Source organism: Chrysemys picta, chromosome 2 (assembly GCF_011386835.1).
Source record: "Chrysemys picta bellii isolate R12L10 chromosome 2, ASM1138683v2, whole genome shotgun sequence".
NCBI lineage: Eukaryota > Metazoa > Chordata > Testudines > Emydidae > Chrysemys > Chrysemys picta.
This window is the reverse complement of record NC_088792.1, coordinates 259,196,460-259,257,407: the sequence shown is the minus strand read 5'-3', so window position 1 is coordinate 259,257,407 and position 60,948 is coordinate 259,196,460. Positions and strand designations below refer to the sequence as shown.

General features: G+C 39.8%; 1 protein-coding gene across 2 annotated transcripts; it reads right to left on the bottom strand.

Annotated features, from left to right (window-relative positions):
• Positions 1-19,219: 19,219 nt before the first annotated feature.
• TRHR (thyrotropin releasing hormone receptor) lies at positions 19,220-41,630 on the bottom strand. 2 transcript variants are annotated; one of them, XM_008168294.4, is made up of 4 exons: positions 41,268-41,630; positions 39,787-40,641; positions 29,857-30,243; positions 19,220-27,863 (listed from the first exon to the last, which is right to left on the bottom strand). In XM_008168294.4, the coding sequence occupies exons 2-4, from the start codon at positions 40,576-40,578 to the stop codon at positions 27,855-27,857; spliced, it is 1,188 nt and encodes a 395-aa protein (XP_008166516.1). In that variant the 5' UTR covers positions 40,579-40,641; positions 41,268-41,630; the 3' UTR covers positions 19,220-27,854. The 2 variants fall into 2 exon arrangements, with proteins under 2 accessions (XP_008166516.1, XP_005287333.1); XM_005287276.2 differs by lacking the exon at positions 19,220-27,863 and having other exon boundaries at positions 28,368-30,243.
• Positions 41,631-60,948: the final 19,318 nt, after the last annotated feature.

Genomic DNA, 60,948 nt, shown 5'->3' with positions numbered 1-60,948 from the left:
TGGGCTGTCTTGACATTTTCAAAGTATTTTTTTAAATAAAATGTTGTTGAAATTGATACGATTTTGTGAACAATATCAATTTTACTTAAACTTCATTTCCAAACCAAAAACTGTTTTGATGGAAAATTTCTGACCAGCTCTATGTATTATCTCATGGTGCACATGGTGAACTTAGAACTTAGACATGGAGATCTCAAGTAAGTGAGTCAAGGTCACATAGTACGTCTGTGGTAAACCTGGAAATTCAACCCAGTTGTTCTGAGTTCCTATTCAAATCTTAACCATAAGACCACTATTCCTCTGCTGTACATTGGGTAGTTCCTCAGATCCTGTGACTCCTTGCCTGGGCCTCAGACAGGTGTAATATTGAGAGAGAAATTCCGCATTTGGGGAAAGAAGAAGTAAACTCTGGCAGGTTGATTTTTTTTTAAATGGTGGTTGTTTGAATCTGCTTAAGGGCTAGAATGTTAGAAGAAATGGTGTAGAGGTAAATTAGTGGGCAGAAAGAAATGATGTGGTCAAAATGCTCAAAAAATTCACTTATCACATAGTTCTGAGTTTATCATATGGATATTACTACTACAAATATACACAGAATATGCCAATATAAAATGAATTTTTCATCAGAGGGATTCAAAAACAAGAAAGCAAATCATTATATGCATGACAAAGTTAACCAATTTTGCAGTTTCCTGCAGTGTTAATTTTCTTTGCAACATTCTCCAATCACCTTATTCAACAACTATGAATTATTTCCCTGCAGCTTTTTCTCTGTCTTTAAAGTGGATTCCTTGTAAGAGAACAAGATTATGTTCATTATGAGAGCTGTAGCAAGCTGTTTGCAAGAGATTCAAACTCTGGCAAGCAAGCCCCTCCAAGCTCACTCCTGTTTGCCTTTGAAAACATAAGAGAAACATAGGAGGAGACACAAATGACAACAATAACAACTCTTTCCTCTCAGTTCCTCAGTAAATTGAGGACCCCATTTGGTAGAGATGGAGTCTGTTATGTAGGCGCTCAGAAGTTCTGAAGATCAGTCACTTTTATTTAGGAATTTAAGACTGGGTGATTCAAAGTAGAGCTGGTGAGAAAACAATTTAGCTTCATGAAAAATTTGAGATTTTGAAATTTGGTTCCAATGCAGAACAAAACTGAGATCTTTCAAAAAAAATGTTGTGATACCAGAAGACCTGGATTTGAGCCCCTTCTCTGCCTGATTGGGAATGGGGACTTAAACCTGGGCTTTCTGTGTCCCAAGCCAGTGTCTTAACCATCAGGCTATATAATCAATCTCATGCTTCCTGGCCCAATGAATATTTAATGAGTTAATCAAAGTGGAACAGCTAAAACAGGAGATAAAGTAAGCACGAGACTGACTCTTTGCTTGGTGGTTAAGCCGTCTAGAAGAACAAGGTTCAAGTCCCTAATCATGAATCTCTCATGTCCCAAACCAATGTCCTAGCCTTGTGGGGTGGTTGTGGGTGGGGCTCTCCCAAATTTCATGCTGGAGCTGAGAAGCCTTCCCAATGGATTTTTTGTCAAAACCTATGTTTCCATGTTACATTTATGTTTCAACAAAATGGCATTTTCCAGGAGAAAAATGTTTCCTCTCAATTGTTTTAACCAGCTGTAGTTCAAGAGAACCTAAGAATATAATAAATGACTATTCAGCATGAGTATGGGTGGCAGAATCTGGTCCAGTGCTAGCAATAGTGATTGTCTTCGTTTATGCTTCTTGTGGTTTGCAATTGCTGTTCCACTATAATCAAACTTCAGACAGAGTCAAAGATAATCCCTTTAGGAAACCAGGGATTTAGTGAATATTTCTTGTTCCATATCTAACCATCAGATTAAAAGAACCTTCATATTCTTCAAGAAGAAAATTCTTCTATTTGACATATACAAGCCTGGGAACCCCAAGAGGCCTTTGAACTTAATACCAGAGGGACATGATTTGACAGCACCTTATCTTCTTAACTGTGCCTGCATCTAAACTTCAACAATGATGATTCACAGCTTTGATCTCAGCTATATAAATTGTACAGTTTATTTCTGTGTAAGAGCTAGCTCTAAATGTGCTTGGAGTTCTGTTTCTCTGTCTTGTGACTCATTTTAAAAGATCATAATAAGCTATTTGTATTTGAAAAGAGTGAATAATGAAACATATCCAAAATTAAAATACTTCACCCATGAAAGGGAAGGTGCAAAGAAAACAGCCAGTTCTATTATGATAATAAGTTAGCATTTAATGTTTCACATTTTCAAAGTACTGCCCATATATTAACCTATAGAATTAATCTGCAGCTTTTGATGGATTCTTTCTTTTGGGTGGCAATGGATTCTGCAAGTGTGAGTAAAACAAACTACTGCTGACATTCTTAGCCTGTTTTCATTTTGTCTGTGTATTATCACAGATGTACCTAAAGGATTTTTCGAATCCAGTTCTAGCAGTGCACTACAAACAAACAAATAAAAGAAAACAAAAAACCCCTTCATATTTCCTCCTCTGAAAAGCCCAGTATACAAAGAGGATGACATCCTTCAATAAAAAGTTGAAAACCTATAGACTCAATGTCTGACATACTGAATGTTATGTTATGTACTTTTAAAACTGTACCACTAGCACTGCAAGGTGAATATGTATTTAACCCCCCTTTAAACCTGGGGAATCTGAGGCAGACAGTTTAAGGGTTTTGACTAAGGCAACAGAATGAATCGGTGTCAAAACTGGAGTTAGAGATTGGAAAAGCCAGGTTCCAGTCTTGTGATCATACCATTAGACATTTCCTTTGCAGCATGAGTACTCTGCTTCTTGCAACATACTCAGTTAGTGATCCCATAATCAGGGCCGGCTCCAGGCACCAGCTTAACAAGCAGATGATTGGGGCGGCCAAGGGAGAGGGGCGGCAGGTCCCTCACTTCCTCTAGGAGTGAAGGACCTGCCGCCGAACTGCCGCCGCTGATCACGGATTTTTTTTTTTTTTTTTTTTGCTTGGGGCGGCAGAGATGCTGGAGCCGGCCCTGCCCATAATCCATTACATGTGACATAAAACTCCTATGCTAATGAATTCACTACTTCTTCTATTCCCAAGGGAAATCTGGAACATACCGGAGCTGAATGAGTAGTCAGTAAGGCAGAGGGAAACCCACCTATTTCCGCTTCAAATTTTGCTTTCATGGTAGTAAATGAGATTGTCTTCAAAGCGGTGGGGGGAAAACCCAGAGCCTTTTATAAGCAATGGTGGAGGAGTGCCATTATTGATAGCAGTAAAAGAGAAGCTCAACCTTGTGAGGTTATATTTGGAGCAGTAAGGAGGTGCTCTGTGAAATGCAAATAACAATTTAATCTTAGTTAAAAATAAATGATTTAGTATGACATACTCTGTTTTTTTTTTTTTGTTTTTTTTTTTTTTTTTTAAAAAGCCCCCACAGCAGCTTATGCTGTGATGGAAAAGGGGGCATTTTTGTTGAATTATCTGGGGTTTATTAGTATGAATGACTTTCTCTGTTGGGTTTAATGAGCCCAGCATGGAGAAACCCAAAGCGCTCACATCTTGAGCAGAACCAAGGCAATGCTCAGATATTTCTCCGATCCTTGTGGTTGTGCTCAGCTCCACAGCTGGACCATAGAGCTACATTAAGTCAATGGAACATTAACACAAACCCTAGCTAAAATGAAATGCTGGAGCTTTAACAAAATAAAGCTGCGCAGTGGGCAAATGTACAGACTTTTTGTCCTTTAAGGATCACCATTAAAATCTAGACAGGTTGCAAATTTGGTGCTCTCCATTTGAGTCCAGTTTGGGACAATCACAGCACAGGAGAGAGGCCTAGTATAGAACAGCAGAAGGAAAAGAAATGGAAGCACCTGCGTGAGTTCTGAATTGTTTCAGGGCTTTTGAAAAAATAGATCTGTATATTACATAAAATACTACAGGAATTTCAGGCCTTTTATAAAATGTTTATAAGGCTAGTTACACAGTAAGAAAAATAAAATCCTTTAAGAGGGGGAAATAAGCTTTCTTTATAAATATTTTAATTCATAAAGTTATTAGGTGTGCATAGTAGTGTACCAATATTCAGAAGTAACATGAGACCACAATCTGACTCCATAGTTCCTAATTTTCACATAGATATAACTGGAAGTGAAAATATACCCACCTAGCTTGTGGATCTGCCACAGAGCAGACTTGATAAACTTCCAGTAAAGACTTTTTAATTTATCTTTCTGAGTGTATCTGACCTGGACTTAACAGTCCCCAAGGCAACCGGGAAGACAAGAAGGCAAGAATAATTTTACTTTTATCGAGAGGGAAAAATAACCAAGGTAATCAGCTAATCAGCTGGAGACAAATAGCAAAGGGGAAAAATACAAGGCAGACCTATACTCAGAATCCAAGGCCAATATGTGGGCTTCCCAAGAGGAGAATTCTCCACTGTGACCCTTAGAAAACCGGATGAATCAAAAGGATCCCCTCTCAGGTTTCCAGATTAGTCTAGTATCCTACACCACAGCATAATGTCAATCTCAAGTATTTAAAAAGCATAAAGAGCAGGAATTAAAGACAATATATTTCGAAGCCATGATCATAACCACAAATTGCCAGACTATCCTTTGTCCCATTTTCTGTTCCAGCAAACTGAACCAAATCAAAATTGGTGTTTAGGTACATACTAATACATCACTTATTAATCTAATACAGGAAACAGTAATTCAGACAGGGTTATGCATGCAGACAGCTTTTTAAACTTGTTATTCAAATCCTCCCCGTTGTAATATCATATTTCCTCGTTCTTTTTCTTAAATGGGAAGGTACACATTTCTGCTGTCCAACCCATTCATTACAACAGTGGGTGGGTGGACTTCCCAATGCCATTTTTAAAATGTGCTAGTAATGATAGTTGTTGTTTATTTTCTGTTGTTCTCTGACAGTGTGCTCAGAGCTTCACTAAGCACAACGCCCCTTTTCTTGGGAGCTCACAGTCTAAATAGATGGGTAAATAACTTAGAGACAAATACTTGGGATGATCCAGGACGGTTTATTTCGGTGCACTGCATTGAATAACAATGTTTTGTTCCACACTGTGTAAAGAGAGATGTGAATGAAGTAAATGGTTGCTTTGTGGAACGGATGAGAGAGGTGTTTGAAGTATAAAAGGCCACATGGAAAAAGCCGTGAGCAGCGGTGGATTAACGCACAAGCCCATGGGGCCCGTGCCCAGGGGCCCCGGCCAATTTGGGGGCCCCGCAGGAGTGCCAGAACCTGGGTAGAAGTAGGAGGGGGGAACCGGTGGCAGAACTGTGGCCCTGCCCTGCGCCTCCTCTTCCTCCTGGAGCCACACCCCCTGCCAGGCCAGAAGCTGGAGTCGGACCAGGGTAAGAGCTGCCCAGGGAGCTGTGGGGAGCCCTGGACCCTCCACCTGCTCTCAGAGGGCCTGAGAGCAGCCCCTGGCCCTTGTCCCTGCCCCCCCACCCCCCAGGGCAGGTGGAGGACCCAGGGCTCCCAACAGAGGCCCTGGCTGATGGCTGTTACCACAGCCTAGCTCCTGCTTCTTACGTGACCAGAGGGTGGAGCCTCGGAGGGGGAGGAGGGAGAGTAGCGGGAGGGGGGGAGCCCTGTGGCGAGGGAGTATGTGAGGAGCCCAAAAGTTCTTTGTGCCAAGTGCTCCAATAAATCTTAATCTGCCTCTGCGTCAGGACGAGAGTGTGAGAAAGATGCAAATGGAGCAGTGAGGTTATAGGGTTGGGTGGACTGAATGGGTGGTAGAGGGGGAGCAGGAAGAAATGAGAGCAGAGATGCAGAGAGGAACTGGCTTGAGCGGATCTTTTCTTGAAGATCAAGGGAGCAACTGAAACTTGACATGGTGACCAACTAAAGTTTTATCTCTAGTGCTAAATCCATCCAACAGGAAACCCAAAGCACAGACTTCTGGGGTCAGCTGAGACAGAGACAGCATTGTTTTGCAGTCTTTTTAGACTCCAGTGTGTCAGAGTCAGAAAAGCTTATCACAGTTTGCCATTCTCAGTAAAATTATTGTGCCACATTTACCCTCATTTGCACCTAATGCAACTCCACTGAAGTTGGTATAGAATCTGACGTGTTATTTATTTCTGGTTAATTTGTAATAGTGGTCTGTAAAATAGTAATCACCATCTCAAAATGATCCATCTATGGGAGGCATATTGCTAATGCTAGGGGAAGAGGGTACATACCTTACAATAAAAATAAGCATAAATATCTAGTGTCTTGATTGCTTTTGTGGGAGTGTGCTATTAATATTTTAACAACCGGAGCCAAACTGTGGCTAATTCACTAGGCTCAACTTTCTTGCCATCTGCAAGCATTCCCAAGGTGAGGGAACATTCAGATTTTAATTTCTTGAGAGCAGGGACTAGCTTCATTGTGAGTTGTTTATAGTGCTGAGCATGTTGTCGGTGCTTAACAAATAATAATTAATGAGAAATAATTGTCTAACCCAAACCCATCACAGCCACGCACTGTTTTTCTTTAAGACTTGCCTTTGTGTTTTCCCACTTATGGGGTAGGGAGCCATGGTGACACTGACTGAAGAACAGCTCCTCACTGGGACCAAATGAATGCCCTCTCGTGGCGTCAGAGTTTGGAGTTAAGGCTATAAATGGACAATGTGGTCCCAACTGGCCCAATTCCTGCTTCTCCATATAGTTGCGAGCATAGAGACGGTGGGTGACATTCTCGTCCCAGCTCCAGCCCCATCATACTTGGTAGCAGGGCAGGAATGGTGTAAAGGGGCTTTAATAGCTCTGGATCTGTCTGGTGGAGAATTCACCTGATGCAGGAAGTAAAGATGCTGATGCTGTCCTCTCAGGACCCCTTTGCAAGGTATGTTGAGGCAGGGCTGGGGGTGGGGGGGCTTAGGGGTGTGTCAGGTGCAGCAATGTAGTACATAGCCCCTTGGAGGCTGTGGGCTGTGCTGCCACCCATAGGCAGGCAGGGGACAGGCTGCTGTAACAGTCTTGAAAGGGGAGAAGAGGTTTGCACTCCCAATTTTGACTGGTCTGCATAGTTTCATGGCAGGGTTTTTTCCAAAGCCAATCCTTTTCAGCTTGGACATTTCATTTTTCAAAATGACAACTTTCAGACATGAAAACAAAAAGTTCCATAATCTTTCCACAGAAATGTTCAAACCCTAAATCCCAGATCTGTCTCTACATCGTAAAATAAACACATGGGGAATTTTTCCACCAGGCATTGGGCATTTGTGCATCCATGCATTGGGGCTTTCTTTTCTGGAGACATCAATTCCTGTCTCATACACCTTCAATCACAAAAGCCAAAAGAAGCAGACCATTGGCGGGAGGGGGCTCCTAGGCCTTGAACCTAAGCACTGCCTGATGGATCCGAGGAGTCATTTCCTACCATATCAGTTTCCAAAGTGCATTCAGCTGCTGTCTCTATTGGAACGGCTTTAAACTGACCCATGATATCATCAGGAATTATTCTTTGGAACAGCTCCAGGGTAAGTCTCACAGCTGAGGTAACAAATGTTCTATATAGGTTTCCTTGGGGGGACTCTGAGACATTCAAGAGTCTGGTTTGTTTATGAGGTTTCCTGTTGCTCACCAGGATAGATCTCTGCCTCAGGCTGTCTTGGCTTTGCAGACCAGCCTCTTCGTGCATCCCTTACCCCCGTACAAAGATTCAGATATAGAGAAACGGATAACAATTTACTCTGGTTTTTGGAGTTGGCTGTCAGGTGTGTGGGTTACACTGGCACCCTGCAGTCTTGGATGTGTCTTGTAGGTTTCTTTTATTTCAGATGCATCCAACTGGAGTCTGCATACGTCCAAACTGCCCCGTCTCTGTATCAAAGTCCTTTTTTCCAACACTTGAGCCCAGATTGCAGAAAGCTGCTTTCATATCCCTTCTAAAAAGCAGTGAACAGCTGCCTCTACCCTTCTGGGTGTTCTTATAATCTGTGATGCTGGTACAGGTGTATTATCACAGAAAGTGCAGGTGCCACATGGAAGGAGTGATGTACTGTCTGCAGTGACCTTGGATGGGAAGGTGGGCTTAAGAGACACAAGGCATTTTGAAATGGGGAGCTTGGCAGTGCCTGGAAACAACAGCTTACAATAGAAAGGAGTTTTTAATTGTATCAGACTTGGGGATATTTATCAAATAAACTATTTGATTATTATTCTTTTAACCCATCTTATTTTCAAACACTGTTATTATCTCTTAAAAACTCACGGTAATTGATCAGACTTTTCATAATGTAAGGAAGTAATATGTAAATATGTATAGATTTATTAATAGATTTTAAGGCTATGTGGACAATTAGTTTATCTAGTCTGACCTCAGTATATATTATATTAGATAGGTATTTTAATTAATCCTCTTTTATTATCTATTAAGAATTTGTGAAGTGCTTTGAAATCCTTCGTGAAGAAAGTAGCTCTCCCATGTAAATGTGTTTAGTATTTATCATATCAAATGTACATAGATAGTATAGATCAACAAAGGCACAGGCTATGATTAAATAGTCCATTAATAAAAGCCTGGATTCTTCATGCACTTATGCAAATACTTCTATTTCAGTTTAAATTTTAAGTACTTTAAATGCTAAATTTAAACAATCACTTAAATTGTTAGAGTAAAAATATTTTGTATCTTTCTCCTTTAGGTGTCAGCAGGTCAGAGGTAGTTCTGAGAATATAAGAAATAAAATTAACAAATTTTCTTTCCTTTCTTTTCCGTTTTACTCTTGACTTCTGTAACCCTTCTGCCAGCTGGAGCCAGCAGCAACCAGGGCCGGGTTCAATTTCTAGAGGTTCCTTTTCAACAATATAACACAGAACCAGCTTGAGTCCCCACTCAAGTGAGTTCAGCTCTCAGTGATTTTTAGCTCTTAGCAGGCAGGGCAGAAACACAATCCTACCACAACTGATTTCAGCTCTGATTGGACATTTAACATAACAAAGAGGCTCCTAATGAAGCCTATCTAGCTCTGTTCTTTGAACACTGGGGAGGAATAGATTAAACTAGTCTAGGAAGGACCCTTGAGGGTGTGTAGTCTTCTAGTTGCAAATACCTGTCCCCGCCCCTCTTACTTTCACAGGGCTCTGACAGTCGAGCCCCTGCTTAACAAGGTTCTTTCAACTGAGGATGGCCCTCCTCATTTGGGACAGGGTAAGCACAGTCCTGCTTTCCTGTATTCCTACAATAATTACAGCACTGGTAACCATATTTCACTACCCCTGCATTCAGTACTATGGTCATTTGTACCCAACACCAGCCAGAGTTGATCCTTTGACACAGCTGTAAATGATGAATATGTAAACAAAACAGGAGCAAGTTGTATTTACATAAACACACCCATAGTCTCTTCCCCTCCCAGCTAGCTGTCAGGGAAGCATTCATTCAGACCCTGCTTACACTTCTATTCTTATTTTCATTTGAAACATAGATGCTTGGTAGTTGCTATGGAAAGACATAGACTCTGATCTTGCAAACACTTATTCATATAACTATGCACAATGGGACTACTCCCATGAAGTTACTCACATGCATAAGTGTTTGCAGGATTGGGGCTGAAGTTATTTATTCAGAAATGAATCTAATTCTTCAAATTCTGTCTTCATGCCCATGGTCTGAGTAAACAGGTGGTGTGTGGTGGGAAATAACAGATTGGGAAGAATGGAAGCAGTTTCCTAGGCCACTGACTGAGGCATCGCCTTTCTGCGGTTGTTATTCTAGCCTACGGAATTGGCAGCCCTTCTGCCCTCTTTATATAAGCCTGTGGACCCTGAGCCATCCCCACCAATTTCCTCTGCGCTAGTCTGCTGGGTTCTGGCATGGTTCACACAGAGGTGCGCTCATCTGTGCATCCAGGAGCCCATTCCTTTCACAGCTGCACGGTGGGATATAAATAGCATGCAGAGCTGCCTTGTGTCATTGAATACATTTCTACCTCCATTCTGACTAAAATCTGTAATGACATCTTGGCACAATATTATGGTTCAGTGCTACTTTCCAATCACAGATTCATTAATAGATATGATCAGTCTGACTGATGAATGGAAACTATTTCTACCGTCAGTGGTAGGAGGAAAGTGATTAGCATTTTTCTTCCAGGATCGCTTGCAGTTTTTTCCATTACATGAAATAATACTTTGTCATTAAATAGTGGTATACATCTGAGGCTCTCAAAACACTTTTCATACATTAATTAAGCTCCACATCATCCCTAGGAGGTAATTAAAAATTATGCTCATTTTACAGATGATAAAATGAAGTACAGAGAAGTGAACTCACTTGTCCAAGGTCACACAATGAGTTAGTGACAAAGCCTGCAGTAAAACCTAGGACTACTAGTGTGAAGCCCCTTGTTCTCATCACTAGACAATATTTCCCATTAACGTGGGAACTTTCTTTACTTTAAACAGCAGCTTTAAAATCCAATGGAACCGTAAACCCTCAGAGTGATCTTTCCATTTGAAACAGATCTTTTTCAAAGATGCTGAGTAAATGAGTCAATTTCTTTCATATTATTTCATCTTGTTACTAAAAAGCTTGTCTTTTTAGTTGAGTAAAAAAAAAATCCAAGGTTTAACTTCAGGCCAACACAATAAATATTTGTTCCTTATTGGTTAGTGATCACTGGGGTCCTTGTAATAACACTCCGTAATGTCACCTAGTGAAATTTTTTCCCCAGACAGTATGGTTTTTTTTCTGTATGGTTCCCCAGTAATTTTGGACATAACAGCAGATGAAATACCATCAGCAACGTCCTACCTCTCTAACTTACATTTCTAGTTATTGTTCCCAAATAGGCAGCTTCAGGGCGTGGCTGTAGCTATTAGTCCTCTCTTGTGATTTTTCCAATGGATGATTTATGTTCCCAAATGGGCTGGTGTAGGCTTACCTGGGATTATTAATTCCCTTTTGTGATTTTTCCAGTTTCCATTATGATGTAATAGTTGAGAGGAGAGTCAACTATTGTAGCAGTGAGATGTATAGAAAGCACTTGCCTGAGAAACAGAATACAAAAAGCCGGAGTGAAAAATTTGATTAACTATGTTGTATTATTAGCTAGTGATATCGGTTCTCCATATGACCAGACATTATTGCTGCTTGTGTTTTGATAATGCTTGTATTTACTATATATTCTTGCAGAAGTATTTCTACAACAAATCTACACATTGCATAAGTTTTTCCAAGGCAATATGACATTTGTACATATCCATTGTTTCCATAAGTGAAATGTAACATAATTGTTTAACATACTACCTGTAATGATTAGTGAACATATATTTAGCTTGGTTAATTACAGTTCATTAGTTACTTTTAAAAGCTTTTTACAGATCCAGACTAACATGGCTACCCCTCTGATATTAGTTACTTTGTATTTGTAACATAATCTGTAATAAATCAAATGCACATTTCAAATAACACCAGGCAGATATTCTCCATCATTTTAAAATGCCTGCAACCCTACAATCTTGACCTGTGCTCTTTTCATAAATTCATTGATTTTAAGGCCAGAAGGGACCATTAGATCATCTAGACTGGGTCTGGTAAAGGAAATTACTCTAGCATATAACCAGGGTAATGGAGTGGTGAATCAAGTCCAGTCAAATCCGTTTTGGTGACTTTGTTTAGCTTCCTTAAATCCCCTTGGCAGTTTCAGTCAGATACAGCCTTTTTTGGACCCAGCTGTCAAGAAATCTGGGTATTAACCTGGTTCTGACAATGGCTTGCTGTGTGACCTGGAACCAACACATTAAGCTTATCAGAGTTTTGCTATTGACTTCAGAGAGAGAGAGAGAGAGCAGGGTGAGACCTTTAACCTCACTGAACCTTATTTTGCACAGCTGTGAAACAGGCAAATGACTGATATATTTCATACTGGGGGTCTGAGGTCTAATTAAATAATTGTTTGTAAAGTGCTAGATAAATGAAATATTAAGGCCAGTCAGTGGTAGGATGGGATTAGGATTATCTAGCTTCCTGGTTTCTGGCCCTATCTTTATAAGTCTGTAGGTTTTTTAGAGCTATGGGTTCTTGGGTACTTTATGTTTTTATACAGTGTTTGTGGTTGTATTATATGAGCACCTCCTACAGTTATAAAGTGTACAGATAAAGATACATTTCTCTGTTTTTTCTCTCCAGTCAGCAAAAACTGGACTTTGTCCACTATCCATTTAACTTCCTCCATCCTTAAATTTCAGCAATCTTACTTGAAAATTCCCCTTCCCCTTCCTGATTGAAATTTTGCACTGAAGATGCTTATTTGATTTTTGTACATGTTGCCCTGTGAAAAACGTCAATCTCCTTAACTGTCAAATGAAAAATCTGAATTTTGTGAGTGCTGCAAATATGCACGGTGAACAAGACAAAATATTGGCCTGGATGTATCAACATATTTTCACCAGTTTCACTTGGCCCCAGCAAGAATCCCTCATAAATCTGAAACAGGACTGAGAGTTCAAAGAGGAAACCCAATAGGACATTCCAGTTTGAAATTCCTCTCCTCCTCCAACAGTGGCATTGCTCTGTAACAGCTTGCTGCTGAGTTATCATGTCTCGACACAACATGTCTTGAAGCCCCCTGTGATCCCAAGGGGAGACATAAAAACACACAAGTGAGGGTGATAGCTTGTTAAATTACAGGCTGTCCCACTCAGTGTGAGAGGCTTGAAAGGAATATGAGAACAGAAATCTTTATCCTTTCCTCTCTACCACATATGGCCACTAATTTGTAATCGTGTGGTTGCTGCTGATATTTTTAAAAACAGTATTTGCATAAATAAATAAATAATATAGGATTTTAAAACGTAGTGCAGTCTTGTTGTCATAAGACCATAAGAACCTAAGAATGTTCATATTGGGTCAGACTAATGGTCCATCTAGCTCAGTATCCTGTCTTCCAACAGTGGCCAATGTCACATGCTTCAAAGGGAATGAACACAGCAGGGCAATCCTTCTTCTGTCATCCAGTCCCAGCAACTGTCAGGCAGATCTTTATCATAAGCCCCCTTAGTTGTCTCTTTTCTAGACTGAACAGTCCCAGTCTTTTTAATCTCTCCTCATATGGAAGCTGTTCCATACCCTTAGTCATTTTTGTTGCCCTTCTCTGTATATTTTCCATTTCTAATATAGCTTTTTTGAGATGGCGAGACCTGAACTGCCCACAGTATTCAATGTGTGAGCATGCCATGGCTTTATAAAGTGGAAATATGATATTTACTATCTTATTATCTATCCCTTTCCGAATGGTTCCTAACATTCTGTTCGCTTTTTTGACTGATGCTGCACATTGAGCAGACGTTTTCAGAGAACTATTCACAATGACTCAAGATCTCTTTCTTAAGTGGTAACACTAATTTAGATCCCCTTTTTCATATTTGTTTATGTGCATTACTTTGCATTTGTCAATATTGAATTTCACCTGCCAATACACTATATCCACTTGATTGCCCTTGTCTACCTGTTTGTTGACTTCCTCAAAGCATGCCTCACAAATCTAGTAGAATTATTTCGTTTTACAAAAGCCATTTTGACACTTCCCCAACAAATTGTGTTCATCTGTCTGATAATTCTGTTCTTTACTATAGTTTCAACCAATTTGGTACTGAAGTTAGCCTTACCGTCTTGTAACTGCCAGGATCACCTCTGGATCCTTTTTAAAAAAATTGCGTCACATTAGCTATCCTCTGATCATCTGGTACAGAGGCTGATTTAAGTGATAGGTTACATACCACAGTTAATAGTTCTGCAATTTCATATATGAGTTCTGTGAGAACTCTTGGGTGAATGCCATTTGGCCCTGGTGACTTATTACATATAACTAACCAAGTTGTTCTAAAACCTCCTCTATTGAGACCTAAATCTGGGACAGTTCCTCCGATTTGCCACCTAAAAAGAATGGCTCAGGTGTGTGAATCTCCTCACATCCTTTGCAGTGAAGACGGATGCAAAGAATTCATTTAGCTTTTCTGCAATGGCCTTGTCTTCCTTGAGTGCTCCTTTAGTGCCCTGATCATCCAGTGGCCCCACTGATAGTTTGGCAGGATTTTTATTTCTGATGTACTTAAAAAAAATTGCTGTTTGTTTTTGAGTCTTTTGCTAGCTGCTCTTCAAATTATTTTTGGCCTGCCTAATTATACTTTTATACTTAAGTTGCTAGAGTTCATGCTCCTTTCTGTTTTCCTTGGTAGGATTTGACTTCCCATTTTTAAAGGATGCCTTATTGCCTGTAATCACCTCTTTCACTCTGTTGCTTGGCCATGGTAGCCTTTTTTGGTCCTCTTACTATTTTTTTTTCTATTTGGGGGTATATGTTTAATTTGAGCCATGAGTATGATGTTTTAAAAAAGTTTCCATGCAGCTTGCAGACATTTCACTCTTGTGAATTTTTCCTTTTAATTTCCATATAACTAGCTTCCTTCATTTTATTTAGTTCCCCTTTCTGAAGTTAAATGCTACTGGGCTGGGCTTCTTTGGTATTTTTCCCCTCACAAGAATGTTAAATTTAATTACATTATGGTTGCTATTACTGAGTTGTTCAACTATATTCACTTCTTGGACCAGATCCTGTGCTTCACTTTGGACTAAATCAAGAATTGTCCCTCCCTTTGTGGGTTCCAGGCCAGCTGTTCCAAGAAGCAGTAGTTATAGGTGTCTAGAAACTTTATCTCTGAATCTCACCCTGAGTGACATGTGTCCAGTCAATATGGGGATAGTTGAAATCCCTATTATTGTTGAGTTTTCTATTTATATAGCCTCTCTAATCTCCCTGAGCATTTTACAGTCACCATCACCATTCTGGTCAGGTGGTCAATAGTATATTCCTATTGCTATATTCTCATTATTCATGAATGGAATTTTTATCCATAGAGATTCTATGATACAGTTTGATTCATTTAAGATTTTTTACTATACTTGACTCTGGGCTTTCTTTCACATATAGGTCCACTTGTAGGAGCTGGATTTTATAATGTACTATGAGAATTAATGTATGATTTGATTTCATCCTGTCAGCCCTGCTTTTTAAATAGCAGAATGCAATGACAGACCAGAACAATCCTTATGAGTGCATTGTGTCTATGTTAAGTAGATTAGAGGAACATTGAAGGCCTGGGTCTCAATGTAAATTGTCTTGGTTATTGATTGTAAAATTTAGCAAGGTTTAATTTGCAATGCCTTTTTGCTCAATATAAAATTCTACTGTTTGTATTCTCAATATGTTTGTGTGAATTAGGAATGTATGCATCAGGAAAAGATAAGGTGTGAAGGCCATTGTTATAGCCAGATGGTCAAGGAAGAAGGAGTGAAGAGACTTAAAGGACATCAAAGAATCATCACCGCGCATCCATAATGAAGGACAGATTGACAACCCTGAGGTGAAGGCTGGCACCCCTAGGGACAATTGATTAAATCGGAACAAAGGACAGGATGACCCTCTCAGAGGTGTATTGGAATGTTTCTTATAATTAAGAAATAACCGGTCACAAACTGACACAGCAAAATCCATAGACTTCAACAGAGAAAAAAACCTCTAAGAACAGGGTGCTTGGCCATGGGACTTTGGGTTCGTCTTGCCACACTCCAGGAGCATCGGATCGCGACTGACAAGAGCCCAGCTCCACACTCGTGCTCAATCTAACTGGCCATTAGATTGACTCAAGCTACAACAGACTGGTAACTATGAACATCACTGGCAGGACTATGTGTGTGTGTGTATGTGTGTGTGTGACTGAAAAGCATATGCTAACTGTTGTATTTCCAATAAGTGCTGCGTATTTACCTTCCTCTATAAAGATCCCGTGTGCTTTGTATAAGCATAACACACTCCTCCACCAGCACAACTTACTGTCATTCCTATATATGTTGTACCCTGGTATTACTATGTCCCATTGATTGTCATCATTCCACCAAGATTCAATGACGTGTGCTGTGATGCCTATTATATCAATATCCTCATTTAATACGAGGCACTCAGGTTCACTCATCTTAGTATTTAGACTTCTAACTTTTGTCTGACCAGAGAACTGCAATGTTGCCAACCCTGATGACTCTTATGATGTTTCATGTTTTTTCTTAAAGCCCCAGATCCTGGAGTCATGTGATAACATGAGATTCTAAGCTTTCCTGGGGTGGGGACAAGAGAATTTCTGCCTCTCATTGTTGTGGAGAAAAGAGTGAAATTGTGACCCACATGTGACCTAAAGGCTCAGAAACCCAAAAGCAAAGAAAGATACCCCAAAATGTATTATTACTATTTAAAATAACAGAATTGTTAAAACAATCTTATGATTTTTTGCAGGGGGCCTGAATCTTGATTCTTGCATGCTTGGGACTGTTGGTACTAGGACTGGGATCCAGGAATTTATGCATTCCTAACCTAGTTCTGACATTAACTCACTGTGTGACCTTGAGCTTCTGATTTAACCCCTCTGTATCAGTGTTGCACTATCAGTATTTTAACAAGAGACATGCATAGCAATACTCTGTGATCAATCTATCTCCAGGGTGGAAATGCTCACAGAGAGGTGAGGAAGAACTGGGGAAATGTACTCTTTTATTTTTCCATTGAACTTTCCTATAACCACAGCCAAGGCAGGAGGCACCACCATTTGGCAAACAGACTTCTCAATAGCTGCAATGTGTTCGAAATGTTGATACTTGGATCTCAAAAAACAACAACAACAACAAAAAAAACATAGTATATTGATGGCATGGTGTAGTGTTTGGCCAAGAAAGGGATAAGATGAAGACCTTGTAGAAGGAATGTCCTTTTATGGGACTTTTTTTTTGGTAAATATCTGTGATTAAAAGCAACCTGGCCCATTCCAAAAGTAGAATAAGCTGCACTTTAGATATATTTTGTTGAGCTCCTGGGATGCAGCATTTTGCCGAGGAAGGATAGTGGTAACCAGAATTGGGCTGAGATCCATGGGAGGTGGTGGAATCATTCCACTCATTCTTTTAGTTTAGTGACAGGATTTTCACAAGGCCTGCTGGGAGCCCTGGCTAGCTTCCCCCAACACATCAGTGCTCTGTTTCTCAGCTGCCACATTTGAAACGACATGACTAAGTCCTTCTGGACACCTCACAAGAGAGTTGAGAGGATTCATTTGATGGCATATGTAAAACACTGTATAAATGCTTAATACCATTCTATAATAGGAGGAAGAAAAAGTAATGACAAGGTAAATTCTGGGCCTCCAGCCTTGAAATCTCAATCTTATGAGGTGCTAAGTGACCTCAGTGCCCACTGAAGCCAATGGGCTTTCAGGGTGTTCAAAGCCTTGAAGGATTGGGTTCTGCCAGTATTTCTTTGAATTTCTGCCAATTCTATTTATCACTAGAAGGCTTTTAGGAAAGAAATACAATATATTTTTCTGCTAAACAAACTTGATGATATTGAGCATTGGGTGAATAGAATCAAATACTATTCCACTGTACTTTAGAGTTAAAACCCAGGGTATTTGTAGTATAAAAATAAATCTCTCAGCATAAAGGAATGGAGCTTATATATTTTATACTTATGGCATTGTAGGAGTTGTCTTTCCAAAGGCTCTCTAGCTAGTTAATTGATACTCTTTGGCAACTTTACAGGAAATAATCTTAGGGAGCAGAGGCAATCAAAAGGGAAATGTGCCCCGTGTCAGAATCTATTTTAACATAGTGACGTGTGCTGTGACAGATATATTCCAAACATGTTGAATGCTTCACTGTGTCAAAATATTTTTAAATGCTTCTTGCTCTTGCAATAAGGGGAAATGAGACATCAGATACTAGTCAGGAATGGAGTGGCGTATGAAAGAGGCCAAAATGACCCTTCACCAAAAACACAACGCACAACTGAATGGAAACACTTTGGCGGTTTCGAAGAGTTTAATTAATGGGATCTGGACCTGGTGTAGAAAACTCTAACCCATTTTCTCTCTAAATGTTCTTTTGCAAAGGCCACTCTAATGTAATTTGTGCAATAACAACAAAAGTTTTACCACCTTGCAACAGAAAGGTAAGTGCAGTGCCACTATGCATCTATCCAACAGGTTCACCTGGTGCTTTTTTCTGTTTGTGTAACCCACACACCTCCCGGGTGCAGTGTTCTGTTCCATCTAGTGGCACTGAGACCACTTAGAGAGAGAGAGATTAATGAGACTGCTCTACAGCCTTAGCTAACAGCCATATGGCTTTTAGCTCATGCAGTGGAGGCTCATGCATTTAGCTCCAGAGGACCCAGGTTTGATCCCGCCTGCTGCCAACTGGGGTCTGTTGGTGTTACAATTGTAAGCATCCTGAGGCAGAGACTGTGTCTTGCTTTATGTTCTGCTTAGCACAAGCCCAACCCCACCATCAGTACTCAACACACAAAGAATAATATTCTTTCTAATTTAGGGTCTGACCCAGAAAACACTCATGAACAAGAGTAACTTTACTCTAGTGAGTTTAGTGGGGCTACTCATATGAGTGTTTGTAACATTGGCACCAATAGGCCCCAGTCATGTGAAGATTTAGTGTGTGCTTAACTTTCTGTGCTGTTAATAGTCCTAACTTCTTTTGGCTTTTCTATTTTCTCTTAATTAATTGGCCTCTCAGAGGTGGTAAGACAACTCCCACCTGTTTATGCTCTCTGTATGTGTGTATATATATCTCCTCAATATATGTTCCATTCTATATGCATCCGAAGAAGTGGGCTGTAGTCCACGAAAGCTTATGCTCTAATAAATTTGTTAGTCTCTAAGGTGCCACAAGTCCTCCTGTTCTTCTTTATACATCTGTACAGTCCCATGCACCCCAGCTGTATTACATAACTCATAAAGCTGGTTGAAAGCTATTCATTGACCACATTACTGGACACATTTAGCATTTTATGGAATCGTATATTCAACTGATCCATTTTTCTGGTATTTGACAAGGTGTAATGAATGATCCTAAAAATACAAAATTTATATAAGCAACTCAACTTGTGGCTGGTTTTCTGCACCGAAGCACTGAACTTTTATAGGGTTTCCTGTCACAGATATCAGTGCTTCTAAGTCTTGCTTCTGTTTAAAATCATCTGGTATCCCTGTAGCAAGCTGGGAACCACCTTACTTTTCTTCACAATTCATACATGATGGGGGTAGGTGAACTACCTTTCCATACTATTAGGGAGTAAAGCAAGCAAAATATATTATTTAATTTATATTTTACAAATAAAGCTGCAGAATAATTAGTTAGTTTGACACTTTATTAGAGATGCGACAAAAAATCCCTGTCACAAAGAATCTTTACAATGGCACATATCGAAGCATAAAAGATGTTTTTTATTTTTTTTTTAACAAATTCATTAGAATATTACACAAATCAGAAGCACATTTTTCTACATCGGCACTGATGGATTTCTGGATTTTATTCATATGAGCCACATGCAATAACAGAATGAGATCAATACTAAGCTGGGTGGGAGACAAAATCGGAGTCTTTCAATAGCTTCAGTCTTTGAAACATCCAAATAAATACGTAGGTTTCCAAAAATCCACTCCCATACCAGGTGAATCTGGCATCCTGATGATTTGGACTGGTCCAATTCAGCTTAGTTTGATGCATTAGGATTACCCAGAGCTAGCTGAAGGCCCTTTAGAAAACAGTAAGTTATGAAAAAAGAGTGTAACACAACAATTTTGGTTTTTGAGGATGTGACAAAACAGTCAATGATCATTTTGCAATTTCACCACAATTTGTAACAAATAATACAAATACATAATAGAATTCATACACTATTCATAAAATAAAGAAGCACATGCAATATTGTTAAAATTCACAGCAACTTTTACTTCAAATATTTATGCACTGTTGAAATAATTAGTTTGTTCCATAGTGGTAAAGTTCAGGCCTGTTTTTTGTGTATGTGTTTTTAAAAAACAATCAGGACCTCTTTTATGCTTGTAAAGGCTAAAGGACTGATCCTAGTAGGTGCTGTGCAATAGGAGTTATTGGTGCTTAGTGCCCCTCAGAACCAGTTCTTCAGTCAGTTGTTGTATTAGGCTTTGAACCTGCATGGCTGAAGTCAATGGGAGTTATGCCATTGATTTTAATGGGAGCTTGATCAGACCCTTTTAGAATAAAACGGAACTGCTTTGCGCTAACCTTAACTCTGACCTGAAAGAGCTACACTAATTCTTTTTTTATTCTGAGAGTACTTGTGTGTAAAGAAAATTGTACTAAAGTGCAGGGTATTGTATTTGCTCTCCAGTAAAATCTGTATAAGAACTTCAATTTGCATACAGACTGTACTTCCAGAGAGTAGATGCTAGATCTGTATCTAACTAACCATCGTGTTTAAAATTATATGTCTAAATATCAATGCACTAATCCGTCTTCTTTTTATACGAATTTCATTCACTGAGAATTCACTGAGATAGATATTGCAACATTACTATCATTCAAGACATCACTTCCAAACTGAATGTCGTAAACATAAGCTAAGTAACTTTCTAAGCAATAATATTTGAACATAAATAGTTAACTACTCCATTTGGTTATGACATATAGTCTCTTTCAGTTCAAGCAGACAAGTTTTTCTGTAGTACTATTATTGAGATTACACTCAAACAACTGTATAAATGAAACATGGTATCGTATCTAATCTGTTCTGTGTAATCTGTACAAGGATGAAAAAAGCAGATCAGTGTTATAAACAAAACTGCAAAGAAAGAAATTGATAAGTCACAATATTTAGAATGAGATGGGCACAAATTCTAAATTATTAATTGTAATGCATATAAAATTAAAATACAGGTCATGAATAATGCGTACATATCTATATTTAATCACAACAAATATTTTCAAAAACAACATCTAAAGTGCACACATAATGTGTGCAAAATCACTTGTGCCCACAGTTTTACATGTGTAATCATTTCTGTCTGCAAAAGAGATTTTAGGCATGCAAATGATTTGTTGTTGTTGTTGTTTATTGCAGGCCCAAATGATTGTGCATGCAAAATTGTGGGTACAAATTTAGAGGCTTTGTTGATACACCATTAAGATGTGGGCCTAATTTGAACTCACAGAACATGGAAATATGTGCTAAAACCAATGCTATTCAGTTTTTGGCAAAAGTATAAATTAAGGGCCAAATTTGTGCTGGTGTAAATTCAGAGTAATTCCAGTGAAATCAAAGCCCTGAAAGCAGTAAAAATAAAAGCAGGTTTGGCTCAGAGTGACTCAAGAATGTTTAGCTCAGCTCTCAATACTCGTACTTTTCATACAATAACATAACTTTAATGTAGTTGTATGTGGTTTGTTTTTCTTCTGTTTGTTGACTTTTGTAACAGATTTTAAAATGTGGATATGTACCCAGTTCCAGCTCTCATTGCAACCTCTGGCAAGGAGAACTAAAGGAATGGGATATATTTCAGACCAACAACAATATTTTCAAGTATACATGTTGCAATACGGAGAAATAAAATATTCTGCTTCGGGAGAACATAAGCTTGTCATTGCATGGGTCACAAAGGAAGATTTCTCCCAACGGAAAGCACTGCACAAGTATCTGGCTGTACTGTGGGGTTTCCCACCCCCCAGCCTCCTCTAAAGTAAGGTAATGGTCAAGGCTAGTGGTGGGATATTGAAGTTGATGCACCAATTGCCTGATGCAGTATGGCAAATACTACCAGTCAAATTCATCCCAGGTGTAACATCGGTTTCACTGGTGTTATCCCAGGGATAGATCTGACTCATTGTTTCTATCTTTCCTATCTCCCCAAATGCTGCATGTTCTACAGTTAGCAGATTTCTAATATATTTACTTTGACCCTTCCCCTCTTAACACCATGCTGAAAAAATACACATCTTCCTCTCTGTTCCTTATCTGACTTATCCAGTCACTCAATTTATCTGTCTCTCTGACTCCTGCACCATAATTTTCCAGCATAATCATAGACCCATAGAAATGTAGAGCTGGAAGGACCGTGAGAGAGCTTCAAGTTCAGCCTCCTGCTCTGAGGGAGCTCATCCCTGACAGGAGTTTGTCTAACTTGTTCTTAAAATCCTCCAATGAGGAAGGATTCCACAACCTCCCTTGGAAGCCTGTTCCAGAGCTTAACTATTCTTAGTTAGAAAGTTTTTCCTAATATCTAACCTAAATCTCCCCTATTGCAGATTAAGCTCTATACTTCTTGTCTTATCTTTAGTGGACATGTACAACAATTGATCACAGTCCTCTTTATAATAGCCCTTAACATATTTGAAGACAATTAGCAGGTCCCTATTCAGGCTTCTTTTCCTAAGACTAAACATGCCTAGTTTTTTTTAACTTTTCCTCATAGGTCAGTTTTTCTAAACTTTTATCATTTTTGTTGCTCTCATCTGGACTCCTTCCAATTTATCCAGATCTTTCCTAAAGAATTGTGCCCAGAATTTAACACAATATTCCAGCTGAGGCCTCACCAGTGCTGAGTGGAGTAGGACAATTGCCACCCGAGTGTTGCATATGATAGTCCTGTTAATACACCCCAGAATAATATTAGCCTTTTTAGCAACTGCATCACATTGTTGGCTCATATTCAATTTGTGATCCACTATAACCCTCAGATCTAATCAGTTAGGTGATAGTTCTGGTGAAAAGGATCTGGAGGTTATATATATTTTTCAGCTGTGCCTTTGATTTAACTTCCTAATTCTTGTTGATTTCAGACCAGTTCTTTAATATGTCAAGGTCATTTTGAATTCTAATCCTGCTGTCTAAAGTGCTTGGAACCCCTCCTAGCTTGAGTCATCCACTACATTGATAAGCATTCTCTCACTCCATTATCCAAGATTGACTCCTGCAGGATTCCACTAGAAATGCCCACTCAGTTTGACAGCGAACTGTTGATAATTACTCTTTGAGTATGGTCTTTCAACCAGTTGTACATCTACCTTATAATAATTCCATCTAGACCACATTTCCGTAGTTTGCTTATGAGACTGTCTTGTGGGACTTTGTCAAAAGCCTTACTTAAATCAAGATATATAGTCAAAGAAAGAAATTAGGTTGGTTTGGCATGATTTGCACTTGACAAATCCATGCTAACTATTCCTTATAACCCTATTATCCTCTATGTCCTTACAGATTGATTGTTTAGTAATTTGTTTCAGTGTCTTTCCAGATATCGAAGTTAGGCTTACTGGTCTATAATTCCACTGATCTATAATGTCAATGCTTGTTTCACTATGCACTGTAGTATCATTTCTCATCTAACAGAGAAGGCATTGTATAAAAAAGTCTATTTAAGATCTTGTTTGAAGTACAATAAGACTAATAAGGCTTGAAGTCAACATGAATTGTTGGAGCTTTATATAACCACTTAAATGTACACTAACAGGTGGGAACGCATGTTTATTATTAAGTTAAAAATCATATAAAATTAATTTTATTTTTTAAATAGTTCAGTACATTAATATATGTTTCTAGCAAGCTTTTAGGGCTGATCCTGCACATATTTTCTACTATGCGGAGAGGCTACTATTGTGAGCATTCTTATTGACTTCAGGGATTTCCATAACCATTGGGGGATGAGGGGATAAGATCTGCCCCTAAATACTTATAATCACCATAAGCAATCTAAAATTGTACTTTTAGAAAGAGAGGATAACAATTGGAAGGCAAGATACTGGCCTAGATGGACTATTGATCTGAACCAATATGGGCATTCTTATGTTCTTATTTTCACACTTGCAGCCATGTGATACAGGGTTACGTGTTACAGACACACAGGATTGGCTTCATAGAAATCACATAAAGGTAGTTCAGCATATTCTCAGGAATCTGGAAAAATATTTAGGCTACAATTCCGCAAACATGTACATGCTTAACCTGATGCACTTAAACTCAATGGGGCACAGTGCATAGGGTTAAGCATCTGCATAATTATTTTGCAGATTAAGGGTCTTCAATTATTATTTGCTAGCTGATGGTAGCTAGGTTGTGGGGCACTTAGGGATAGCTGACTTTGTTTTCAAAAAACTTTCAGATGACAACTTGTGAGAATAGCTAGCGATGAACTTATTATTATGCTCATCCTCCCGCTAATCTTTGGTCCTACTGATTATCACACTCACTTATGGCCTCTTTGTTTCAAATTTTATCTTCCTGTGCATTTGTACAGTGCTTAGCACAATGGGCTTTCAGTCTAATATAGTAATAATAATCTGGACACTAGGCAGACTAGTTTCTGATTCAGCAGATTCATTGGTTCTATCATGTCCACTCAGTTTCTCTTTTATTTTATTTATTGGACCTGGATAGAGGGGTGTGTGAAAAAGATCCTGACATTACATATAACAAAAGGATGTTATCCACTACTTTTCCTTTTCCTATCCCCATACCTCCAACACACACATTCAGATTATTATGGTTCAGGAATAACCTATGAATCCAGTTTTGCAGTTTTGATTTGACCATACATTTGGTTTTGCTTACTTGGAATTTTTTTGATAGCATGGCACTATAAAATTGCTTTTATATTTTTTCATCTCTGCTGAATAAACATAAATGCCCATGTAAGATTGCCCAGAAAATCTTATTTTATTTATGTCACTTGTGAAACTTACTCAGGTGGCTGTTCCTTTTAATTTCTCTTGTGATCAGATACCCATAGTTTAAGGCCATCACTTACGTTGAAAAATGAAATAGTACAGAGCTGAAATTGTATTTTCAAACCTGGAGGGGAAAAAATTGTTAATATTGTACATCTTCACTATACCGTATTAAATCTTAAAAAGGCTTTTGTCATGAGATATAATCACCTAGTGCTCTGTACAGAGGAAATCTTGTTTTCTCCTGTTCTGACAGCTGAACTTCTGCTGAGTTTTCTTGTTTGATTGTTGTGTGGCCTATTTTGAATTTTTTCCCCATGTTATTTCCAAAGTACCCTAATGATGCTGAACACTCCCTTTCTCTTGATTCCCAAAGTGATGGGGGCATTTCAATAAAGAGAATGTTAAATATGCAGGGTGGCCTGTGTTGATTAGTAAGATGGGCAGAATTAAATTTTTATTTTTGTACAGTTTTGATGGACAATATCAATGTTTATTTTTAAGGATTTTTTTTATTTTTATCAATTTAAATTTTCACAGTTGTGCAAAATTATGGGGTTTGTGCATTTTTCCATTTTTATCCATTGAAATTTTTACACTGGTGGCAAATTGGAGTGTGTGGCACACAATGGTGGGGTCAGCCAATAATTATTTTGTGGCAGTAGATGCTGGGATTCAAAAACGTAAAGCTTTATCACACAAATTGTCAATATCACACATCATAATTTACAAAGTAAATATCCTGAAATCAAACTCTAATAAGTTCTCAAGCAGCATTTTTTGCATTTGCCTATCTGTACATTTTGATGATTAGTGATGGAAATACTTTTTCGTTGGTTTGTATGTGTGCGGTGAAATCGATGTTTACCAACTGTGACAGGGCACCTGCCCTGCACTGGCCGTGAGAGGGTTAAAACCAGCCTAGGGAGGCTGAGCGGCAGGCAGCCAAAGGAGAGGCTGCAGGGGAAACAGCCAAATTAGGGCCTCAGCTGCAGGCAATTAGGGCGGTGCCTGGACCAGCCAATCAGGGCTGCAGACCAGATTGAGGGAGTCTGCTGCAGGGAGCCCTAGGGAGAAGACTGGCTTCCTAGAGGGTTCCTGGCAGGCTGCCCTGGAAAGAGGGCAAAGGAGCTGGAGCCAGAGGCAGGAACAGAAGCAACTGAGGCTGTGGGGAAGTGGCCCAGGGAATAGAGACAGTGAGCTGGAAGGAAGAGGCAGCAGGAAGCTGCTGTTTGCAGGGTACCTGGGCTGGGGCCCGGAGTAGTGGGTGGGTCTGGGCCTGCCCCCCCACTAGCCGCTGAAGGAGTGGCCTGGCTGTGGACTGTGGCTGGACTCTTGTTCCAGGAGTCCCCTGGAAGGGGGAGAAACCGGATGGTGACACAGCCAGAGGGCTGTGCCATGAAGCAGATGCCGAGAGGAAGGAGTCGTAACGGGTCTGCCGGAGGAGGCAAGGATGGGAGAGCCACCACTGCCCAAGAGTGCACCTGCTGGGACTGAGCTAATTCCCGAAACACCCAGCAGGAGGCGCCAGTGTGGTGAGTGACGCCGTGACACCAACATTTACCCATTAAAAAATCTAATTCTTCCAAGCCCTCTGATAAGGTAAATCAGACTGAAAAGACTCATCATGCTCCATTTAAAAAAAAATGACTTCACATAAGGGAGAGTTTTAAGAAGAACAGGGCCGGATCCAAGCGGCAAAAAAAAAAAAAAAAAGCCGATCGGCGGCAGCTCAATCGCGCCGCTTCATTCTTCTGCAGCAGTTCGGCGACGGGTCCTTCACTCCATCTCTTCCTCTTCGGCGGCACTTTGGCGGCAGCTCAAAGAAGAAGAGAGGGACTGAGGGACCTGCCGCTGAATTCCCGCCGAAGACCCGGAGGTGCCGCCCCGATACCGGGCAGAGTGCCGCCTCTTTGTACTGGCCGTCCCAAGCACCTGCTTCCTTCGCTGGTGCCTGGAGCTGGCCCTGAAGAAGAACCTACAATATTGCAGATTTTTTTAAATTAAATTTTAGGAGAAATCTTGAAATATTTTGAAATTTCAAACTTTAAATGTTAAGAGCAAATAGGAAAAAGTTTGATTTTTTTTCACCAAATTTTTCTCCTTCTTTTTCCCATTATCAATACTGAAACTTCAATCCACTTGTAGCTGTCTGAGGGGGGCTAGCTGTTGAGCCAGGATAAAATTAACTAGCAGAACGTCTAAGTCTGCTCCAGTACTTTTCAGCACATAACAAGTATACACAGGATTGAGTATGAGTAGACACTTGCATGTCAAGTAGTGTGTCTGTATACCAACTAGTTAAAATGTAAGACTTTGAAAGGCTTTATACAGATTTTGTTTTCTTGTTTATTCCCAGCTGTGAATTTATTGAACGTTCTTCCTATTTCATGCTATGAAAAGTAAGAAAATGGATTTTATGCTCTTTACCATCAGAAATCTATTCATTAAAGTGTGTCATGATCTTACAATTAGATTCACTCTAGTCTGAAATTAGGGAGTCTATGCTAGATAATAACTGTAACCAGTAATGGTTTTGGCTGTTCTCTAACCTTTGACCCAAGATTGTTCCTTCAAAAAAATAGTTACATTTCTTTTCAATGTTAGTCAAATAGCCTGCGAGATTCTGACTGAGCACTCCAGGAAAAGTGATGAGTGCTCTCAGTTCAGCACCTTTCAGGAGGCATTCACTGCCTTGCAGGTTTGAGCATGGAGGCATTGTACTTTTAGAATTGTCACAGTCAGATCAGCCTACTTTTGTCAGATGGACTTTAGGTTTAGTTTGATTTCACTGGCAGAGAAAATACATTTGCAAACTTCTTGCTGTATTTGATAGATCAGCATAAACAGAGCCTGATCCTGAAGTCTCTGCTTAGGGAAAACCTCCACTGAACTCTGAATCGATGATTCATGATGTCAGATGGGAGTTTTGCCTGAGTAAAGACTGCAGGATCAGTGCTAAAGTGTGCCTGGACTTTTAAAAGAGAGCGTGAGAACATAGGCCACAATTCAACATACATGTAACACTAAGCAAATGTGTCATCCCACTGAAGTCAACTCTCATGGTAAAGTTACACACACACTTAGGTATTCTGATGAAGACAGGCATGTAGAGATGTACAGTAGCTCCTAGATTCTGTGAGCAGAAACAACTCTTGGTTTAACACAGGGTGTCGTAAATATTGCATCAAAATATTAATAAAGACCACAGTGATCCAGAATGGCATAAGCCTTAGGCCTGAAATTAAGAGAGATGAAGCAGCATGGAAAGAGAAACATCTTTCTTCATTCTCACATCACCTGTAAAAGGACATGGAAAAAATAGTTACTCTGTGAATCATCTGTTGTGAGATCAGAGGAATAAATGGGAACATGACACTATTTCAGTCATACTGCATGAAAAGCTATCACAAAGCCAGTAACATTATTCACCATTAGAGCCTGGTAAATGTTTTGGCCAAAACTTCTTGTTGGCAAACAATGTAGCTTAAGTGACACCAAAATGTTTCACCAATTCATGTTGGTTACCTCCAAATTGTTCATGTTGAAAAAAGTCAAACAAACAAAACAAAAATCCAAAGAAATCAAAATGTTTCATTTTTGACATTTTTGAAATGAAATGTTCTGAATTTTTTTATTCAGGGTTACTTTTAATTTAGAAATTCCCTTCCATTTTATTTTTTTAAAGTAAAAAGCAACTTGAGATCAAAATGAAATGTTTAATTTGGGTCAACATTTCATTTGACCAAAACAATTGTTCTTTAACTTTGATTCACTGAGAATTTTGAAAAATGTTGGTTTTGGGTTGTGCCAAAAGGAGTTGTCAGTGAACCGAATCAATTATTCACAGAGCTCTATTTTATGTGGCTGTTTGGGAAATTAGCACTTCTTGAGTTGTGTCAGTTATGTTGGTGTAGTAGATGAGGAAAGCATAGTTTACCGTACCTCTAAATTGTGGTATTTAGCCACGGGATGTGTGTCGGGGCGGTGTGTAAGTGGTTGCAAAGTGGGCACACAAGAAAATGCCACATCTCTTTCATGCAGAGGAGTTGGATCCATGCCAGCTGTGCATAAGTCTCCATGAATGGGACTTTTGAGGCAGGACAGAGGCAGAACCACTGGGGTCACAATAAAATGCTCATGATATCTCCAGTGTACTCATATGAAGTACATAAGGCTTGCAGCCCTATTCCAGTCTAACGGTCAGAATAACAGCCATGCATGGGCTGAACCATTGGCCCATTTTCTGACCACAGATGGAGTGAATTGCACAGCCTTCCACCAACACATGAAGCTGACTTATGGCTTGATCCTGCAAGATGGTGAGCATCTCTTGTGAGGTGTTGAGTGCCTTGAACTCCCATAGCTGCATTCCATCAATGAGAACTGAGGGAGCTCAGTACCTTGCATGACTGGGCTTTTTGGCCTAGTGTGGCGGGGAAGAATTTCACTCCAATTCATTTGGTAAGGAGAAGATGATTTGATTCCCACTCAACCAATGCAGTGTTGACTGTCATTCTGGTAAGTTTAGTGCTTTAAAAGCATAGCACCGTACACTTCTGGAAAAAAACGAATGCTTCTCTTTTTATTTTATTTGCACAAAAGTTTGATTGCCAATATTTTTTAAACACTTGACAGCTGCCAAAGGTATAAAGGCAGCATCTGTTCACTAGCAGATACTTTGTAGATAATTGGCAATTGCAGAACTGTCCAAAAGAATTTGCATATAAAATGTGTTGTGACAACTTTGATGTTTTTTGTTTTTGTGGAAAACAGCAACAAAAAAAATCCCAACTCTTAGCAAGAGCAATTTTTATCAAATTTTTTTTTGCTTAACAAAATTAGAAAGTTTCATGATATCTGAGAAGAAATTTGTGAAATGCATCAAACAACTGCAAAAATTCAGGAAAAATGCCTCAAAAAATGAGAAAGTAGTTGAGGAAGCCATCAAGGGTAAATTCACAAAATGGAACAATAGGTGAAATTTTGGACTGCAAAATATTTGCATATTTCATAACTTTTAATGTGAATTTTAGTTTTAAATCTGCAAAAAGAACATTCAGAATAGTTCTTAAAGGTAAAGAATACTTTCTGCTAATGGACTAGGGTAAAGTCAACTCTCCTTGTATACCTTCACAGAAATTTTTTGGGCCCAGATACTCAGCTGGTATAAATTAGTGTAGCTTCATTGAAGTAAATGGAGTTGTGCTGATTTACACCAGATGAGGGTTTTTGTGATCTGGTTCCTTATATACTAAATATCCACAATGTATTAATTTCTGCTAAATGTTACCTCAGAGGATAAACAGGTATCATCAAAGGACACTTTTGTAGAGGACAGATAGGTATTGGTGACAGTAATGTCTTCTAGTTCAGTGCTGAAGTGATCAGACTCCTTGATGACACTGTAGTTTAGGGCCACACTGTAACTGGCAGGTTTCTCTGACTTTTTCTGCTGGCAATTGCAGAGTTTCTTGAAGGATGCTCTGAATTTCTGGGACATGAGATTGTAAATCACGGGGTTGATGGCACTATTTAGATAAATGCAGATTCTACAAAATAATAGGAACCAATTTTCTTGGAAAGGGTTGGAGAGAAAGGAGTTTACAACAACCAGTGTCCTATAGGGCATCCATAAAAATGCAAACAGGATCACAACCACAGCCAGCATCTTGGTAACCTATGGAAAACACAAAGATATACAGTGAAAAAGTAGAAAATCAGTACTCAGTGCTTTGTAGGGATGTGCATGTAAAATCGGTATTATATGTTAGTGATGGGCCCAACCTAAAACTCTGTATGTGAAAAACCCTGAATTTGGTGATGTTCTGATCAATGTCTGGCTCTTGGTTAGAATTTTGCAACTTGTCCCTATCTCCTTACCACTATAATGGGTTGAGCCAAATTCATGGATCCAAACTCCCCTGAACTTTCATAAAATATGGATGATTCCTTATGGCTAACATCCATATTATTCAATTAATATTGAACTAATCCCCATTAAACATATTATTTCAGTTCTGAGTCTTTGCAACTACCATAGTTAGAAACAAGTGTCTATCCCTTGGAAAGAAAGGCACTCCCATCCTCCCCTCAATGCTATGGCACACCTATTTCTAGCACTGATCGTTTGTGACGTATTGTAACTGAAACCAACCTACCTACTTTAATGACTACTGTTGCATAATAGCAGACCACCAAATTTAATACAAAGAAGTCTGATTTAGATTTGTTTCTAATAAAAACAATTAATTCAGACATAAGTTCTGACCAAATGATTGATACATAATGTTCTGAAACTCTTAATGATTGCCTAAAAATTGCCAGGGAAATTGTGGGTTACCCTTAGAACCTAATAATCTTAGGGTAGGTCTACACTTACCTCCGGGTCCGGTGGTAAGCAATCGATCTTCTGGGATCGATTTATCGCGTCTTATCTAGACGCGATAAATCGATCCCAGATCGATCCCGGAAGTGCTCGCCGTCGACGCCGGTACTCCAGCTCAGTGAGAGGAGTACGCGGCATTGATGGGGGAGCCTGCCTGCCGCGTCTGGACCCGCGGTAAGTTCAAACTAAGGTACTTTGAATTCAGCTACGTTATTAACGTAGCTGAATTTGCGTACCTTAGTTCGAAGTGGGGGGTTAGTGTGGACCAGGCCTTAGAAAAACTCACTTATTTCACTTAAACAGACAAGGTGGGTGAGGTAATATCTTTTATAGGACCAACTTCTGTTGGCAAAAGAGAGAAGCTTCTGAGCTTACATAGAGCTCTTCCTCAGGTCTAGAAAATGTACTCAGAGGGTATGTCTACACTGCAATAAAACACCCATGCTTTGGGACCCTGGATGGCTCAGCATGAGCCCAAATGTCTACACGGCAATTTTATAGCTCCACAACCCAAGTCCGCTTGAAGTGCAGACATATCCAGGCTGTCACAGCTAAATACAAGGTGAAACAGATTGTAAGCAAAGGAGTTAACACATGTTGCAAAAGACCTTTTAAGGTGAAGTGGGCAGTTAACACCTCACAGTTGTAGGACAAAAAACGGTTAGTAGGTTACTGAGTGTAATGAGCCATAAATTCAGTGCCTTTATTGAATCCATGATTTGTCGTATCTAGCAAAGTTACAAATATAAATTCCCAGGCTCACCTTTTGAAGGTGTTGTGCAGATTTCCTTTGAGGATGAGGACTGAGAGGTCAGACGTGGAGTGATTGTTTTCTGAAAAGTGTTCACCCACAGATAATACAGTGTGTCTGTCATTTAAGATTTTATTACTTAAGTAAGTTTGCTTAAAAAGAAAGGCAATGAAAAACTCTCCCTTGAGGGATCCCCAAAAAATTGAAGTAAAATAAAAAATAAAAGTGAAAAATGAGGGCAGTAAAAACAAAACAATGAGTTCTTAATGAAATGAGTCCCACTATTCCGAATGTAGCTAATACACTAACACTGTTGTATATGTACAATATTTAGTGCAATCCACCCCATAATCTCCAAGTTATGCATTTAAAAAAGTCTGAGAAACTTATTAATAGTCAAGGTGAACCTTTTGGTGATGGTGAGTATACTGGAAACATAGAGACACTACCCCATTGATTTCAGTGGGGCATCAGAGTGTAAATCAGTATAGAATTATGGCCACTGTGTATGTGGGAAGTGGGTAGGGTGGGGACTCTTTTTGGTGAAGTAGGAATGTCTTCTTTTAAAGTGCTTCTTTGTATGTTGCCGTCTCTTGTTGAAATAATGCAGTTGCATCTTGCTGACAAATTAATTAATTTTCCCTTTCCCGGCTCATTGATGCTGTTATACTTTATACCCTTTCTCAAGGTAGTTGTGGAAATAAGACAATGGTTCTACAGCTCCTACGACTATACAAGATATTCACAGTATATAATTTCATTGCTCCTAGGGTGGAGATGTAGGCGTGTGGGATATGAATTTTTATTGACTCTGCAGGAGGACTGAAAGTTACTTCCATAACTCTCCTACTAACACTAATATTGTGTTTTTAGTTGTTTTGTTTTTGTGTCTTTGTTTAAAGCAATAGGATGTATACTTTTCTTGGCCCTTGTAAGCAGATTTTCGTTATGTAGAGAATATGCAGTCTCATTGCCTGAAGTATTGTTTTCTCCTATCTGGCTAGAAGCCCATATATTCCAGATGTAAATATTTATATATACTTATAAATGTTGTTTTTTTACTTATGGGTGTTGGTGATAAATTATAAGACTCTCAATTGGATACGTTAACTTTTATAGTTTAGGGCACTGCTTTATTTGCCCTTCTCTGGTCACAGGCTTACGGCAGTGTTGCAAAATAATCTTGGTCGGCTAAGACAGATTCTTGTTAGACAGAAGGAAAAAGAAGAGCGATAGGAAAGAGAAGAAATAAGGAAGGGAAGGAAACAGACACATCAGAGGGGAGGGAGGCAAAGTCTCCATTCCAGGTTGTGTTTGGGATTCAGACAGAGCTGGTAGAGGCAGTGATGTCATCTGGTTCCCTTTCTCTGGCCTGGTCTGGTCAGGACATCTCTCAGGATTAGGAAGAAGAAGATTCAAGGTCCCAGGAGATGTTGGGGGTGGAAGCCTTGATGGTGAAGCTTGCTCCAGTAGCCAATTTGTCTCTTTAAGGACCCCAAGAGTGAGTGATGGGCAGAATAGCCCATCCTCGTTATTTTGTCTACCATTCAGCCCTCATATCCAACATACCAATTTTGGTTCACTGATTTTCAGTCTCACACTGTTCTTGTTTACCAGGCATGAACTTAACGCAGTCCTTGAATTTTATCAGTTGGCCTTTTTGTTTAGACTATTCAGTCTGTCTCCCTTTTGTACATTTTTCTATCAATATTTATAAGTTCATAAGATGTCACAATACCTTATAATATCAATGTTTGTTGTTATGGGTTATTGTGACATCTTATGAACTTATACTCACTTTTTATAGTTGAACTCACAATTATGGTAAATTTATAGGCCTAATTATGACAGTTGGCCACAGAATTTCCCAAATTAATTCCAATTTCAGGTCCAATAGCTGTGGTTAAAATAGGGCATGTCTTTTAGAAAAAAAAGTCTAGTATTGATTTAAAAATATACAGTGATGGAGACTATACCACAGCCGTCGGTAAATTGTTCCAGTGGTTAATTACCCTGACTGTTAAAAATTTGTACCTTATTTCTAGTCTGAATATCTATTTGATTTTACCTTTGTTTGTTGGATTTAAAAGCCCTCTATTATCAAATTTCCATTCCCTGTACTTTTAGACTCTGATCAAGTGTCCCTTAATCATCTCTTTATTAAGCTAAATAGATTGAGCACCTTAACTCTACCTTTAATCATTATCATGGCTCTTCTCTGAAATCGCTCCAATTTATCAACATCCTACTTGAACTGTGGACACCAAACTGGACACACTATTCCAGCAGTGATTGTACCAGTGCCAAATACTGAGGTAATATAATCTCTCTTCTCTTACTCAATATTCCCTTCTTCATCTAGAAGATGCAGATGTCTTTCTTCTAATTTGTTGCTTTTTTTTTTCTTTTGGTGTTGTTTGTGAGACTGAAGCCTCATTCTCAGTTTGCGCCGGAAGCTCGAAAAGCTGCATATTTATCCACAATCTGTGACATCACATTGGATTGCATAGTACTTTGAAGAGTCACAGGGATGAAATCTTGGTCCCACTGAAGTTAGTAGCTAAATTCCCATTAACTTCAATGGCAAAAGGATTTCACTTTATATATCAAAATATCTTCAAAGACCCATCTTTGATCTTCTGGGCTATCACACATTTGTAGTCATTATATTCATCACAGGGGAACAATATAGTCCCTAAAATACTCCAGGAGGACTTTACATTTTTTTATATTTGCTATTAATGGTTCAGCCTCAAATTCGTGGTTACAATGCTGCATAGCAATAGAAAAAGAAATCAAAAGCTGATGTCCATTTCAGTTCCTTTTCTTGAACGCTTGTGTCCGGATGATCACACGATAATGAAATAAATCTCAACACTGAATTTGCACTATACTTCTCTCCTTTTATTCTCAGTAAAGCAAATGAGACTTTGAACTATCTGGCTTCAAAAGGCAGATTTGCCAAGACACTCACAGTCTTTTAATCTTCTTGATCTTACTCCATGTCAACTTTACAGTTTTAACTGGATCATCTGGAGTGATTTGGACACTTCTGTTTTCTGCCATTTAGTATGGTAATGAGAACTGATTGGTTTCCTGAAGCAGTAGTGTGCAACGGGATCATTCTGTTCCATTTTCTCCTGCTCAGATTGTGCTTGAGTGCACTTACAGTCTGCATGGCCATCTTACTTCCAAAGTGATAGGACTTGTTCAATTTCTCTGAAAAATTAGTCTATTTAACAGGAGAACTGCAGAACACTATATAAATAATTGTCATTAAAGTCACAGTTTCCATTATCACTGGAACCTTTTTCCAGGCACTAGCTGTGCCCAAATCTTCTCACACCTTATTGCTCACCTAAATGTGGAATACATTGATTCAGCTGATTAGCTACACTATTTTCTTTTGCCGAGTATTACTGAAACCCCATCTGATACCAACATCACCACCTTCATTAGATACCAGATGAATCTTATAAAATCTATAAAAATCATTGGCGCTAAACCTATGCTTAAAGTTGAGCACATGCTTAAATTCTTTGCTGGATCAGAGTTAGAGTGCTCAGAACCTTGCAGGATTGAGGCCAAACCGTGATTCCACTCCTAAAAGGGAAAATGTCAAATTTGCACCGTCTTCCACTGCAGATCTCCTCCCTGTATCGAGTGGCATTCCTACGTATGCCCCTTCATGCTTTGACCACCATTCCAGAGGACATGCTTCCATGCTGATGACAGGTGTGGACAGATGCACATTCATTTTCATCATCTGACACCAACAGAAAGTTGATTTTCCTTCTTGGTGGTTCAGGTTTTATAGTTTTTGCACTGGAGTGTTGCTCTTTTAAGGCTTCTGACAGCATCTTCCACACCTCGTCCCTCTCAGTTTTTGGAAGGGATTTCAGATTCTTAAACTTTGGGTTGAGAACTGTAGCTATCTTTAGAAATCTCACATTGGTACCTTCTTTGCGTTTTGTCAAATCTGCTGTGAAAGTGTTCTTAAAACAAATAACAGGTGCTGGGTCATCATCCGAGATTGCCATCACACAAAATATATGGCAGAATGCGGGTAAAACCACAAAGCAGGAGACATACAAATCTCCCCCAAGGAGTTCAGTCACAAATTTTATTAACACATTTTTTTAAACAAGAGTCATCACCATGGAATCACGTTCTCTCTCTCTTCAAAGCCTGAAAGGGCATACAAATGTTCAGCATATCTAACGCATAAATGCCTTGCAACACCAGCTACAACAGTGCCATACAAACACCTGTTCTCACTTTCAGGTGACATTGTAAATAAGAAGCGGGCAGGATTATCGCCCATAAATGTAAACAAACTTGTTTCTCTTAGCGATTGGCTGAACAAGAAGTAGGACTGAATGGACTTGTAGGCTCTGAAGCAGGAGTTCTCAAACTGGGGGTCGGGACCCCTCAGGGGGTCACAAGGTTATTACATGGGGGGGGTCATGAGCTCTCAGCCTCCACCCCAAACCCCACTTTGCATTCAGCATTTATAATGGTGTTTAAATATATAAAAAAGTGTTTTTAATTTATAAGGGGGGTCACACTCATAGGCTTGCTATTTGAAAGGGGTCACTAGTACAAAAGTTTGAGAACCACTGCTCTAAAGTTTTACATTGTTTTGTTTTTGAGTGCAGTTATGTAAAAAAAATAATTCTATGTTTGTAACTTGCACTTTAACGGTTAAGAGATTGCACTACAGTACTTGTATGAGATGAATTGAAAAAACTATTTCTTTTATTTATCCCTTTTATAGTACAAATCTTTGTAATCAAAAATAATAATATAAAGTGAGCCCTGTACACTTTATATTCTGTGTTGTAATTGAGATCAATATATTTGAAAATGTAGAAAACATCCAAAAATATTTAAATAAATGGTATCCTACTATTGTTTAACAGTGAAATTAAAACTGTGATTAATCACAATTTATTTTTTAAATCGAGATAATTTATTTTGAGTTAATTGCTTGAGTTAACTGCAATTAATTGACAGCCCTCCTGAAAATGTGAAATTAATGTGGATTAATTGAAATGTGTTAAATCCCCATATGAATGTTCTCATTCAGCAGTAAAGTGGCCTTATTTTGTGGTATCTTAATCCTCTTTGGATGTGTCCTAAGAGAAGAATTTGGCAAACCATATTAATATAGGAAGATATTTAATAGTTCTATTAAACTGTATTTATAATTGCACTGAAAATTTATCTTAAGCAACTATACAAGAGCAGCAAAAAATGAATGTCTATCAGAGATGGGCTTTACCTAATAGGCAAATGAAAGTGCTCTTCAAATGGAGATACTTTAAAGATGGCCCAAAGAGGAAAAAAACTGGTTTTGTGCCTTTCTCCCTCCTTTGGAATGTATAAAGAAGGCCTGAAAATTTTTCAAAAATTTACCTTAGAATTATCAGGAATATCAAATCTGGTCTTCTCTAGTTTTGCTGGAGAACTCCTTGGAGGATGCAGAGATGTGACTTGGAGGCTTTCTCCACACTTTTAATTATATGTATTGGAGTGTTAAATCTTTAACAAATATATTTTCTCCCTCCTGTCTGTGAGGCATTTTAGTTAAAAAGGTGTTAACTAAAATTAACACTATTCAATGAGTTTTAAGCCATCGGGGAGAAAAAACAATAGCTTTCCATCTCATATAATTCAGTTTTGCTTGCTTGATATATTTGGTTCTCCAGTCATTCATAGAGTGTTCCTGAAAAAAATGTTAGATTTTCTAATGTAAAAACATTTCAGGCCTTCTTTTTACATCATAAAAAGGGTAAAAAAAAAACCCATAACGACCCATGCCAAATAGTCTCCATTCCTGGTTTGTCCCCTCCATTAGTGTTGCATTTTACCGCTGGTTCCAGGCATGAAAGAGCATCCAGGATCATCTGGACCAGTATGCAAGCTAAGTGCAGGCTATCCAGGCTGCCTTGTAAATTGTTCCATTGCATTTTCTATCAGCCAGTTTCTATCTTGGGCGAACTCTCATACTCAGGGCCAAAGCAGAGAGCAGGCTGCCTAACTTCACATACTTGTAGTCATTTTTCCTGCTGCTTGCACCCCAAGGATCAATTTCTATTCTGTTGCATCAGTGCAACACCAATAAAGAGAATGAGGCTATACTGATATAAATGAGGATAGAATCTGACCCTTAGAGCTCAATTCTGCCCTCAGTTATGTAGGTGTAACACCCATTGATGTCAGTGGGAGTTTTCCCTTGGTGTGTCTTGGACTTTATTTAGACTGTAAACTCTTTGGGATAGGGACTGTTTTCCCATAGGATTTTGCAGCACTAAGCACATTGTGGATGCTACCATAATATAAATAATATTACAAATAATAATAATAATGCCACCCTACCATGTCTCCTCTCTACATGCAGCACTACTTGCAAACACTAGATTTACTGAAAAAGCAGCTACAATAACCCAAGAAGTTGATGGTCTCCATGAAAAGCCCTTTCTCTCTTTATAAAACACAAAATATAGGTTGTATATGCTGTAAATTGTCATTTTAATTTTATAACATGGCAAGAGCCATTGTCTGCAGCGCTAAATAAAAAGACGATTCAATGTTTTGAAAGGATGCTAAGCAATACAAAGCACACATTTACAAGCACATGGATCTATCCTTTGTGCTGATAACTTGAAAATTAGTCAAGAAGGGAAAAATAATATTAACTAATGGATGAAACAAACTCCACCACTTCTCACCCAAATAACCAACCACAAACATATATGTGTGAACAATTACAAGCTACAAAATAAAAGGTAGAAAATGTAGAAAACAAAATGGAAGGAACAGTTTGTATTTGTCTTTACTTGGGAAGTCTAGATCTGTACGTGTTTAGTTCTTTGCTAACCAGCTCAATTAACTTGTGGGGTGAATGTCAGTCCCACAGCAAAAAAAAAAAAAAACCAACTAGCCTCATTAAATAGCAACAGTCTACGCAAAGAACTATGAAAACCTGACTCAAAATTCTCATGTTTAGTTGCCTTATCCCTCACCATAAGGATGCAGATGCATTGAGCATTTCAAAAAAGATGACCACTTCAGGTATAATACCTACAGAAATCATGCTACCTGTTGGTTGCTGAAACATCTCTTTTAGTCAGTACTGAGACTCAAAAGCATGAGGCTTCTGAAAACAATTTTTATCAAAGCAGGTCAGTGTGGAGGAATTGGGTATCTGCATTAATATGAAAATATAAAGCATGATGTGGGCCTGATCCTGAAAGATCAATGGGCGTTTAAGGTGCCCTGCACTTTCAGGATTGGGACCTAAAAGTGCTAAATGGTACATGAGAGCTGAGTATTGTATATAATTATGAAGATGATTGGTATGGACACACACCACTCTGCTATTTTAGCATATATACCAATTTATAATGAATATGATCAAATCTATTAATCAAATGTAAAGCATCAAATACATTCAAAATATTTACCTATTATTAATTATCTGACAGATGGAAATAATAATAGTCGCTACATTTGTATAGCATTTTCCATCTACAGATCTTTACAAAAGCAAGTATATATTTATCTCTATGTCATAGAAGGGGAAACTGAGACACATAAAGTAGTAACTTCTCTAGTCACATAGTGACTCATTAACAGAGCAGAGATTAAAACAGGACTCATGACTTCCAGTTTAGTATCCGATATGCAGATCACAAAAATAACTCTTGAATCATAGTGTATTTGTCTGACTTCTTAGCAGGCTGTAATATGGTGAAAAGTAGTTTTTTCTTAACATTTAATTTTGACAGTATCTAGTTGGTTTCATGACATGTTGTAATAAGAGACTTGACTGTAGGAGTAGGCAGTCATTTCTAGAGACTGGAATAAATTCAGTTTATTTAATGAAATGCTCTAATCACATGCCCTGAACTGGTAGATTTTGGGCGGGTTTTTTTGTATGCCTTAATCTAAATAAAAGAGAGAAAGCACATTTTTAACATTTTTCATGTATTGTAACCCAATCGCTCTACTTTTTCATTTGTTTTAAAATCTAAAGAGAGTAAATGTGTGTGAATATCATATTTAAATACATTTCCTACCTGCCTTCTAGAAGCAATAGTGCTACTGAAACCCCTGTTAGTCATCTTGGAATTCATAGTCTTGTTTTGGTGAGTTGAGTTGTTTTTCTGTGTCTTAGGGTTTTCTTTTGGATCTGAAGGGATGGGATTCAGGAACAATATTCTGGCAATCAGTCCATAGAGGACAGTGGCCAGTATCATTGGCACAACATAAAATATACCAAAGTCCATCATATATATAGGGGAGTAGTAGCTTCTAGACACCTTGTAGCCGCAAGAAACAACGATGGTATCTTTGTAGACAACTGTGTTGAGATCTAGCAGGAAAAACCAGAGGGTACAGTATATGGAGGTGAAAGCCCAGACAAAAATAATGATCTTTTTGGCTCTTGAAAAAGTACATAGGAATTGGGCTTTGATTGGGTGGCAGATGGCAATATATCTCTCAACAGTGAAGGCGGTGATGGAACAAGAAGAAGCATTGATGCCTAGGTATTGGAGATACGTAATGCAGAGACATCCCACGTAGCCATAGACCCACGATCCATACAGGCTCTCGGTGATGTTGGGAAGTCCTGCAGCCACCAGCACCATGAGATCAGCCACAGCCAGACTCACCAGGTAGCAGTTAGTGGGGGTCCTCATGTGTTTGGTCCTGAGGACCACCAGCACCACCATGATATTGCCCACTATGCCTAGTCCACAGATGAGGAGGACCAAGAGAATGGTAACTACTTGGTAGTCAATACTGATCACCTCTTGGCTTGGCAGCAGTCCTGTTTGGTTCTGTTCATCCCCTGTGCTGTTCTCCATCTTCACCAGCTTGAAGCTGCTTCTGCTGGGCAATTGCTGTCAGCACATTTTCTCTTTATCCCCCTGTAAAAAAGTTAAACACAGTGGAGAGTGGATGATGAACAGCCCCATCGCACAGTCTCCATAAGGTTACAGTCCCCACACAAGCCACCTTCACTTCAAGACTCCTGGGCTTTTTGCTTCACAAGTTCAATTACCAGACAGGTAGATCCCTCTTGGATCTTGTTTCATTAGCACAGGATAAAAAGCTGGTTCTTTGTAGCTGTTCTGAGACACTCATGAGAATGAATGCAACTAGAGATCAGAGCTTTCTCTCTCTGCAGAGCAGAGTGAGAGAGGGGGAAAGGGAGGGGGAAGACAGAGATTCCTTTCCCTGCACTGACAGAGATCACCAGCTAGCTAGCACAATGCATGGGACTGTACCAATCCAATACCACCAGATTTCAGCATCACTGCTTTTCAGGGAGCAATCTCAGTATAAGGGCAGGTGACACAAGTATGGGGAGGCAGAGGGAGGAAGTTAAGTCATGCTCATCAGAATTCCTATGCCTTTACACTGTTTTGCCATTCTGCTGTCTGGTGGCTGTTGTCATTTTGTATATTCCTCAGCACTATACAAATTATTTGTAATAAAACACACATTAATACATTCTGATTTCCTATGTGTCCCTGAGGCAGGTTACACTTACCTTGTGCTCTGCAGGGTTCTCAGAGTACTTGTCCCATCAGAATGGATGCAATGAAAACTGTCCCAACTTTTGAAACCTGCAGAAAACCCTGTCTTATACTTTACTCCACAAACGTTTTGCTTCACAATGGTTTGGTCACTTGGGCTGTGCAGTCCCTCCACCCCCTAAACACTCCCAGTTCTCTCTCTCTCTCTCTCTCTCTCTCTCTCTCTCACACACACACACACACACACACACACACACACACACACACACACACTTCACTGACTCGTAGTCTTCTTTCCCTTGAAGAATCTCCTCTAGTACCACAATCCTTAGGAAGAGTAAACCCATGCACAAACAAGGCATTCAGCACAAACCATCTCTCTCGGATCCACTAATGAAAAATCTAAAACAGGGCTGCTAGTAATAGCATTCCCTAAACAAACTGCACCTGGAAAATGTGTGCAGTGCTCCTTGCTCTGTAATATGCTATGAGTCTCCACGTTTTACAGAGAGTGGGTAGGAAATCCTTCACCTGTACTCACTTAAAGGGACACTGCCACCTTGATATCAGATGTTTACAACTCATTATTTTACTTCTGTTTTTATTAGCACATTAGAAGTCTGAAGCTGTTTTGAAATCCATTTTCTCTTTCTCCATTTATGGCAATGTGTGGGTTTTGTCTGAAATTGCAAGGATTCCAAAAAATAACAAGTTGCGCGAATGGCAAAAGATGACTTGGGTTTCAAAACAGATTTTGGTTTTAAAAGGTAATTATTAGCACAGGCACACAGAGCAATGATATTTTAAAAATGGGATATTAAAGTAGGTCTGGGGAAAAATGGTGACAAAATAAGAGACACTTAAACCTTAGCTGAAAATTTGAATCAAACCATTTTTGAGGTTTGAAGGTTTGGTTAACTTAGTCCATTATTTTTCAATCTATTACCTATAGTGATAATACTTATGTATCGCTTTTATCTATAGAGCTGCAAGCACTTTACAAAATAGGGTAAGTACCATTATCCCCATGCAACAAATGGGGAAACTGAGGCATGGAGAGGTGCATTGATTGCCCATAGTCTCACAGATGGTCAATAGCAGAACCAGGATTTGAATTCAGGTGTCCGGACTGCCAGACCAGTCTTTTATCAACTGGGTCACCCTGGAAATCTCATAAGAAATGCTGTTCCATACAATTTTCAGGCTAGTTTTGCGGACCCAATTATTTTTTATAAAGCTGTAAGAAGCCCATGGGCCCTGCTAATCACATGCTTGGGGATTTGGGGAGGAGGATTAAGCCCCACCCCCCAACATTTTATCCTCAAGCCCAGGACAGATCTCACATTACTAGATTGAGGCCTTAATCCTGTGAGGTGATGAATAGCCTTAACTTCCATTGACTTCAGTTGGAATTGAGGAGCTCAGAATGTCACCAGAATGGGCCACTTTTCACTGGCAGCTGACTACTTCAGCCTACCCCTCCTGTGCCTCCAAAAGTCACATCTCAGGTAAATTCTGCTTCCCATTTAGGCCATATATTCAGGCACAGAAGAGAAAGGATAATTTGAGCAGGGGCTGAAAGAGAAGTGTGGTTAGGAGTCTGGTAATCTCCACATTGCCAGTAATATTGGGCAGGGAGGCAGGCTTAAGAGGTGATGGGGGATCTCTGGGTGGGGACAGGACAGAAGGAATAGATGGACTGGATCATGACAGGAGTGGACAGATATCTAGAGCAGTAGGTCAGAAACTATTTTTATAATGTGGACCCCATCTTTAATCAATTGAGCATGAATGCACTCAAACCCAACAACAGTACCGGGAGGAATCCTGAAATCAAATGACCCAACTAGCACCATGGAGCTCCTAATACATTTTGTCTACTGGTCCATTTTATAGTATACACATATATACAAGCACATACACACATTTAGATTACATGAACTAATGAATATGAAGACGGAGAGACAATCTATCAATCTACAACAGGCAGAAAAATCAGATTCCTGATATGTATTGACTCTTATTAATAAATTTCTACTCCATCAAGCTTTGAGGGCATTATGTTTCCTAAAAATTGAAACTCCCTGTGCTGGTTGCTGCTTAGCCAGCAATGCTATGGGGCAATGTTTTTTTCCCTTGTTTAAATTAAAATGTGTCCAAGTTCACCAGGGCTCAATATGCCTGTCAACATACCTTCTTATTATTTCAAGCACACCCAGGAATGGAATGATGAGTTACTATAAATAACACTTTCCTCCACCAGCTATAAAGTCTACTCAATGTCATTTGTATCATTCTGATCACTTCTCCAGCTGGGCTTTAAATTGTTGTTCTCCTCTGAAACATGGCAAGTTCTTACCCCTAAGAGCTGGTCTCTGACTATGCTCCAGTCATATCTGTTTGCTTTTAGTGATAAAAGTCCTAAGAGAGAGCGCAAGAGAGCTGGATTCCTTTCCTGTATATGCACCTTCAAAGGAGCTGCTTGCAGCATTCTGGTCAGTTACACCTGTGCAAACTCCTTCAAGGCAATAGTGCAGCACAGCACAGATGTTACCAAGGACATAAATTGAAGGCAATCACTAGGAAGTTTAGACTTGAAATTAGACGAAGGTTTCTAACCATTAGAGGAGTGAAGTTCTGGAACAGCCTTCCCAGAGGAGTAGTGGGGGCAAAAGACGTATCTGGCTTCAAGACTAAGCTTGATACATTTATGGAGGGGATGGTATGATGGGATAGCCTAATTTGGGCAATTAATTGATCTTTCATTATTAGCAGGTAAATATGCCCAATGGCCTGCAATGGGATGTTAGATGGGGTGGGATCTGAGTTACTACAGAGAATTCTTTCCTGGGTGCTGGCTGGTGAGTCTTGCCCACATGCTCAGGGTTTAAGTGATCGCCATATTTGGGGTCAGGAAGGAATTTTCCGCCAGGGCAGATTGGCAGAGGTCCTGGAGGTTTTTCGCCTTCCTCTGCAGCATGGGTCACGGGTCACTTGCTGGAGGATTCTCTGCACCTTGAGGTCTTTAAACCACGATTTGAGGACTTCAATAACTCACACATAGGTTAGGGGTTTGTTACAGGAGTGGGTGGGTGAGATTCTGTGGCCTGCATTGTGCAGGAGGTCAGACTAGATGATCATAATGGTCCCTTCTGACTTTAAAGTCTATGAGTCAATGGTGTTGCAGAGGTGTAAGTGAGGCATTGCTCACACATCAGCTTTTGATGTTTGTAACTAGCTATTGTCATGGTTGGCTATACGCGTGCGGGGTGTCCACACACAACATGGTTCAAACGCTTACTAATTGTGGTCAGCTAATAGTGTTTTGCCTCTGCCTGAGGCATGGGCTGGCACACATTTGTCTCACTGTAAATGGTTCAGTGCAGACAGGATTCATTAACCCCGTTTGTGTCACTGGCTGCTACTCCTTTTACCAGCATTCTTTTCAGCAGGACATCTGAGCATACATGGGTTAAAGTACTGCTGGCATCACTCTGTGTACATACCATCTGGGCAACCTGGATAGATGGCCAAAAGCACCAGAGTGACTTAGGAACACAAGTCCCGCTTTGAACTCTGTCCTTTGCTATGGCATTATGGGACACTTCACCAGATTTTCCCTGTATGCACTAATACAAAGATGTGGCTTGGCAGGGCATTAGATGTAGAAGAACAAACTTGGAAAACCTGCTGTGTGGAAAATATTTCTGCAAACATTTCATATACCAGGGATAATTTAATGTGAACATTTTCTTTATTTTGTTATGATATGTCAAGAAGGCCTGAAAGTTTTGTTTGGATTTATTGTTTTTACATTAGAAGGATCAGGTCTTGTCTTACAGAAATCAGTCAGGTCCTTTGTCCTTGGAAGACAGAAGTCTTTCTGTTGGGTAGAGGTTTTCCATCTGAAGAAGTTTGTTGAAGGCTTTAATATGGAGATAATGAGCCATGTTAAGAATCTTGGCCTCAGTTATGATGCATACAAAGCACATGTATCAGGTGTGGACTAAAATTTGTAGCCTTGATTTTTTAAGTGCAGATACTTCACCCTTGTTGGTTCACCACCAGAACCCAGCCTCTCTGGCATGATCTCTCCCCACCCCCACATTGTTTTTCTGCATAAAATGGTGTCCTCCGTGTGAAGTGAACCCACACATACAGTGTGTGTGAGTCAAAAGTGCACAAAAGAGCAGGAACAATGCTCCTGTAGGTTCCTGCCCCACTACCTTACTTTGGGGTATCATTTATTCTGTGACAACCCAGATGGGGTTAGCAGCCACAAATGCAAATTTAAGGTAAATAAATCATATACTCAGAGTCAGAGCTTTTTAAATTGTTGGCTCTCTGCTTCTGTTCCTTATTTTGATAATTCTTCCAGAAGTCAGTAAATATCTGATGCAATTGAACTGTAGTTTTGAGGTGCATACAGCTGCATCTTCATGGTTTTGTTTTGTGTATTATTTCCTTCATTTCAACAATTCAATTCCATATTTTTCTTGTCTACTGACAAATTGATTGAGAACCAGGATTCAAAGCAGTTATATTGATAGAAGCTGTCAGTACTGATACTAAAAAAATAGATTATAGCATGGAGAAATGGAAACAACATTTATAGGATACGTTTCAAAGAAGAGGAAAAATGAGACAAAAAATTGGAGACAAACAAAAATAGTATTAAAAGGACAAAAGGAAAGCACATAATAAAAAAAACCAAATGGGGTGAGAAAAAATTACAGAAAAAAGTAAATAATGTAAAAGTGTATTTTAGTCTGTGTAGCAGGAAGAAGGTCAGCAGAAAAAAACCACCCTGAAGCAAAAACAAACAAAAAACGCCAGAAGGAAGTGGGTGAGAGGAAAGAATACAGTGATAAAAAAGGTTGTGGAGGAGAGAAGAATGCACAGTGGGAAAGGCAAGGCTGCAAAGCTGAATTTTAAAAAAAGTGGCGTGAAGAAAAAAGGAGAAGCAAGCAAGCAAGAAAGAATGGAATTGCCAGACTAGAAAGGTATGACAGAAAGGAGAATGTAGAAGAAGCAACAAAGAAATGCAGTTACCTGGCTAGGTATTGACTACCTTATGCAAACAAAACCACTTGGATATGAAGTCTCACATCCACTTGCTTGTCAGCAAGCATTTTTGTAGCACATATAAGTATGCCAGAGATTCTTGGGATAGATCACTCCACCAAAAAATAAGGGGCACAGTTTTTGGGTCCACTCCAGCTGCTTTGTGCCACTCAGAAGGCACAAAGAAGCTAGAAAACTGGCTTAACTTGCTTCTTCAATAGAGTAGAGGAGGCTACTCCCTCATTCTGAACCCTAGCATCAGGGTGTTTCTAGACAGAGGAAAAGAGGTGTAGCTAAGGTCTCCTTATGGCTTGCTGGAAATCCAAAGCTGGTTCAAGGATTGGGGAACACACAAGGTGCTTACAGCATCTTTCGCCTCCCAAATCATCAGCTGTGCAGGTATATCATAGCTGCAGCTGAAGATATAGTCCATTGAATTCATTCAAAGCAATGGTTTGTGACCAGTTTTCATACTGACATTCCCATCACAGGTGGTTCAGTATTCCTGTCACAGGAGCCTCAGGTGGAAATTAAATTCTGTGATCACTCTATCTGTGGAAAATGCTCAATAAAATATTGTGCGTACAAAAAGGAATGTGTGTACATGAGAGGGGGGGAGAGAGAGAGAGAGAGGAATAAAGACTGGAGAAATAACAATGTGGCTTCATTCAATGGCTCACAAAGACTGAAGGGAAAAGGTTAAATGGAAACTAACCTGGAAACTAACAGTGAAAACTTTACTAGAAGAACTTAAAGAAGCAAAAGGAAAAAAAGATCAACAGAAAGCATATTGTTAAATACATAGATGCAAAGAATTACAAGACCCTTTCTGTGATGGGACTGGAGAGAAGTTAGTAAGAAACGAGACTGAAGAAATTGCTGAGAGTCTGAATGTAATATTGGGTTTTCTCTTAGCATTCAGATGTGCTGAAGGTCACATCTCAGATACTCCCATACATTTTTCTGAAGTGAAACAAAATAACTTTTAAAAACTTATGCTAGAGAAGACACTGTCGTTCAGTGGTACTCAGACCTCAGTGGTTCAGGAGCCAAATTAGTGATCAACATTACCCAAAAGAGCCACAATAGTGTGAATTCATGGTTTCATTTACCATTTATTCTCACAGCTAAATAACTGACCACGTATTCTCCAATTGGTTAATAACATAGTAAAAGCATCCTGGTTGGTTAATAACTTAGATTGGTTAATGATTAACTCGCACAGTGTTTTAATACCATGTGCTGCAAAGAGCCACAGGAGACATATTAAAGAGCCACGTGCAGCTCCCAAGTCTCAGTCAGTATCACTGCTTTAGTTACACAATTGAATTAGAATGATTAAAACTTGACCACGCATCAGAAATTATGAATGAAACAACAAAGGAGACAAAATATTAGAGATTTCTGCTGGTCAGCTAAGAAAACTGTGTACGAGCTACAAGAGAATCAGATGGCTGTTATAGTTCATGAACAGCCAATGAGGAACTGCATATTCTCCTGAATGGATCCGAGGAAAAGCCATCATTTGAAGGCTGTCTTGTATGAGAATACATGAGAACAACTGGATGACCATCTTTTGTGAAACAAAACTTAAACCCCCTCATGGTGAAATGAATTGCAGTGGCCAGAGTCTTGAAAACAGTTTGTATCAGAGGAGAGAGAGGTCTGTGTAATGCTGAGGAGAAGCCAGGTGGGTGGGACATTGTAGATACATCTAAGGAGAACTTTGCACAAGTTTTCAAAACAGTTGTGATATGTAAAGAGATTCTTTTGTTTTATCAAAATTTTTCTTAATAAATCTTGGTTATAATAAATCCATATGAGACATTGGATAGAAGAGGCGGGCATGGGTAATTCCTCACGGGCTATCTTGCCTGAAGAGGGGAAAGTAACTCCTAGCATGGAGAGGTTCTGAAGCTGCTCTCCACATAGAAATTTTTGTCCAAAGAACAAGAACCAAGGGGTCTCCCCCAGACAGTCTCTCAGTAGAGCCTTGATCCAAGGCATGAACTAAGTGATCCTCTGCCACACGGTGTGTCTCTAGGGGCTTGATCCAACGCCCCTGAAAATACTCCTATGGACTTCAATGGGCATTAGATCAGGCTCTCATGGTACTGAGTTTGTGACAAACACAAAAGTCAATCATGTAAGGGCCACAAAAGGGACATGTGTAAAAAATGGTGAGGGAACAGTCACCTGTGTCAAGTCATGTGTTATTGTTTCTGTTTCCTGAATAAATAATCTTTTTACAGTTACTCATAGCACAAACCACTTTGTCATAACAAAAATCACAGATATTTTTCTATCATTTGCAGCAGACAATTCTGTATTATGGCAATCTCAAAACAAACAAAACAAAAACCTAGCCTACAGGATTTCATGATTACAGTAGTAAATAAATGCCACCATGAAAGTTGCAATATAAATAAACTCTCATCTCCCTTCAGTTATCAAGAAGTCAGGAATCATAAGCAATTTTAAAATCAAGATGTTTTCTTCATAGTGTAAATGCACTCAGTGTTTGAGGAATTGTAAGATGGCATTAGGGGACTCTGTAGTAACATAATAAATAATAATAAGTAAAGATGGCAAAGTATGAAGAACTCTGCCACAAAGTGGAATGATTCTGAAAAGCTAAAACAAAGAAGATCTCAGTGATCATTGGAGCATTTGAAGCAATCACTAAGGGTATGAACGAGCAGCTCAAGAACAGGTTAGGAGTGCAAGACTTCATGATCAGACCTCCAGAAGACAGTACTCTTAGGCACTGAGAGAATTTTAAGGAAAATCAGAAGAGACCCAGTATATTTGAGCACCTAAAATGCAGGAATTATGCAGAGGGTTTAACAAAACTCCCAACTAGCCAAGCCTATGGAGTCGATTCATGGGTAGGACTTATTGGTGACTCATGGGGGTAAATTTTAGACAGTAGCTTTCCCTCTTTTATGCTTAAAGAACTTCTGTGTTGTGAAGACTAAAACATGCCGTAATGCTGAGGGATAAAAATAAATTATTTAGTGTTTATATAGCATTTTTCACCTTCAATCTTCTTTCCAAACATTAATTAACCTTCACAACAAACCTGGGACTAGATCCTTTAAAATGATGGGTGTCACCTCATTGACTTCAGTGGGATATAACAAGGACCAAACACAGGAGTAGGGGGTGGACTTGATCAGGCCCCTTCAGGGTAGGCAAGTATTATTATCCTCATTTTATAGATCAGTGAACAGGATCAGAGAAATTAAGCGACTTGTCCAAGGCTACAGAATGAATCATTGTCAGAGCTCCCATGACTCCCACATGTATGCTTGGACCACCAGATTACATCGCTCTCTAAGGGTTTTCCATGATATAACAAGAAGGAAATGTTTTTGACTCCATTGAATGGGTTTTGTTAGCCTGGGTATTTCCTGTAAATAGCAGACCTACAACTAAGACATTCCAATCAGAAAGATTTGGACAGTGAACAAACTTTACTTGTGCCATGCGCAGCATCTAAAAGGAGTCGTATCTCGACTAGAAGAATAGTTTTTCTTTGAACTCTTGGTCTGGTTGTGTCAGTAAAGATGAAACCATTGCTAATCTTGCTCTTACATGGGTGACTATATCTCCTAAAACGTCATCTGTGCTGCATTTTGGTTGCTCAACCCCCTCCCCCCGAAGGTATCCTTTATATTTGCATAGTTTTGATAATGATTTATTTTCTTGACATTTGTCTTATATCTGTCCTTTTTCTGGGTATTCATTGACTCATGCAGCAAAATATTATAAGAGGCATTGAAGGTTTAACTAATGCAACAATCTGATTGATAGAATAGTCCATAGATTCACAGATTATAAAGGGCAGAAGGGACCAATGTACTCCTCTAATTTGACCTCCTGTATAATACAGGCTCTCCTCTGTAACCTACCCATTTTCTATGCATCAGGCATTTTTTGTTTTTGTGATTTCTTGAAAGCATGTGCTGATTTTTCTACTCCACACATTGACTCATTTTTAGACAAAGATTGTAGCTGGGCTTCTGTCATTTTGTGTGTTCCAGCAATGTCTCAATTGGTATCCAAGTGGCAAAGAGTAATCAGTGTTTTGCCTAAATCAGACCTCCACTATGATATTAAGGAGTTAGTGCTAGTGAGAGGGTGTGGTTGAGAAGTGTTCTCATATTATCTGGGGGGCCATGTTAAGAGTTTTCTCTGATTAAATAAAATAATCCTTATGTTGGTTAAACCTGAGATTGCATCTCTTGTCTCAGTTAAGCTGAGTCTGATGGACAAATCTAGTCTGGTAGAGTTTGTTGTGATCATCATCAGCTGGTACTTTGGGTCTGAGCCAAACTGTTCTTATGATGAAATTTTTCTAGGAAAAGTGACATTACTAGGCACATAAATTAATATTTATTCGATGGGGACTGGAGGTTTAATTTTTTTAATTCTTATTATTTTATTTGTGAAACTCGACACCCTAGAGACTGAAGTCCTCTATTTAGACATCTTTTCAAGACCCGAGGGACTAAAGAAGCTCCATTTGGTCTGGTTATTACTTAGTCCTGCCTTGACTGCAGAGGACTGGACTAGATGACCACCTGTTGAGGTCCCTTCCAGTCCTACCCTTCTGTGATTTATTTAATTGAAGAGGCGGCTAAGAGGGAACGTGGTCATTGTCTACATAGGGGAAAGATTTCTGATAGTAGACAGTTCTTTAATCTAGTAGAAAAAGGCATAATGAGATCCAGGGGTTGGAAGATGAAGCTGGACAAGTTCAGACGAGAAATAAAGTGCACATTTTTAACAGTGATGGTAATTAATTAAGCTTCGGAAGAATGTGTTTAGGGACATAGTGGTCCATTCTCCATCACTTAAAATCTTTGAAGACGCACGACTTCCTAAAAGATATGGTGTTGCTCAAACTAAAATTATGGGCTTGATACAGAAATTATTGGGTGAGGTTCTTTGGTTTATGGTGTGCCGAAGGTCATACTAGATGATTATAGTGTTCCCTACTGACCTTAAAATCTACCAGTATCTGAGAATTCAGTTGTACTTTCATTTAATCAAAACGGAGTAATTGTTAGAACTGTGTTAAATCTTCATAACAGAACCAGAACAGAAAGAAAATTGCAGTGTGGGTTTTGCTACAACTCAAAATTCAGCAAAGATACTTCAGAAGTTTCACTAAGGTTTGCAAACCAGAGCCTAATTTTAAGTAAAGTTTAGTCACTTGTATTAGAAGTGTGATAAACTTGGTAGTTTCAGCTGAGTTTTGATTTTGAAGTTTCAGCATTTGTTCATATCTAGACAATAGCCAGTAACCTGTACCCCACCAGTCAATGATTTAGAGTAAAATATTACTTGTGAAGATATACATTTTTATTAATTTAGATATACACTCACTCCTACTAGCAGCAGCATATAGGAATCTTCTCTAATACTGTGTGTTATTAGGTAACATACATCAATATTGTATATCTAGGGCAAGATCTTTTGGTCGTGTAAATCCGTAAAGCTCCATTGAAGTCGGTGAAGCTAAACAAATTTATACCAAATATCCCTAGCTTTATTTTGAAGGTATTTTTTTGACATGCCAGTCTCAAGCACAGTAATATTATTGCTTGTGGGGTAATGGATGCATAGTCTAATTTGTTTATTTGCCCATGCAGCCCTTAGTAATCCAGAGAAAATATCTTTATTCTCTATGCATTAACATAGCTTAGATTCCTTTAGTTGTAATGAGGAAAAGCAAAGATCCCCAGTGCACCTTTTTTTTTTTAAATCAAATTGAAGTTCCAAAACTTTATTTGCATAGCTGCAGTTTATTTGACTATTGGAATTTTCTTTATTATTTCAAGCATGAAGTATATGATTCTGAGAGTGTATAATGGCCGTAGTGCAGATATACAAATATTCTGCCAGCCATTTCTCCCTGAACAGGACCTAGAACACTTCCAGTTTTTAAAGCAAAAAGTATTTGGCCTTTTTAAGATTTGGGCCAATGTCTGAAATGGCAGTATTGGAAAATCGCTTTGGGATCTTTAGGAATCAAAGATGCTGAACCAGAGGCATCTCTGCAGCCCTAGGTAAGTGGAGATGGAAGAAAGTAACGTGTGCTCCCACTATTATTAGTTTTTATGAGCCTTTGTACTCAAACAATGCAAAGTTAGCTTGACGGTCCTTTGTTTCATATTTTTATTGTATCATCTTATAAGCAACATTTTTTCTGCCACTGGATAATCAATCATTTCAATGAAGCAAATGTATTGAACGTCAAAGAAAAAGTAAGTCTTTTGCCTTTATGAGGAAAAAAAAACTGCTGTAGTTACTTACAATGACATGCAGTCCTGGCTTTTCACTTCCTTCTGGAAAGAATAGCCTTATTCGCTGGCTTATGCTGTGCTTTATCTACCAAATATATTGGATTAAACATATTCAGTAGAAACTGCAGAGGCACATATACAGGTCAAAGCCTACCTTACTTTATGTAAATTAGATTAATAGCAGTGCCCACATATTGAAAAATATTTCAGATATTGGGAATTAACTGGGCCATACTTGCTTTTATATATATTTTTAAATCAAGTTATATATTTAATTACAAAGAAACCTATTTCTGCTAAGGTTAAGGGTTTAGATTCTGTGATCACATGTATATCCTTTATTATCTAAAAGCAAATGCCTACCTAGCCATGCAGCACTTCAAACTAGAACGTTAATAGCTGCCAGGTAGGCTCAAATAGGTATCTCAAATCTAAACTTCTGGAACTTTTGCTGATGGTGGGTTTGGATTTGAGATCCCTGAACCAAACTAATCCCTTTGGGTCTTGTTCCAGGTCAGGGGAGTCCCCAGAGAACTGGTCAAAACAGCTTTCCATCTACTTTGTATTTCTGGAGTGGCATAAACTAGGGGTCTAGTGTCTGGTCTTACCTTGCAATGTTTCAGTGAATTTTTGTCACAAGGGAATTATTACTACTTAGCTTTTAGTCGTGAAGATAAAATGGCTGATGATCAGACAGTATTTAGCGATATTCATTTAATTATGTTCATAGTAGTAAGCTATCTTGTGATTCAGTTTGCTACTAGCTCTCATGCTAAAATGAAATGAAGTGGAGGGAGACTAAGGGCTTGTCTACATGGCGTGTTAGTCCGCATTATAGAGGTGTAAGTTCTAGGGTGCACTAGTGTGTGCATTATCTGGCACATGTGAACCCTGTTGGTGCACACTAAATGTCCCCTCGTGCACATTCATGCTGTCTTAATTTCAAATGTTACTATATTAATGCTCACCAGGGAACTTTTAGTGTGCACCAGCAGGGTCCTCACAGTCCAATTAGTGCACAACATGTTTCTACATATTAGAATTTATACCCTTCTGGTGCAGACTAACGTACCATGTAGACAAGCCGTTAATCACTGCTTAAAATACTACAACTTGTTAATATTTGTATGCAAACCCCAGTTGCTATGACCTTATCTGTCATTCAATTGGCCACAGGCACATCTGTAATTGAATGTTCAGCAGAGTTTTCAGTTCAAAATGCTAATCTAATAGTTTGGAAGGAAGTGTTTCATTTGGTGTTGCAAACTGATTGACAGCCAAGTTTTTTATCCATTGCTGGATAAATGTCTTCCCAAGAATCCAGTGAAAAGGCATGAGAAAAAGAAGAGTGGCTGAAACAACAGTTCTCAACTTGTATGTCATCCACCCATCCTGAGATGGGCTGAACTTGGATGGCCACTGTTCTGGAAGTTTGGGAGGGTCATGAGCCCTGCTCCAAGTCTGTGGGGCCAGATCCTCAGTTGGTGCAAATAGTAGACACACCATTACAGTGCTGATTTACACCAACGATGATTTAGCTCTTGGTCTTTTACTGAAATAGATTGGCTCAGTTAAAAGTAACTGATCCTCTTCAACACATTAAAAGAGACCCATACATAAGCAATTTTACTGACACATAGTGTTGTTTCTACTGAAGCACAGCAATAATGGATGCAATGACATCAGTTGTGCATGACTGGATGTTCCTGATAAATGAGCACAAATAATACATTAGCTTAGCTCTTTGGTACCACTTTGTCCCCTCTGTACTGCTGTATGGTACAGAGTGGGCAGAAAGCTCTATTATACTACTAACTCCTTCCTCTGGCACAGTGGATGTTCTGGGGACACTGGTGGAGGAAAGTGGAGTGGCCAGGACATCTCGTGTGCCAAAGATGCTGGGCCAATGGAACAGCCCCTAGGGGGCTATTGCTTTTGGCATTAGTTATAGCAGCATTAGGACTGCTCTAACTTACATTGGGCAGTGCGGGCACACTGCCTCCTGTCCCCCCACACCCTGTCCTCAGGCAAGGGGAGCAGAAGAGTGCAAATGCAACTCAACCAAACCTTAGAATCTGGCCCACTGTATTTTAATTACATTGATTTGTCTTCTTTGGAAAATAGGATGTGACCAGCTAAAACTGAATGAGTCTTTTTTTATTTCAGAAGTGACTGAAAAACAAAATTAGACATGCAGCCTAAAGGGCAATACAGAGACATATCCATGTGAGACAGCTAAATAGGAATATCCGAGGAAAGGGTGGAGGGGGGCAAGGCCTGTGGCAGAGCCAGGGGTTGAGCAGTGAGCACCCCCCGGCACATTGGAAAGTTGGCGCTGGTAGCTCCAGCCCCAGAGTCGGTGCCTATACAAGGAGCCGCATATTAACTTCTGAAGAGCCTCATGTGGCTCCGGAGCCACAGGTTGGCCACCCCTGGGCTACACTAACCCCAGACTAGTAGGAAAGTGTTAACCTCCTGCTGTGGGCTCAATCAGCTCCACCCCACTACACATACAGTAGTGTCTGGTTTGGCGGGAGCGATTGAAAGGGGAAAACCCAGCTCAATTGGCAGCTGCCTAGGAAGGAGAGCAGATCTCCAGGTCTCACTCTGTGGAAGAGGTTTGCCTGGGGCTAGGAACTGCTTGAGAGATGCTTCTTGCTGGACTCTCCCTGAGAGGAAAGAGGCCTGATGTGGGATTGCTGTTGGGTCAGACTGTGGAAGCCTGCTTCCTGACAGCCTCTCTGAAGGAAGATAAGCCTGGTATGAGTCTAAAGTTTGATACAAGTGCATTGCTTGCTGCTGTGGCGTAACAGTGTGGAAATTGGTGCCCTGCCTGAATGGAGTGATGGCCAAAAAAGCCCTCTTTGTTTTGTCACTTCTCAAGGTTTTGGTGGTCTGTCCTGAGTCCAGGGGCGTCCCTGCTTACAGAATAATACTGATCCCAGTTATTTGAGGATTAAGTAATTTACATTATTAGAAATAAGCAAACTTTTGGATAAAATAAATTTTACTTGGACTTTCATCCAAAACTCTCAAATGAATCTGAACCAAGCATTTTTATTTGAGGAAAAGCTAGTTTTCCTGTATTCTTTCATTGCTTGTCATTTTTGTACATCTCTGCATTCAAAGTGTGTTCTTTGCAAGGTTTGTTCATCACTATTATTTATTTGTCAGGTGGGAGAAACCCTGGGATTGGCTCCCAGTTCCTAATTCCCATACCTGAGTATATCCCTCTGACCCCACCGGCATCAGTCCCCATTGGGAGACTGAAATAAACACTGCTCTCAGCAAGAATGCAATACTCTTAGCTAAGCCAGGCAAGCCCTCAGGGGTAATACCAGGAGGAAACCCCTGTGGGAAATCACATATATACATTCTCCAGCAATAATTCCCACATATATACATTCCCCAGTTCCCCAACACCTAAATAAAGAGATTAATGTTCTCTGACCCAATTAATAGTTCCAATAGCCCCTGCACAACCTGTGTACCCTTTGTTGCAGTCACTGATGCTAGTGTGTGCTTGTTGAGTGCTGGGTTATAATTCCAGTTGCCTGGACAATCCAAGTTTGTTGCTGCTGGATGGTATGGACCTCCCAGCTAAGTCCAGATGTTCTTTGGATCAAACCCTTTGCTGCAGCTTTCAGATGAGTCTAACTGCTCTGTCTCTCAGTACCTAAACTCTGCATAACTGCAGTGTCTTTTCTAGCCTCTGCCCACAGTGCAGCTGGCTAGCCTAGCATCATCCAGGCCCCCAGCCAATCTCCACACTTGGTTTTGGAATAACAACACCCCACCCCCGCCACCTCCAATGAAACTCAAGTCAATTGCAAGCAAGTCTTTGGGTACGTCTTCACTACCCGCCGGATCGGCAGGTAGTAATTGATCTAAGGTGGATCGATATATCGCGTCTCGTTAAGATGCGATATATCGATCCCCGAACGCGCTCCACATCAACTCCGGAACTCCACCAGAGCTAGCGGTGGTAGCGCAGTCGATGGGGGAGCCGCGGCCGTCGATCCCACGCCATGTGGACCCCAGGTAATTCGATCCAAGATACTTCGACTTCGCTATTCGTGTAGCTGAAGTTGCGTATCTTAGATCGATTTCCCCCCCCCCCCCAGTGTAGACCAGCCCTTAGTCTTTGTTTGGGACTGACACTGCTTCCCCCAAGGAAAGTCTGTTGGTCTGTCAGCCAATCTCCTTTGGCCATTCTGTTCCCAAAATAGAGAGGACTGTCCTGGTAGGCACAGTGTGGGTGATGCTCCCTGGTGCTAGCCAATCATAGCTTTTGGGGATGGGCCTGTGGCTCCTCACACACTGGGTTGCAAATGAACTATGGCACATGTAGCTAGGACTAGAAAATAGCTTTAAATTATTGTAAAATATTATAGTTTGTGTCGTGACCATTTCTATAACCAAAGACAGTCTGTTAGCAGAGGTGAGAGACCACAGTCTTTACATCAGAGAACATTGTGTGTTAGCACCTACATGGCAAAAGGTTTTAAACTAATTAATAGGTATGCCATTATTTTGCAAGACTAAAAATACCCTCTGATAATTGCTAGCATGGTTTAAAGGACGATGTTTGTTATCTGTGCATATACATTTGTTCTGACCACTGTGGAGATTAGATATGGACTGAACAAGGTCAGAAAAAAATCTGGTATATGATGAGCAATAGACTGTATTTGAATGGAACTTACATGAAAAATTGCATTCTTGGGCCGTTTCCTTACCCAGAAATTGTTTTCTCATGAAATCCCTATGAAGCAGCAATGTTTCACAAAAGAAATATGTGAAATTAGAACTTATTTTCACCTGACAGTAATTTAGGATTTCAAAGATTGTCATTTTTTGCTCAAACATGCAAATATGCATGGTTTTAGACTTGTCCATTCATTCTTGGGCACATACAATCAAGTATAAACTATGGACAACAATTAGAATCCAAATACTGAAATTCTCCCAAATCCACCAGATCCTTAAAGTTAGAACTCCCCCACTTCCTTGAGTTCCCATTCAACTACTCACCCATCTCCCTGTTCCGTGCACCTGCCCAGGAAAACAGGATAAAATATTCATCTGAAACAGCCATGGGACCATAGAAACAATTTCTGACAGCAATCAGCACCAGATGCTTCACAGGAAGGTGCAAGACACTCCCCCCCCCACCCGCCGTAAGCAGATGTGGTATAGTTTGCCCCCATGAAAGTCCCATCTTAACTTAACCCAGAACCATGAGATTTTGTAGTCCTTCCAAAACTTTTTCATTAGCATCAACTATTATAATTCTGCATGTTTTTATCTATACGAATGTCCAATCTCTTTCACCTATTTTTGAGTGTGTGAAACTTCCACAATACAGCATTGGTAGCTGGGGATAATTGAGTTCCATTAAATTCTCTGCTATAATAATAACTACTTTGTACTTACATAGCACTTTAACAAACATTTTTTGTTATGCCTTACAGCAGTCCTTTGAGATAGATGAATATCAGAATCCTCATTGTAGAGCCACTGAAGGGCTTTTGGCATAATGTTAATTTTTCACAATGAAGCATGCAAACAAACTGAAACAACAATTATTCTTTAAAAAATTCACTCACGAGTTTTCAACTTGAAAGCATGTATGTACCCCTGGCCTTTATATTTTTCATTTTTCTGGCTTTTTGAAAATATTATTTTAGCTATATCAAGAGTAAATCCAGTAGACTCTACCCATTCTTGTTAACAAACACAATCTTGATCTAACTGGCTCTGTCTTCTACGAAGTATCAGATCCATTAATTCCTTCAGCATCTAGAGTGCTTTTGAAGTTGAATCTATTGAATGCTGAAGGAATGGCAGGAGATACAAGGCTGTGTGAGAGCTACTTTGCTAGCTGTACAGAACAGTATTTGCAACATGTTAATTTCTTGCTGCTTCCCCTCTTCCTTACTCTCAAAGATCTGGCTGGTTTTGTGGCACTTTCTCTGACCATATTAAAAGGCAAGGATCATGGTCTCAATTGTAACTTTATAAGATGCCTTGAGAAAAGGGCAGTGCACAGCTGTACTCAGGACCGTCCCTAAGGGGCCCAGGACATAGGCGCCAAATTTCTAATCTGCCGGGAGGTGCCCCCCCAGTTCTGCCCAGGCTTCCCCCACCCCTTCCCCCAAAGCCCCCACCCTGCTTCTTCCACACCTGCTCCGCCCCTGCCTCTTCCCTGTCTCTTTCCACCCCCTCCCTGCCTCTTCCCCACCCAGTTCCCCCCCCCAAACGTGCTGCACCCTCGCTCTTCTCCCCTTCCCCCCAGTGCCTCCTGAGGCTGTGAAACATTTGATCCGTGGCAGGCGGTAGGTGCTGGGAGGGAGGGGGAGGCGCTGATCGGTGGGGCCTGCCAGCAGGTAGGAGGTGCTGGAGGGGAGGGGGGGAAGGTTCTGGTAGGGGGGCTCCTCCTTGCCCCCCCCACCTGCCTGCCTGTCGCTCGCCTCCCCATTTGCCGCCTCATCCTGCCGGCCCACGTGCCTCACCTCCCTGCCTGTCTCCTCACGATTAGTGCGGGGACCCCCAAACCGCAGGGCCTGGGGCAGTCACTCTGATTTGCTGTACCCAAGGGATGGCTCTGCCTGTACTGCCTTAGGAGCAAATCAGAGAACCAGAACAAAATAACCCCTGCTTTCTCCAGGGCAGCCAGTCAGAATCTGAGCAGGGCTGAATGGGGGAGGATGTTATCCCCTCGGTGGTTGAGTAAAGGCTGTGACCCAGGGGATTAAGCTACTCATTCCATCTTAAATTGAGTTACTGAAAACAGGAGGCAAATATAATCTGCTGCGTTGATTTCAGCGTAGTATCTTCTCCTGTGGAGAGCTAGCCTGTTACAGGTTTTTATCCTTTTTCAAAAAAATGATCAGAAGCACAGTGGGCTGAGAATGGCTCAGCTGTAGCTTCCTTGAACCACATTGACAGAGAAGACAAGTAAAATTCAACAAAATATACTGTAGATTAGAGAAGAGGTGTAATCTAGTTGTCAGTCAAAGGGTTTAGTCAATGAACCTAATGAGAGACTCTCCAAGGCCACTAACAATGATTCCAGTCCATTTTGCAATAATTATCAGTTTAATCTTCAAGGTGAATAGCAAGCCTTGGCAAGCCTGTGGTATAACTAGTTGTTACCAAAAAAGTATATGTGATTCCTGTAGGCTAGACTCATCTCTTGTTACACCTGTCACATCAATGGGGTTATAACCAAGGAAAGAATTTGGCCCTAACTGTACATATCTTGTTTGCATAATGTATATCACCATATATTAGGGCCAAATTCTGAGAGGATGTAAATGGTGGGGAAGTTATATGCCAGTTAACTGGTGAATTTGTACACCAAAGGGACAGAAAGGTGTTTTGTATCAGAAAAAGTAAGCAGCAAGAAGGGCATAACAACTTGCCACATAACGTAGCTGGGTTTATTTTATACTGCAAATTCTTACATTTATAGAATACACAGGTTTACAATAGGGTTAATGTGTAAATATTTTGGAGACGGTACTGAAAAAAAAGGTTAGGAGACAGGGAAGGTTGAAAAAAAAACATTAAAATAGGAAATGGAAAATATGAATGCAGAGACATGGGCAACAAGAAGATTGCTGGGCTTTCCCAGGAAAGAATTTGAATCTGAATCAGAACATGATGCTAGGTAACCAGCAAAGTGATCTGAGAAGTCACATGGTACAAGCAGTGGGAAAGGAAAATTATTGTGGCAGGTGTATTTTGGGCAGGTGGGGAAGGGTGGGGCAGGTGAGAGGCAGGCAGGCCAGAGAGGAGGACAATGCAAAAGTTAAGGCCCGAGATAACTAAGGTTTGGATGAGGGTTTTAGCAACAGGGATGGAAAGAGAGAGAAGAGTGGATCATGTAGGAGCTGGAGAAGAAATAGGTTTTAGTGAGGGTTTGTATGTGGAGAGCTGGAGAGAAAGGAGTAAAAGCTGCCAGGAGCAAAAGCTTAGGTGATGGGGAGGATAGTATAGGTGCTCCATATCCCCCCTCCCCACTATGGACCTGTGTAAGTCAGGCAGAACCTAGTTCACACTCACCATTCAGAAAGCCAAGGAATAGTACACATCAAGAAAACCCATTCACATTCCTGTATTTGTATAGATATTCAGTAATGGGGGTGGCAAAACTCCCATTGACTTCTGTGGTATAGAATAATGCTTTGAGAAGTCAAGACAGTAGGTTTCTCTTTTTTGGGGTGATGTGGTTAAGCAAAAGATTCCCTCCCTCCCACCCCACCCCACCCCACCCCTCGATCTGCAGTATATGTAATAGAAAACACGCACA

What these genes read in the sequence shown, in the direction of transcription:
- TRHR (XM_005287276.2), bottom strand. Translation starts at nt 40,578, where the DNA reads ATGGAGAACAGCACAGGGGATGAACAGAACCAAACAGGACTGCTGCCA. An exon ending in CTATTGCTTCTAGAAGGCAG is followed by an intron (nt 30,244 to 39,786) that starts GTAGGAAATGTA and finishes TGTTTTCCATAG; the next exon opens with GTTACCAAGATGCTGGCTGT.